We start from the raw sequence: 72,089 nt of genomic DNA, 5'->3' as shown, positions 1-72,089 counted from the left end.
TTTAAACATTTTGATAATACTACAGACATACCTTTAATTCTAAACTTGGAACTTTTTATAAGGCAGAGTAATAAAGGAAATTCCCTCAGGGCAGGCACATGGCTTTTTATATCTTTCTGATTTTAAAAATTAATTGTCTCTTAAAGCATGACATTGAGTATATATCCTTACTAGAGTAGTTGAAAGGGCTGATTTAGGAATAACCTGAAATTATAAGAGTCTTCATAAATTAAGTTAATTCTCCACGGCAATAGCCTTTCTCGGTAAAATGATATTGTCTTTCCCATCAATGAGAGTTAAAATTGAGATGCATTTAAAATAAATAAAATAACAGAAAAAAATAAGAACTAATATTACATTGGCTTGTGGCCTGATGATAAAATCTCTTCTTTCCTGTTCAGATTATAGCCTTCTTAGGGTATGAGCTTTTTGTATCCTCCTTGACATTGTTAACATTACTTTCATCAACATTTCCACTGTTATTACATTACTCACGTTGGCATTTTATACTGAAATGTTCTTAATAACCCTCTGCTACTGACAGCATATAATAAATATAGACTTCTATGTAGTTGCAGTCTAGGCTTTCTCTGTTCTGTTCCACCTGTGAAAACACAGCAAAAGGAGAGGCGTGGAAGGACACCATTCCTTTGCCTTTCACAATTCTAGCTATGGAAGAGGAAGTAAAGCAGCTCCCCGTTAAACTCCACACTTTATTTTCTTCTCTTTCTATTTTTCTTAGTTCCAATGATGAATTTATATTCTTATATTGTTTTGTATAAGCAGTACCAGTGCTTGTCCAAGCACTATGTAATACTTTAGCTTCCAGTCCTTTTGGTTAAAATCTGGTACAAAAAGATGCCTTCATGTGAAAACCTTACTGTATAACTTTGTTGTTCTAGCTCTTTGTTTTCTCTTGTGATTTTTGGACTTTAAGGTTCAGGTGATTTGAAAGAGGCCATTTTGCTTATTTTAACCTTAGGAGGGAGAATTAAGACAAGTGACTTTTTTGTTTATTATAGAAACAAACCTGAAAAGAACAATGTTTATTTTACATGCAGGTCAGTGGTGATAATCTTAAACTTTAACAGCCTTGTGCTCCTGGAACCATGAAGGTAAATGGCATCCCCCTGCCCTTCTGTGCATCTGAAAAGGCCTTTCTCTGAGAACGACCCTCCGCACATGCCTTAGAAAAGACTCAGGGTACTTCCTGGTTTACCTATGACAAGATCAGACACAGACCCTACAAATGATGAGCTAAACTACTTGTCCAGCTGATCAATCTGAACAAAATGCTTTTTGGTTAAGTTTCTCTCCTTCTCTCAGGCCCCCAAACATCGGCCTACCCTCAGCCTGAACCAGCATACCACCTTCCTTAACAGCCTTTTCCAAGGTATTGTTGAGGCCTTAGAATAAAACATTTTCTGATGTACTATCTCCTCTACTTTTGTTCCCCACCCCACCCATTTTAGCCTTATGTACTCCTTATCAAGAAAAAAAAAGCCCTTTTTACCTGACTTTTGAGACACTTGAAGATCTTCTGGGCAGAGCTTTCTCCCGATGCAATAGTCCCTCCTCCCATTACAATGACCCTTTCCCTCTTTTGCAATAGTTTTCTCTAATAAAGTCTTCCTTACCAATGTCCTGAATTGTTCTTTTAATTAATTGATTGATTGATAAATGAATTGATTTTTTAATATATGTAAAGTTGGAATACAATATTGTATTAGCTATATTAGTTTCAGGTGCACAATACAATGATTCAACATTTTTATACCTTGTAATATGACCACCCCACTTATTATAGTAACTAGAGGCCCAGTGCACGAAATTCATGCATAGGTAGGTCCTTAGGCCTGGCCGGTGATCAGGGCCAATCAGAGCCTTCCGGTTGCTGGTCGGGGCCTTCCTTCATCCCATGCTGCTCCCTGGTGGCCAGCACACATCACAGAGAGCAATCAAACTCCTGGTCTCCTCGTTAAACTCCCGAGGGAGCACTTTGAATATTAGCCTTTTATATATACGTATAGATTATGTCAGAGTTTTACCTGACATCTGTCAATAATTGTTAGTTAATGAAAGCATTATTTTCAAACAGTCCCCTAAGTAGGATAGAATAAATAAGGTAACATATCTACAGTTATCAAAAGAATTAACATGCAATTACTGTACCAATGATCAATTCGTTGTCTTTCAGCTCCAGATTTACTCTTGTTTACCTTGCTTTGTGATAAGGGAGCTGGGGTATATATGAACTCTGCCAGCCTTCAGAATGTTATGGTTCATCAGTAGAGGGCATTGGAGTGACTGCAAGGTGATAGCAGAAGGAAGAGGCTTTCTTTCCAGGTTCAAGGTCTCCCTTCTTATTATTGAGCCTGGGGCTTTATAGGCCTGCCTCAGGAAAGTTCCTGTTGTACCCTCAGGCCATGTTCTCCCCACTGGCAGCCCTCGTAAAGGCTCCAGTGGGGCCCACACCCTGAAAGTTAATTGCATCTACAAACTATTGTCAGTCCAAGCCCTGTGACAAGTTCCCTCATCACTGGCAGGTTGTGCATCCCCTTCAGCAACCATACACCCTCTTCCCAACAGTTTGAATCTCAGCCATTGGTGGGTCTGTGGTATCTCAGAGTTCTTGTTCTTTTTTTTCTCATTTTTATCATCAGCCCTAGGGCTAGTAGCTGCCTTCTCTCACCTACTCACCTACTGACTGCTTCTAGATCCCCTTAATGTCCTCATTACTTTTAGTAGCTAACCATGTTTTACTGGTTAACAATTCTTTACATTGCAGTTCCATTTTTTTTTTCTTCAAATAAGCAGTGCACTTTCTGTCTCCTTACTGCCCTGACTGACATAATGAGTGAGTAATAAGTTTTCCCACAAGTATTCATGCCTTTGGTTTGCAAGTGGACTCTAGTCTTAACATTCCTCCAGTCTTATCCATCTTCCAAAATATATCCCTTAGTAAATCATATGCCCAAATGTTCAATCTAGAAATCTGGGAGTCACTTTCCTTTTTCTCTTCTCCTAAATTCAGTTCATCATCAAATCCTATAGATTTACTTTTAAATATGTTCCAAATCATAGAGACTTTTTTCCAGTCTCTTCCCTACTCCACCATTTTACATTATTAGTAGGTTCTTAATACTGATTCCCTTTCTGGTATTGTTTCTCAATCAGCTTACACCATGCAGGCAGACTGCTCTTTTAGAATGCAAACTAATAAAAATATTTACCTGATAAAAATATTTTAATGATTTACCATTACATTTAGGATGAAATTAAAATTCACTAAGATAGCCTATAGGCTACTATCTGACTATTAACTACATCATTTTCCCTGGTACTACACTTACACAATCCTACCCTGTTCTCTTTGTTCTTTTATTATTATATTTTTTGTATAAAATTAACATTTTTTAATTTCAGGAGGAACAATTGTGTTACTTTTTGGAGGCATTTAAAATGTCACTGAAATTCACCAGTGTGTTTGAAACCACATAATGAACTAAGTGCCAACAGCAGACAGCTCAGTCCTATGTTGACAAGGACAACTGTATGATGACTGCCGCCCAGCTGACATTCAGGGATTGTAAAACATCATTGATTGTTAAGACACAAGAGAATGGTGAAGTACAATAAAATGTGGAAGACATATGTTTTAAAACTGACAAAATACTACATCTAATTGTTTGTGTTATTATTTATTTAATGTCTGCTTTTTGGCTTTTGTGAACCACTTCATTTCTAGCACCTAAAGCACTGTCAGCCATTTAGGTTGTGCTCGTAAATATCAGTTAGATAAATAGATACATTTGACATTTCTGAGTACTCAGTGATAAGATTTGGGGTAGGGTTTCTCACAGGGAGAGAAAATTATGACTGTTTTCACCCAAGGTGATTATCTACGCCTCTGTGGCTGACCTTGAGTAACAGAGGGAACTTAAGAAGGTGCCGCCAAGCCAGGGATCAGAGAAGCAAGAAAAGAGAGTCTTTTAGTCTCACTGGAGTTTGCCTCAAAGGGAACAGTACACAGGCTTTGTATACACTGGTTGTTGGGGGACCTTTTCCTCCCTGTACTTTCTCAACAAAGCATACAAGCTGTGGCTTTAAACCTCAAAGACAAGCTACGTGTCCCATGGGTACAGAACACTGGAGCATAAGAGCGTTGCTAGAGCAGGAAGGCTTTGCCTTAGAGTGTTGGTGTTGGACATTAATTGGTGTATTAAGTCAGTAGCCAAAACCATAAAATCATTGTTCCACTTAATCTTGACATTAGTTATAGTCAGGACTAAAGGAAAAAAACACTGTGAAGTAGATAACTTCCTGTATTTGTGTGGTCTGTCATCCATTGGAGGGATGCCCCACCTCGCCTCTAATACATAGCTTCAGATCATATTTGATTTATATTATTCGATAAACCCGGACCATAGATGTGGCTTTCAGGATCCAGTGAGCATATTCAAACATAGAGGAGTTGTAAATATTTATTAATGAACAGATAAATAGAAAGGGGGTTCCTATTTCTATGGACAGATTTCTTCCATTTTAAAGGGATAGAAAAAAACTTGGAATGAGTGACGTTACCCCACATCCCAAGGTCAAAGTCTGTAAAGAAAGCTCACAGGTGAGGTGCTTTGTTGGTGGAGAGTCTTTTGGCACCAAAACAGTATAAGAACTTGGAACACCAGAGACATTTGAAGATGTTAGAGGAATAAAACTTGGGACATTATTTTAACTCTGGAAAAAGCCTCAAGCACACCGGAGTACAGTGTCAAGGAGTACAGGAGAAACACACTTAAAAGGAGGCAAGGTTATTGAAACCAAACTAGATCTATATGACTGGCTAAAAATATAGATTTATTTATTCATTTAAAAAAATGCTTTCTTAAGCACTTTCAGTAGCTCACAGAAAAAGGAAAAAAAAAAAGACAAAAATCCCTGCCCTTTATAGAGCCCATGTTCTAGCAGATTTACCGAGAACTTACTGCTTTTAAAATGGCATTATAGGGCAGCAATATGTGAGTGATTACTAGATTGATTTGAGTCAGAAAATTTAACAGAAAAGAAGAAGCCTGACCTCCTCAAATAACCCGGAGTGATACCCTGGGGAAAGCCTGGATCCAAGAAGTATTGCGAGGTTCCCTGTTAAATATGAAGTTAATTAAAGCATGTTGGCTAATCTTTTATTGAGTAATGGGACACATTAACATCGTAAGAAAAAAAAAATAGGATAGATTTGAAAGGAGCCTGAGAAGATAATATTTACATATCTCATTTTTAGATTAGTTTCAATAGGACAAGATCCTTCAATAGCACATCAGGGAAATATATGTAATTAGGACACAAAGGAAAGACATAGGGAACATAAAATCCACTAAAGGGAAACTGGGCAGCACACGAACAGATAATCCTGGGTTAGTTAAGCATTAAACAGTAACAATAATTTTAAAAAATAATATCTTGATCCAAGAGCAAGAATAAAAAAATCAAAGTACACTTAGGAGAGAAGAAAAGGGACAACTCAGGAAGATTAAAATCTGCTGAGCCTGCCTATAACAACAACAAAAAACCAGAACACTAGGGCCATTTTCCATTAAAGCGGAAAAATGAATTGGCAAAACCAAATGTGTCTGTTACTGTTAAAGTACTAGAAGTTATTCAAGGTATGGAAAATGGAAAATTTGTCAAAAGGACAATTTTCGAGGTAGGTTTATGGCCCTCTTCAGAATTTCAAGGCTCATGTTTCCGATGTGCTTTTGATTGAGGATTCTGCTGAGGGTAATTTTCCAGCTGGGGAAAAATAGAGTGAGGAGAAACTTTTCTTTAGTAGGCAGCTTTCCCAGGGCTATGCAATTTGCGGAGAAAGAAGCAATGGTAAGTGTGTTAAAATACCTGGTAGAACAGCAGCGAACTTAAACCATGTGAGACCTGGGACTATGAACATTCCATTGCAGACGTCCGCATTTGACATGAAGACAGTTCCTCACAAACGTTAATTGCCAGGAAAGAAGTCAGAAAAATAGTTTGATCCATCCTACCTTCTTCACCTCCTCATAGAGGGTAAACATGGTGGCAATTAACCACTTGTCCTACCCATCGATATTGAACTTACAGGTCACATGCTCCATTAGTCTGCATAGGCTAATTAGCACCCTGCTGAAGTGAAACAAAAAAGGTTTTTCCTTGCTGAAACCGGTTTAGCTCAATGGATAGAGCATTGGCTTGGGGACTGAAGGGACCCGGGTTTGATTCCTGTCAAGGGCATGTACCTGGGTTGCAGGCACATCCCCAGTAGGGGGTGTGCAAGAGGCAGCTGATTGATGTTGCTCTCTCATAGATGTTTTTAGCTATCTCTCTCTCTTCTTCTCTGTTAAAAAAAATCAATAAAATATATTAAAAATAAAAAAAGGTTTTTCCTCTATTCATAGTATCTTGGTGATCTGAACCTTCAATAACAAGAAACTTTGGCAACTTTCGTACATAGTATGGATAACACTAAGAATGTAAGATGCCCTAGCCCAGTGGTAGGCAAACTCATCAACAGTACAACAATTGAAATTTCTTTTGAGAGCCAAATTTTTTAAACTCAAACTCTTCTAACACCACTTTTCAAAATAGACTTACCCATGCTGTGGTATTTTGTGGAAGAGCCACACTCAGGGGGCCAAAGAGCCGCATGTGGCTTGTGAGATGCGGTTTGCCCACTACTGCCCTAGCCAGTTTAGCTCACGTCTTGGTTTTGATTTGGGTCAAGGGCACATACCTCAGTAGTAGGATGCTCCCTGGCCTAGACCATGGTCTGGGTGCATGAAGGAGGCAACCAATTGATGTGTTTCTCTCACATCGCTATTTCTCTCTGTCTTTTCCTCTCTCTTCCACTCTCTCTAAAAATCAATGGAAAAATATCCTCGGGTGAGGATAAAAAGAAAAAGAAATAATATTACTAATAAATACTTGAAAAGTTCTTCTATTCTCTACATTTTGTGAGTATAGGGCTGGTATAACAATGGCACCCCTTGTAGGTATTAACTATTGTTATAGTAATAGTAATAAGGAAAAAATACAATATTGAATAAGTATTAAAGTGTGGAATTGAAGTGTGATATCTGAAAGTATGGAATGTAATGTGAACAAACACCCTTGAGTGGCCTGTATGTAGGAAATAGATAAAGTGATCGGTACCCCATATGTAAGACCGGATAGCAAGGCTCCAGGGACCCGCTGATAAGACACACTGAAGACGCATCTGAGCACTGAAGACACATAAAAACAGCAAGCTCCACAGAAGATCAGAGATGCTCCTTCTGCTCCTCCACAGAGGGTCGCTCTCCACTTTCCCTGCCTGCACCTGTCAAAAGCTCTGCCTGAGCCGCAAGCCCCGAACCCTGAGCCATTGCAAGAGGCCTCAACTCAAGCCGAGCTGCAGCTGCAAAGTCCTCCGTGTGGATCCCCGGGTGGCCTGCCGAGGTCTGGAACCCACCAGGACTCTGGAAGATAAACCATATGTGATCCATGCATTGCATGTTTATCTCCTGTGTAATTTATGCTCAGTGGATAATTAAAAAAAATATATATATATATTTTATTGATTTTTTTACAGAGAGGAAGAGAGAGGGATAGAGTTAGAAACATCAATGAGAAGGAATCATCAATCAGTTGCCTCTTGCACACCCCCTACTGGGGATGTGACCGCAACCAAAGTACATGCCCTTGACCGGAATTGAACCTGGGACCTTTTAGTCCGCAAGCCAACACTCTATCTACTGAGCCAAACTGGTTTCGGCTATGCTCAGTGGATTATTAATTAAGTACTTTGGGTCCTATGTGTCAGATTTCTGGCTGAGGCACCCTAGGTAACCTGTGCATATGTCCCTTATGGAATTATTGGGACAAATATTTGTTAGATACAACAGTATATACATACAATAGCAATAATACTTTTTATTGATCATTCTTAGTACGTACCAGGCACGGTTGTCCTAAGATCTTTATTTATCATAACAAATATAGATTAGGGTTCCATTAATTCAACTTTAAAGCCTGAAAGAGCTTTTTCTCATTCCTGGGAAAACCAATTAAGAGAACAATTACCTGGGATTCCATGAGACCCCTCTGGCAGAGAGTGAGCAGAGAAAGAAATTGGGGATGGTAATTGTGGGATTTATTTCTTGAAATTTTAGTAATTTTGAAGTGGAATTAAATTTTGGACTTCTTCCGGAGTTTTGATAAAGGCGAGAGAAATGAATAGCATTATAATGTCAGACATTTAAGTATTTGTGTTCTTTGGGGTGTATTTCTGCCATCATTGAACTGATTAGTGAATTTCAAGTAAGGTATATCAGACTTTGTGACAGGGTGTAATATTTAGGTAGAAATTATTCTAGGAAGCAATTTTACTTTACTTATTTTACTTGCCTGAGGGGATAGTATAGACTTGAAATTAATTTTGGATATTATTTTGACTTAATCTAATATTTTACTGAGGTGAAAGTTAACCCCACATCAAGTAGTCCCAGGATGTTATTTAAAAATGCATATATTTGGTATAGGGCTATTGTATTGGGACTAACCTGAGAGAATAACGGTCTCCTCCACCCAGGGGCACAGCCACATCCCAGCTTTTAATTTGTAAGAGTTAATTGTTAAGAGCCATAGGTTAAGAATAAAATCTGGTGACTGACAGAGTGGAACTTATTTCCCTACAAATCTATTTCCTGGAGAAATCGCTGGTTCCAGTCCCTGGGAGAGAACAGGATTGAGAAGTTAACTTTTGTTTTTCTTCCAGCTTCCCCACTCATTCCCTGGCCAATTCCCTAACGCGATTTAAAAGAAAACAAACTGATAACCATGATAATTTCTGTTGAAAATAGAGTTTTATTTACTAGTGTTTTGAACCTTGGCAATTTTGATGTGTTACAATGTGGTTTTTGTACATTTTTCTGGATCTTTATTTATTTTAGTTTACTTTAAAATTTACCTCAATTTTGTTCTTTTTCTAATCAACTTTGTCCATTATACATACACTATTTAAAATATAAAGCACTTGGGCCGATCTTGCCAAACAGTAAGACTTGAGTTGGAAAACAGAAGTATTCTGAGTGGAGGAACATTAACAATAGTGTCTTGGGTGGAATACTTTATTTATTATTATGATTGCTATTTTAATTTTTATTTATTTTTATTATTTGTTTTGTTTGGATGGAACACTTTAAAGGTTCCACAATTGACTGAATGCTTAAAATATTATAGTGTACCCAAAATAATTACTTAAACATAGGATAGTATTTGGAATTTAAACATGGAGATTTTGCAAGTGGTGGTGTCTGCATACATGACTGTGTCTGGGTGCACATGATTTTTTAAAATGACTTTTTCACTTATTTATTAATTAAGCATTGCATTTGTGATAAGGAAAACATAGAGTTAACCTAAAAATAAAATTTGCTATAAAGAGAAAATAAATGAATTTGTGGGAATCTTGGTGATTAATACCTCAAAATCATAAATCATTATAAACCATTTCTTTCCCTTCTGCTTGTTTGACTGTGTTTTCATTTTATGCTTAGGTGTGAAAAACATTTAGTATGCTCCAATTAATTCTCTCTTGTTGGACATTTAATTTTACACCCCAATTAAACCCATATTATTGGATATTGAAGTTGTGCCAAATTATTTTCAGTTAACTCACTGAGCAATTGCAACGTATAACTCTTTAATTGAAACTGAACATTTTAAATGAATTAAAATATAATTAAATGTAGCTTAAAATCTATTTATCCTTATATTGTAACTCTGCAGAATGTCATTTTTCTTTTCTGTCATTTTTATTCTATTGTAGGAACTTATGTCTTAGGGTCACTGATAACAAATATTGATTATAATAATAATAATTTTAATATTTGTCACCAAATCAATTATTCTTTCCTAAAACACTTGAGATTTCTCTGTCATTTAATACTACTGAAATCTTTGGTAACTCTCACCATTAATTTGTATAGTTCTATAATGTTATGCTTATTCTTCAACATCTCTAGTGTATCTTATGCAATTGTTATTTTCTCCTGCTGTATCCACCACTTCCTTTTGTTCCTTCTCCTTATTTCCTCCTTTTTCTCTCTTTTTCCACTTGATGATTCCTTCTTTATTTTTGTCTCCTTATCTTCTACTCTTCCATTTTTCTTTTCTTTTTCTGATTATCTGTTTTCCTCATTTTTTAATTTTTTTCTCCTATTATCCTATTTTTTTCCTGCTTTTGTATTTTTCTCTTCTAAATGATGGCAATACTATAATTATTAATCTTAATTCTGTGTGAATTTCCTCCACACCAGTGGATTTCTAAAGTGGTCCAAGGATAGTGATGCGAGTCTGGTGGGGAGAGTGTCTTCCTTACTACATGTTTTTGTAATGTCAGGTTTTCTTTATATACTTCAACCAAAACAACACATCACAAGAGATTTCACTCTGCTAGCTATGCATCCTAATCCTTGAAATCTGTGAATGTTTTACCGCTAGTGGATTAATTTAAGGATTTGAAGATAGGGAGATTATTCAGGTGGCTTCAATGTAGTCACAGGTATCCTTATTAAAGGGAGACAGGAGGGTCAGAGTTGAAGAGGAGGATGTAAGGGAGGAGGGTCAGAGTTGAAGAGGGGGATGTAAGGGTGGAATTATAAACCAAAGTGGTTTGGCCAGGATTTTAGAACTTCTAATTCCTAGACTTCTGACCACACATTTCAGATTTATGACCACCATAACAGTAAGTTTCTATTGCTTTAAGTCACTATCTTTGTAGTAATTTGTGACCACAGCCATTGGAAACAAACATAGCATCTCTGTCAGCCTGGGAGTTGAGGAGCTTTAAAGATTGTAAGTCCCACCTGAAAAAGTGTTTCAGATATAGAGGGGATTGGAAATTATTACTATTTTTTTTAATAAATATATTTTATTGATTTTTTACAGAGAGGAAGGGAGAGAAATAGAGAGCCAGAAACGTCAATGAGAGAGAAACATCGACCAGCTGCCTCCTGCACACCCCCCACCGGGGATGTGCCCGCAACCAATGTACATGCCCTTGACCAGAATCGAACCTGGGACCCTTCAGCCCGCAGACCGACGCTCTACCACTGAGCCAAACCGGCTTCGGCGGAAATTATTACTATTGTTCTTTTAATTACTTTATGTTTTGCCCCAGTAATTTGAGATATCATCGTTATCACATATCTAAGTTTCATATGCGCTTGAGTCTATTTCTGGAATTTCCATTTAATTGCAGTAGTCTATGTTCTATTTGTATTTTAGTTATAGAGGTTTTATGGCATACTTTAATTTCTGGCAGGGCTAATCACCTCAGCAAGTTTTTCTTTTTCAACATTTTCCTAGCTATTTTGAAAGCTTTCCTTTCCACATACACATTAGGACAAACTTTTAAACTCTATAAATTATTTTTAAGTACTCCCCAGTTTTGGAAATCAGACAATTTTAAGAACTGCTGACCAAGAACACAGGTGGGAATTTATAGGGTGAATGTATTCTCACAATTTAAAGAAAGGTCACCTGAATTTGGGCAGTTACAAATTCAAACTATCAGTAAAAGTTATTTATAATCCACATGATAATTATTTTGAAAATCCACTTTAGGACAATTCTTTAGAAAGCATTTTTATTTTAATAATTTCCTCTGAAATTAGAGCCTTAGCTATAGTAATTGCCCAGCTTGATATGGAAAAATACAAAAGTTAATCCCTTTCAGTAAACTATTCATGGTAAATTTTCCATAACCGCAGTCTTTTTTTTTTTTTTTTTCATCCCTTCAATTTTTAAAGGACTCCTGATTAATAGTGATAAGTTGATAATGTTAATTTATTTAACTAGCATGGGGGAAGAAATCATAGAAATGTAAAATGATTTTAAAAAACATGGTCTTTGGGCCCTAGCTGGTTTGGCTAAGTGGATAGAGTGTTGGCATGTGGACAAAAGAGTGCTTGAGTTTTGAGTTCAATCACCAATAGGGATGTGTAGGAGGCAGCTGAACAATAATTCTCTCTCATCATTGATGTTTCTATCTTTCTCTCCCTCTCTCTTCCTTTTTGAAATAATAATAATAATAATAATAATAATAATAATAAAGCATGGTCTTTGGAGTTAAAAAGAATGTCATTTAAAGTAAATCACATGTTAAAAATTCTCCAGTGACTTCCTATCACATTCAGAAATATTCAAAAATTTTCACTATGGCCTGTTTCTGGACCCTGACTACCACTCTGATCTCATCTCCCATAGCATTTTTCTGCTATGCCCACTTCCCACCAATCTCGAAGGACTCCCTGTTTTCCTCAAGTATGTTGGACACGAGATGGCCTCTAATTTTTCACATTTGTTTCTACCCAATATTCACACAGTTTCCTTTTCTCTTCATGGATATATCTGCTCAAGTATTAATTCCTCAGGGTAAGCATAGGACTTGGTTGGAAAGTCTGTAAGGAGGAATCTCTGAAAGGCCAAGGGCCTCTAGGGAAACTTGCCGAAGGTGGCTGCCCCTGCCTTGACTTTTCCAAATGAGTCTGAGCTCCTGGGTGTTTTCTGGAATCTTTACGTTTAGTCTTTAGACATCCTTGCTTAAAGGACACTCACTGGAGACGCATATGTCTTCCCAAGGATACTTACTCTACTGATAGTATCTAATAGTTAATTTTAGCTCAAGCCATTGTTACAATAAAAACCTGAAGAAGCAGGTGAACAGGGCTGTTTGGTTCCTATAGCCAAGCAGTCCCTTAGTCCTCTCTTTTACAGAAACGTGTGTGTGTTAGAGTAATCATTCATCTGTCATTTATAGTCTGCTGGTCAGCCTCAGCATAGATTGTTGTTTTTTCTGAGTCTTGTGTAGCAAAAAAGAAGAAGAGAGATAAGTTTTAAGACTATTACAGGTAGTTCAAGCAGATTATTGTGGCAGTTTGATACAGACATGTACATACCCTGATGGTGAGTGTAAATTAGCATGACCAATTTGGAAATATCTCAGCAATATTTACTAAAACTGAGTATGTGTATGTCATAAGACCTAGCCATCCCACTTCTAATTACTGACCAAAGAGAAATGAATGTGTTTGAACATCAAAGGATATGTATAAGTATGCTAGCAGCAATGTTATTCATAAGTGCTTTCAAATTGGAACAAGGCAACAATCCATCAATGGAAAGAAAAAATAAATTGTGGCATGTTTATAAAATAGATGTTTAGAATATAATTGGAACACCACCAAACAGTCTTTCTTCCTCAGAGTGGCATGCAATACCTTAGCTTGTGATTTTAAAGGATTCTTCTGACCCACTGAGTTGTCCAAAGTAAATTTTCCACTTGGAAACAAATAAAAAAATGAAATATTGTAACATGTACCAACATAGATGACTCATATAGAAAAAAGGTTGAGTAAAAGGAGCCAATTACAAGTGTCCATGATGTATGACTCCAGTTATATTAAGTTCAAGAACAAGCAGAAGATTGTCTATCATTATAGAAAAGGCGTTTCCTTTGGAGGTGTATGGGCTGAGTAGGACACGAGGAAGCCTATTGAGATGCTGGAAATGTTCTATGTCTTGCTTTTCCCTCCCCCATTTTAGACAAAATTATCTGATTGCTATGTGTGGCAAACCCAATTGGGGTATGTTTTCTAAAGAGAATTGCTAGTTCAGTAAATATAGCACTTAAATCTTAAATACTCTGTGATTAACTTGAAGCTCAGTGGACCATAAACTTGAGACCCAAAATTTCCTCCAAACCCTCAAATTATCAGTAACTAAATGCCAGATTTTCGGTAGGTAAAGAGTATTTGACTATATTTGAATTTTTTCTAATATTTTATATAGTTGCTTGACAATAAAGCATATTTTTTATGTCAAGACAATGAATTAATGATGGTGTTTTATAGGTATGGTGGGCTTTAAAAATAAACTTCCACATTATGTAATTGAATAAATTAAAACCTCCAGATAATGAATCATTTATTCTGGATGCAGAGCTAATTAATGACACAAAAATGATTACATAGCTAAAAAAGTGCTTATTTCACTAAACACAATATTTGTTTACCAAGAAAAACAGGATTATTTATGTGCTTAGACCCTTTGCAAGGTGACCAGGGAAGATTTTCTATACCTGGCCTTAGGAATCGAACTGGGGATGTTTGAAAAGTGAAGAGAAGATGCATATTATTGCAGGGGAATAATAAAAGATGGGGTCTATTTTAAATAATCATGGATACTATTAAGTGTACACTATGCATTTTCTAAAATTTTCAGTTAATATTAACAATTTTCAGGTGAAGTAACTGAGGTACAGTGAAATTAAAGCAACTTACCTGAACATCACCCAAATGTAAGCATCTCACTCCAGAGCTCACACATGTAACCACTGTGCTCTAGCGCCTCTCAGCATAAAGGTACCGTCATTTTATATACTTAGGAGCTGATTCATAACCTAGCATGTGATAGGCATGAGGAAAATATTCATTGTGCTTCCATTGAAAAAACAAAGGTTGGGATACCCAAAGTCTAAACCAGCACCCTGACACATTTCCAAGTCTTCAGGGAACACCACCGAACAGTCTTTCTTCCTCAGAGTGGCATGCAATACCTTAGCCTTGTGATTGATTTTAAAGGATTCTTCTGACCCACTGAGTTGTCCAAAGTAAATCAAGCCTTGACCACCCAACCTCCGGGATCTGCTATTCTGGAAGTAGTACAAGACTGGGTAGTTCTCACAGCATACTTGAACAAAATTTTCCTAAGGTGCCAGTTCTGTACCAGGTTTCCATTAGAACTCCCCGTGGCTCCTCCAGGCTTTCACAGGGCTTCCTAAATGGTGGGAAAATCGAGTTAGCCTTTGCCATACATGAAAAAAAAAAAAAAAAAAGTAAAAGAGGAAAAGCTAAATACAAAGGATAACAATACAAAATAAAAAGTCTTTCAGACATAAGTTTTTATAACCAAAAATTATTGCTTACCCTGATAGCATAAAGTTTTCTGAATGTTTAACCTAACATATAATAAGATAAATGCAAAGAAAAACTACATTAAGGTGGTATTTCTCAACTGTTAGGTAAAAATCCAAAAGTTTGACAATCTATTCTGTTGTTAAAGTTGTGGGGAAGCAAGCATCCTAAAACATTGCTGGTTGAAGTGCAAAATAGAACATCCCTAATGCCAGAGAATTTGGCAATGTCTAGCATAATTGCATATGTTGTACTCTTGGGCCCTACAACCCCATGTCTAGGTATTTATTCAGTATATATACCAGCAAAAATACAAACAAGTATCTACAGATTGTTAAACATTAAATATTGCAAACCTCTATTGATAGATTAGTTGAGTAAAATATAGCAATCTTACTCAAAGTTTAGTTCACGCTCTGAAATCAACAAAAGCGAGGCTGCAGGTAATTCCATAGGACAAATATTAAGTCACATCAGAGAAATCATTTCTCTTGCCTCTTAATCTCATTTTGTATAGAGAATTAAATGGGAAGACATTACACTTCAAATTATTTTTATAAGGCCAACATTTTCTGGCCAATGATTAAACTTTGTGAAGATTGTGTAAGTAAAGATTATTCATTTAGTCAGTCTTTTCATTTCAACAATAGCTTATTTCTCATATTTAATTATGATGTTCCAAATTATATCCAGTGCAGTAGGAAAGCTTTCCCAATGACTTTTTTTGAAATATTTTTATCTAATTAGAGAATAGATCTTTCATCAATTGTGCATATATTCTAATGATGTAGGTATAATTTCTATTTTGTTATGTGGATGGAAGAATGATCAAGAAAGAAAGTTAAAATAAACATTTAAAATAAATCTTAGTGCTCAAATGTTCTTTTTATTAATGTGAAAAAGATCATATTAGAAAACAATTGTAAATTTTTCAGTTTTACTAGCCTATAAGGACTATGTGAATAAAATACAGAAACTACAAATTTATACCAGAGTAACAAAACTACTAGGAAAATTAATATGACCAATTCCAGTAGTTTATTTAAATTCACTTTAGACACAGAAATAGACCCACATAAATAACGATTTAAATTTTGGTAAAGATGTAATAGCAATTCAATAGAGAAAAGGCCTTTTCAACAAATGGTGCTGAAGTAATTAAACATTCATGGACACAAAGAAAACAAGGAGCCTTGATCCACATTTAACACTTTATTCAAAGACTAACTCAAAGTAGAAATGTAGATAACTCAAAACTATAAAACTTTGAGAAGATTACATAAGAAAAAAAACAGAGATTGGTAAAGACTTCTTAGATATAAAACTGAAAACATGATCCATAAAAAAATTGATAATCTGGACTTTATAAAAATGAAAACCATTTGCTTTGATATTCTGATAAGATGGTTAAAAGACAAGCTATAGACTGCTAAAATATTTGCAAAATACATATGACAAACATTCACATAGCTAAAATGTACAAAGACCCCTTAAAACTTAACAGGAAACAAATTAAAAAACACACACACACCAAAATAACCATTCTGATTAGAAAATGTGCAAAGAACATGAGGAAACAAAGAAACATTTAACTCAAGAATATAGGGATGGCAAATAAATACATGAAAAAATGTTCAACATCACTAGCCATTAGCCAAATTTTAACCAAAATGACATATCTCTACATACCTATTGGAAGAGCTAAAATTAAAAATAGTGACGTACTGAATGCTGATGAGGATGTAGAAAAACTTGATATTTCATAGAATCCTTTTGGGACTATAAAAATCCTGAGCTCATGTGATATTTGAGAATAAGAGAGAAAACTCTTAAAGATTATTATAATTTTAGCTTAAACTTTATATTACCTCCTTAATTTTACCACCCCATGTTAGCACAATATTTTCATTAGTACATGCCTTGAATTCAATTTCTCCTGAGTTAAACTTTCAAAATTTTTATTTTATATATTACATTTTAAAATTATACATATGATATATATATATATATATATATATATATGAAATAGATGTTGTCATCTGTGTTTCCACATTTTTTTAATATTTAAAAATATACAATTTACTTACCTAAAAGAACTCAAAATAATAATAACCGTTATTAATAACAAGTGTCTAAGCCTATGAATACTTATAATGTTACCAATTATATAGATTTAATTCATTTAATTTTAACTTCTAGATCATTATTTAACATTTAGATTTTAGAGTAATATTTTATTGAATTAATAATTTAATCATTGGATACTTGGTCAATTTTTAAGAGGAAACATGTGATATATTAATTATTGCTTATCTCTATCCTTTTTTATTTTTATGTTTTATAGAATAGCTGTATAGTAAATGTATATGGAATTACCTTTAAATTGCCTATCTTAAAACTTATTAATAGATTTCTGCTTATGAAAAAACATTTTTTGGATTTTTACCTTTTTTCTTGTGTTCATTTGGAAAAACAAAAACTTGATTACTTTAGCCAAAATTACAAATGAACATAAACTATTTAGTGATACCTGGTTTAAGAGGTATGCAAAAGTATTAATATATTATATTAATTAAGCCTGCCATAACAAAATATCAGAGACTGGGTGGTTTAAGTAACATAAATTTATTTCCTCACTATTCTGGAGGCTAGAAACTCAAGATCACAGTATAAAAAGAGTTGATATTTTCTAAGATCTCTCATCATGGTTTGTAGATGGCCACCTTCTCCCTTTATTTTGACATGGTATTTCCTCTGTGTCTGTGTTTGAATCTCCTCTTCTTGTAAGAACATTGGTCACATTTGATAAACTCATTTTAATTTAGTTACCACTTTAACAGTCCTATCTCAATATGTAGCCACAGGGGTTAGGACTTTAACATATGAATTTGGGGGGAACACAATTCAGCCCATAATATATATATTATAGAATAGGCACCAACCAAATCATATTTATTATCTATGATATATACATAAGATAATATGATTTGGTTAGTCCTCAATATTTCACTTTATAAACTGTTTAAATTGATTAAAGGATATGTTCTTTTGGTTTAATTTAGGCACCCTTAGCTCATAGCCTAAAAAAAAAATCAACTAAAAATTTTTGTTATTATTAATCCTCACGTAGGATATTTTTCCATTGATTTTTAGAGAGTGGAAAGGGAGGGTGCAGACACACAGAGAGAAACATTGATGTGAGAGAGACATTTTAATTGGTTGCCTCTTTGACCAGTGCCAGGAATCAGGTCTGTAACTTAGATACATGCTCTTGACCAGAATCAAACTCAGGACCCTTCAGTCCACAGGATGATGGTGCTCTATCTACTGAGCCAAACCAGCTAGGACATAACTCTTATAATCTTTTTTAGTATTTGCTATGTTGCAATACTCATATGTGGGATCCCCAGAGTCTAAATTGCTATTATATAGCCACTGTCCCCAAGCAATCATACAACAAAAACAATAGGAAAATCTAAGTTTATTAGAGGTAGAAATAACCACAACCAGAAACTTGTGTGATCATACTCTATAAAGAATTGATCTGAGTGATCATGCTCCCAGATGATATTGATTTGTTGTCTAGCACAGGCACGAAACTAATCACAAGGGGGGATACAGAACTGTGGCTCCCTATGATGTCATGGCCCAATTGTTTTTGTTCCAGGAAGTTATTTTCCAGGAAGATAGGAGTGTAAATAAAAACACACATACACACACCCCTTAACTGTTTACTCCAGGAAATTGCTGTCAACCAATTTCTCTGGGCAAACAGTTTGTTCCTCTGGGCAAACAGCTTTCCTATCAAGAAAACAGAATGATCACTGGTGCAAAGAGTTCACATGTCATATAACATTTTACTCATCAAAATCCTCACCTTGCTATGCCCACCAATTCTAAACTATTATGCCACAAACTGTGCTCAATACCAATCCATTTCTTGTCTTGATCCTTGTCCCTGTTCTCCCAAACTTTGTAAATATCTTTCCTTTATCTCTCTCTTCTGAAATGCAGTGAAGACTCTGACAAGGTGGTATTCTCCCTTTCAGTAAACACTAATAAATATAGCTTTGTTTGAATAACAGATTTTTTTTAATGGTCTTTTAGGAGGTAAGATAGTTGATATATTTTATACCTAAACATGTCAGCATTATTAAGAATAACCCTTTAGATAAATTTAGTTATGAGAATTTGGTTTTCATTTTCTCAAAGTTAAATTTTGTCTTCCAAATAATAAGTTAAAAGCCCACAGTATCTATATTCTGATAATTCAATACTTAATCTATTCAATTCTTTGATATATTAAATGTAACAATCAGTCCAGTGCTGAAATTTGACGCAGTAATGAAATGCCAGACACTGTGCCTTGACAGTCAAACCATTTCCTTTCCTCTTTTTACTTCTTGCCAATGTTCTCCTCTCATTATCAAGGCTGGATGTCAGATTATCACTCTCTATCCTCTCTTACAGTAAAGGTAGGCCATAACCCAACCAAAAAGATAACACAAAACTGTGTGTGTGTGTGTGTGTGTGTGTGTGTGTGTGTGTGTGTAAAACCTGTACATGCACACACACAAGGCATCTCATTCTCTCTCTTTTTTTAAATCCTCACCTGAGGATATATTTCCATTGATTTTTTAGAGATTGGAAGGGAGAGGGAGAGAAAGAGAGAAAGATCAATGTGAGAGAGACACATCATTGATTACCTCTCATCAATGAGAGCACCAATCCTGCAATTAAGTATCAAACTCTTCAGTCCACAGACCTACGCTCTATCCACTGAGCAAACTGGCTAAGGCTGATATTCTCCTTGATTAAAAAGATAGTGCTGTGAGGGTAGCATCTTAACTTCCTTTCTTCTTTGGATGTTCTTGTTTGAGGATATCATACAGAGAGGTGTAATATTTATCTTGCAACCATGAAGCCACAGCCTGAAAACATGAAGCCAGTTTCTGAAAATGATAGAGTATAAAGGCTCTAGATCTTGGTGAAACTGAGGTATTGAACTAACCTTGGAAATATCTATCTTTAGACTTTTTGTTATTTCTGATATTTACTTGGCTATTTGTAAATACAATAGATTCTGCCATAATTTATAGCCAGTAACATTTCTGATTCAAATATTGGCCCCATTCATTGTTTTTGAGTAACAGGCTATTTGCTAAGAATATTTTTTTATTGAATGTGATAGTATTACTTAACAGAAATCAATGCAATATGCCCTAAAAGGGATATTAAAAATTAACACATTTTAAAATCAATTTATTAAATATCTTAAAAGAGAATTCTTCCGGGCCAGTGTTGCTCAGTGGTTGAATATTGACCTATGAACCAGGAGGTCATAGTTCCATTCTCAGTTGATGCATATACTGGGGTTGCCAGCTCAATCCCCAGTAGGGTACATGCAGCATGCAGCTTATCAATGATCTCTCTCATCATTGATGTTTTTATCTCTCCCTCTCCCATCCTCTCTGAAATCAATAAAAATATTTTTAAAAGAGAATGTTTACAATTAGCCGAAGTTATATCTCATATACTCTAGTAACTTTTCAAGTGAAAATAATTTTGTCACACACCTGTATGCACATTTAAGACTTCAATAAATTTTAACGATGATGAGAAATAGTAAATAATGCCACTTCCTTGCTGAATACTTATCACATTTTTCTTATGAAAACTCAGGAACATTTACAAAATTTTAAATAAAAATTCTGTGATTTTAAAAAATTTAACAAATAAAATAATAAACTTCCTTATAAGAGGTTGAAATAAGAACACATGTCCAATTTCCTATGGAAGTGATGAATGAGACAAAAATAAAGAATAATCTATAATATAATACTGAGAAATAAATAACAAATCCATTCATGGTGTTTAACACCTCTAAATATTTTCATAGGTTGTGATTATGGGACAATGAGCATTATTTTATAAAGTAATATACTATGAATAGACCCTTAATTCTCTATAAAAAACCATGTTAAAGGCACTGAAACATTACCGCATTTGTTTCAGTCCTCTGAACATTTTTCTTTCCCATTTTGTCCTCCTCTATACATTTGAGCAGATCTGGGGCTCTCACCTTTATGAAGGTAGACAAAATGGCTTTTGCTTACAATCCTGTCCCTCAAATAGAGGAAAATGTCTGATACATTTTTGGAAATGATAGCAGTGATAGCATTCAATCATAACTCCATAAGTCCATTTAGGACAGGTGGAATTGGAAGGTCCATGTCTGTTTGTTATTTGGAGCATTGCACACTAGCCATACTGGATAATTTTCATCAATTTATAAGGAAAAATTATTTGGGCAACATTTCACTATGGGCTTTGCAAATTATATAGTTTATTTCTACAATAATGTGAAATTTAAATATGTCCATGGATGTAAGTGGAACTAACTCAAAAACTTGTTTATAGTTGCAATCTGTATTTTTAAACTTTTTAATTAAACAGAGGAACATTTTAAAATGCATATTATTATTGTGAGCACTTCAAGTTTAATAAAGGGACACTGTATAAGAGTGGCCAGAGATTCTATCTTTTGGTTTTTCTTAACAATATTCAGTGTATTTTTTGGCCGAAACTGGTTTGGCTCAGCGGTAGAGCGTGGGTCTGAAAGGTCCCAGGTTCGATTCCGGTCGAGGCCATGTACCTGGTTTGCGGGCACATCTCCAGTAGGGGTGTGCAAGAGGCAGCTGGTCAATGTTTCTCTCTCATTGATGTTTCTAGCTCTCTATCTCTCTCCCTTCCTCTCTGTAAAAAATCAATAAAATATAATTAAAAAAAAACAATATTCAATGTATTTTATACATAAATTACATTTTTTATTTGGCCAATAAATGCATAAAACATACAGGACAGCAGCTCACTTTTTGTGACAATGTATTTTTTTTTTTAGAGACTTTGACTTCTTGGCACATATAGCTATAGAAGGCAAATTAGCAGACTACAAAGGTCTTGGAGGTGAAAATATTCTATAAGTTCTCAGTCAAATATAACACTCATATAATCTTAAAATAAATCAATAAGATGCAAACATATAGAGATAATTATACAAAAGGACTTGCAATAAATTCTGAGCAATTAAGTAGACATAAATCAGTACATTTTTGTAAATATACTATTAAAATAGTGACAGTTAATTTTTTGATATTATATTTTTTGCTCCTGGTATTTGCATCGCCATGTGATATTTATACCACACTATCTTGAAACTTGAGTATCTAGGTCTCAGTGACTGAAAAACTCGTGAAAAGAGCAGACCATAACGTTTTTTGAGAATTTGCATTTTAAAATGGACGTTTGAAATTTCTGGTGTGGAAGCTTTGAGAGGGTGGGGATTTGAGAACCCAATGTCTCCTCACTTCTCAGGTGGTGCCCAGAAAGTGACCAGTGTTCTGGAGTTGCATTGCACACTGCTCTAGCCTGGTGCCCTCGGGGAACAGAAATGGTAGCACGTGGTCTCTAGGTAGAGAAGTCCTGATTCAACAAATACAAGATTTCAATGGCTCCCAGAGACAGCTTGCTCCTGATACAGTGGTACCATATAAACCTGCAGCCCTCCTTAAATTCTACCCCTTGGTGTCATACCAAGGAAAAGATAAAGGACAATTCTCTAATATTTTAAAATTGAAGTTACTAGTGAACTTCAGTAATTACTGGAGTTTACTTGAAAATGTCTAGGTTCAGTTTGAAATGGGAGTTTGAAGTAGAGACTAATTTTGATTAGAAAGATATTTTTAAAATAATAACTATTGTATACGTTATTGTGTTGAGAAAATTGCATCAACCAAAACTTAAATTTCAAAAACAAATTTTTGAGAGAAAAAAAATACAGGAAATGTAAAAATGTTAATAAAATACCAGATAATACATACAGAAATGAGAAACTTATGATTAATTTCTTCATCATTCCCAGAGAAGCAGGATAGTCTTTCACCATGGTGACAACTTAAGAATTGTAATTCTAAACATAAATTTAATACTTAAACATAACTCCTCTTAAAAGTAAAAATAGCATGCATCTATGTGTATAAAAGTCTTAAGTGATCATCTGACTGGTACTATTGTATAATGCACAATGACCACCAGAAGGCAGATGTTCAATGCAGGAGCTGCTGAGCTGCTGTGACTGGTGACTGTGGTTCTCAGGTGACACATCCAGAACGAAGAGGAAGGAGCCCAATTCTGGGGTGTGTTACCTGAGAACCATCCTCTCGCTATCCAGGGCCAGCTCCGGGGATGTCAGAGAGCCAGTTTCAGTCCAATCCAACATGCCAGGTCAAGGAACCTCACTGGTGCATGAATCGGTGCACCAGGTCCCTAATAGTATATAAATTACATAAATAAGAAAACACTATACACAGAGAAAAACACATGTAATGAACAAGTATCAAGGAAGCCCCAAATATAGCAAATAAATAAAATACAGAAGAAGAAATGGGTTAGCTTTGACAATAAATGTAAACAGTCAATCTTGTTTATTCAACAAAAAGTTCCCTGGAGTGGATTCCAGAGCAAAATTCATATATATGACGTGTGATTTTAAAATGACATGGAAAGAGTATTCTTGGATTCAGTCCCTTGCAGAATATAATGAACAACATAAACTGATGAACAAAAACAGATCCAAAGACAGAGAAGCATTGATCAGACTGTCAAACCTGAGGGGAGGTAGGGGAGGGAAGGGTTAGGGGAATAGGTCAACTAAAGAACTTGCATGCATTCATAGAAGCCTAACCAATGGACACAGATTCCATGGGTGTGAGGGCATAAGTGGGGGAGGTGGGGACAATGGGGGATAAGGACACATATGTAAAACCTTAATCAAATAAAGATAAAGAAATGAAAACAAGACTAATCATAGCAATGAAAAGTGTGAACTTGAAATAAATTTTCTAGTAACAACAACAACAAAAATGCAGTGACACGGAAAGCTAACATGCAAAAAATACATAAAGCAAATTCAGAATGAAAAATAAAATAACTATAAAAGCAGGTACCAATGTGTTCTTATGAGACAAAGTACAATTCAAAGTAGAAAACATTAAATTGAAGAAAGATGGCCTTTTATGCTTATAAACAGAATAGTCTGCAAAGAAGCTATAGCTCTATGACACTATAAAGTATAAGAGAACATATGAGAATATCAAAATATATAATGGGAAAGAGAAATGCTAGAGAACAGAGGCAGCAAAAATTTTATTCTACTGAGAAATGTTGCCTGGGTTTTTATGGCTCATGGAAGTAAAACTGAAATAACAAATATCAGGTCTTTATATAAATGCCAGAGGCCCGATGCACAAAATAGGTGCAAGAGGTTCGGCCCTTGCAGCCCCGGCTTCATCCTGTCATTCTGTTGTTCAGTCTAATTAATATCTTAGCTTGTCTATAGGATCATATATGCCACAGACCATTTTAAATACTTTACATACATTTATTTAATTATCATAACGTCTCTGTCAGGCCATGTTATTAACCTAATGTTTTATATAACAAAACTAAGACAGCTAGTTTAAATTACTTGCTGTCACACTGTTAGCAGTCATGGAACTTGAATTTGAACTTAGGCTATTAAACTCCAGAATTCACATTCCTATCCACTACATTGTAATAATTGTAGGTAACATAATCAAGAGTCACTTTATAATTCTTTCAAATATGAACTTCAGACATTTAAATGCAATTTTCTAAGTATCAGTGGAAATGTTGAAACAATCATTTCATAAATGATTTACAATAAATTAAAAGACAATAGAAATTGCCCCAACAAAGGTGAAAAATTATTCATAAAAGTTAAAAAAATTTAACATCATATGATAAATATTTGTGTTAAGGTGTGCACAGAGGACAAATAGGATGGCAGGTCTGCTACACAGTGCAAAGTTCAAGAAAGTGAAATCTGACCGAAGGCACAGCTCAGTGGTTGAGTACCCACCTATAATCAGGAGGTCACAGTTGTATTCTCAGGCCATATTCCCTGGCTGTGGGCTCAAGTCCCAGTGTAAGGCTTGCAGAAAGCAGATGATCAATGATTCTGATCATTGATGTTTATATCTTTCTCTCCCTCTCTCTTACTCTCTGAAAATCAATAAAATAAATATTAAAAACAAAGTGAAATCTAAGGTGTGTTCAGCCAAAGGAGCAGGATTCAAAGAGAATCCTTTGAATGAAATTGCTTGGGGGCAGGTTTTGGGGAACTGTATGTAATTTAGTGTGGTTGAGACATTGGTGTAAGATGTGAAGTCTGAAGAGATTAAGTCTGAAAAGACTATCAAAGTCATTCTTTTCTATAATGGCTTTAATTCTGAAGGATCTTTAAAATATCTAAGTATTATACCTATCAAAATAATATATCAAGTTTTAAAAGTAAAATTCATACTGTTGTAAATTCAAGGGTTGTAAAAGTGTAATACCCTGTTTACCTGAAAATAAGATAGTGTCTTATATTAATTTTTGCTCCCAAAGATGCGCTAGGTCTTATTTTCAGAGGATGTCTTATTTTTGGGGAAACATGGTAGTAAACACTAATTCCTCGTGGATGCTCCTGCTCTATGGTGCTTCTTTTGGTATTTACCTCTATATCTATAATAATAAAAGCATAATATGCTAATTAGACTGGACAGCAAACAACCTTCTGGACCTTATTCCAGATGTCCTGGACGAAGCCACAATGGCAGGGGAGCTGAGGTAGAGGCAGTTAGGGGGAATCAAGCAAGCAGGCAGGGGTAGTTAGGGGTGATTAGGCAGGCAGGTGAGTTTTTAGGGGTGATGAAGCAGACAGAAAGAGTGGTTAGGGGTGATCAGGTTGGCAGGCAAGTGGCTAGGTTAGGAGCCAGTGGTCCCACAGGGTTTGGGCCTAAACTGGCAGTCGGACATCCCCTGAGGGGTCACAGATTGCGAGAAGGTGCAGGCTGGCTGAGGGACTCCCCCTCCATGTAAGAACTTCTTGCACCAGGCCTCTAGTTTCTAAATAACAAGCATATACAAACAATTCTTTCTTTTAAAAATTCATACATTTGATTTTTATCATGTTTCAAAAATGTTCCATCAAGTTGGAGATGCATATCTGCCCACCTTATTTTAGAGAAATTACGAATCTTTTAAATAAATCCAGGCAATCTTTACACACAAAGCAAGTGAAAGCCAGTATAATAAACTAGAACTATGTCAGTATTGTTGTGTTTATTTGGGGGGGTTGGTTGTTTTTGCTGCAGAACAATAATGCAACTGGTATTTCATGGGAAAATTCTATAAACATTTGTAAGTATAGTATAGTATATCTAATGAATTTTTGAATGAAAAAAAATCTAAAATATTTCTTCTGGGTTGGGATTCATTTGAAATTCACTTTGCTTTTGTGGATTTACTAGTACATAGAATGTCAAGTCTTTGGGATTAGATGGTGCAATAGGTATTGGGAAAGTCTGAATGTTTTGTTTACAAGGGTCACAATATTTGTTAGAAGTTTAAGATTTAAAAAATAGGTTTAAAAATTAATGTTCACTAATGCAAAATAAAAATTTATCTGTCCTCATCCCTCCCTTATTCATATATAAAACTTTTCCTCCTATTGTTCCAACTTACACCACAATTTTTGGTTAATAGTCATTAAAAAAAAAAAAACTGCATATTTTTTTTCAGCTGAGATATACCATGTACTATGATTATTTTACATATCAGTTTTTTAATATAGTCAATAACACTTTGTTTTTCATTTGCTTACCTTTCTATCCATTCTATCTATAATTCTGTGATAGAATTGAAAATATTCATCAGATATTCTATCCATTTGATTTTCTTATATCAGAAAGTACTGTCGGAATACTTGGTTTTCCTGCTCTACTTTGAACTGTTTGTCTTTTAGCTTATTTCACACACTGTCATCTTGTAATTTCTCTCTCTCTCTCTCTCTCTCTCTCTCTCTCTCTCTTTTTCTCTCTCTCTCTCTCTCTTTCTCTCTCTTGTTACTGGTATTGCCTCTGTTGTTTCCTGAATTCACTGCCTCTTTACTAATTTTCTCCTTTTTTTTTTTTTCCATGTATGGAATACATTCACCATTAGTTTTCTGAAGAAAATTTCTGAGTTATGAATTGGTTAGCCTTTGTTGGGCCTTATCTCTTTATCTCTCTTTTATTTAATCCTCACCTGAGAATATTTTTCTATTGATTTTTTTTTTTTTTAAGAAAGAGTGGAAGAGAGGGAAAGATAGAACTATCTATGTGTGAGAGAGACATACCCATTGGTTGGCTCCTGCATGTGCCCCAACCAGGGCCCAAGCTGGGGAGGAGCCTACAACTGAGGTAGTTGCCCTCCATTGGAATTGAACCTGGGACCCTTAGGTCTACAGGCTGATACTTTATCCACTGAGTCAAACTGGCTAGAGATGTTCTTATCTCTTAAAAAAGATAAAAACTTAATTATCTTTTTTTCTGAGCTACTAAATCATATACTCTTAGCCCAGCCAGTGTGGCTCAATGTGACCCATGAATCAAGAGATCACCATTGGTTTGATTCCTGGTCAGGGTACATGCCTGGGTTGTAAGCTTGATCCCCAATTAGGAGGCAACTGATCAATTTTCTCTCTCATTGATCTACTCTATCCATCTCTCTTCTTCTCTCTCTAAAAATCAATAAAAACATATTAAAAGTAAATAAATAAATAATATGCTCTTAGTCCATTTACTTTCTTGACTTCTTATCTGCTATTGCTTTTCCATTCATTTTGTCTTGGTGGCTTAATTCCTATTTTATTATTTTTTAATTAATTATTTTTTATTGTTTGAAGTATTACAAATAGTGATACATATATCTCCCTTCCCCCCCCCCCATTGACCTCCCCCTGGTCTCCCCTGTCCCCTAGTACATGTCCTCATCTACCCCTCCCCCAGTGTCTTACATCCATTGGTTATCCTTATATGCATGTGTGCAAGTTTTTTGGTTGATCTCTTACAGTACTCCCCACCCCCAATCTCCCCTGCCTTCCCGCTGTAGTTTGACAGTCTGTTCAATGCTTCTTTGCCTCTGTATCTATTTTTTCTTCCACGTCTTTCCTTTAAAAAATCTTGCCTCTGCAGCCTAGAAATAAACATATAACAACAAAAAATGCTTGAGTCCCAATTTCAATTACAACTGTTCTGACTCATGTTTAAATGTCCAACAGTTCCTTACGTGTACATGTCAGCAATGATATCTGGACGGTGGGCACATGGTCGCAATGCAGGTCTGACCCTCTTTGGTTTGGTCCTAGGTAACCTGTAGTGACACACAGCTGCTGACTGCTAGCATTTTACCCTTTTAATATTCATGTAAAGTGTTTTGTAGGTAGAAGACCCCTTGCCTTCTGGCATTCATGCCTTTGTGTAACTCCTTCTCCTTGAACATAGGCTGGACTTGGTCACTCACTTCTAATGAATAGTGTTATGACAAACCTAATAGGATTTTACCTGAGATTAGGTTACCAAAAAGCTATGACTTTGGTCTTACTTTGCGTCTCTCTTGCTGTGACTCACATTCTTACTCTCTCACGCTCTGAGAGAGTAAGTTTCTGTATTGTGAGTTGCCCTGTACAGAAGCTCACATGGCAAGAAGCATAGGGAGGCCTTTGGCCAAGAGCCATGAAGGAATATAGGTCCTCAGTCCAATAGGCTGAGAGAAACTGAGTTTTGCCAAAGAAATGCACTTAGAAGAAGATCCTCCCCATTCAAGTCTTCGGATAAGACTGCAGCCATGATGACACATTAGTAAGTAACCTTGCAGACACCTGGAATTACTCCAATATGCCACCTCCAAATTCCTAAATGCATAGCCTGAATTTTGTGTTCTTCCCCAAAATTGTATATGTTAAAATTCTACTCCCCCGAGTGATGATATTAGGAAGTGGGAGCTTTTGGGAAGTGACTAGATGGCAAGGACAGAGACCTTAAAAAGTGACTGAAGATATCTCCCTTGCGTCTTTCAGGCTAAAAGGTGTCTGTGAATCAGAAAATAAGACTCTTCACCAGATTCTGAATCTATTTGGTGTCTTCATCTTGGACTTCTTGGCCTCCAAAACAGTGAGATACAAATTCTTATTGTTTATAATCTAATTATTTTTATGGTGGGGTTTTTTGTTTGTTTTTTAGCAGCCTGAATGAACTAAGATTCTGACCCACAGAAACCATGAGGTAACAAATGCTTGCCATGTCAAGCTGCTAAATTAGGGTTATTCTTTTCATAGCCATAGATAATAATATATAGAGATTTTAGGAAAGGATGAGATTATCACATGTATTTGATTTGCCATATTTGAGTAGAAACATGATGGCTCTTTATTAATAGTCGCCATTTATTTTTTTAAAATAAAGTAAAATGATAATTATTTTTAAGGGTTATTTGGAAACCTCATGGGGGAAATACTGGAGGAAGCAAGACTGGAATGAAGGAACTATTGTAGTAATCAGATGAAAAATGAAGAGCCCTTCAAGTAAGTCAGTATTAGAGGATATTGAAGAGAAAAGACAAATTTAAGAATTATTAAGGAGAAATCATTGACACAATGTGAATGCTAAATAGGTATTGTCATGAAATAATAAGTAGTTTTCTCCTGGAAATCAATCTGGAGGGAATGAGTCTATCATGGTTCTGTTGATAAGGATAAAGACTAATGAAAAAGGAGCAAATGTAGAGAGGATGTAGATGAATTGAGTTTTGGACAGTATGAGTTTGAGATGCCCTGGTGTACTTGCATGATAATAATAGTAATAATAAGCAGCATGCATAAAGTGTGCCCTGTTTGATGTGTCCTACATAGATTATTTTTTGTTTTATTCCCATGACAACATTATCTAATAGCTGCTGTCATTATTTCCATTTAACAATAAGTAATCAGAGAATTAGAGGTTAAAGAACTTATCCAAAGGGCACAGGGTGATTTTGAGATAATTAAACATAAAAAGTCTGTTTACAAAGCTCAAATTTCTTATCTCCACTCCATATTGTTCTTCTAGGACTAGTTCTCAAAAGGAAATCATTAGGCATTGTCTTCAGAAATTCTGAATTTCTTTTGGTTGCCCTAAACATTTCTATAGCCAGACAATTCTGATTCTAATGAAACGACTGGGCCTAGAGCCTAGAGAATAATTACAGTCATTTAAAATTTTCTGGTGCATTATTATATTTTGTGAACCAATTACATGGAAGATATGCTGTTGATAGATATAGGAAAAGACAGGCCTGGTTTTTGGTGTTAAATTTAATCACTATAGTACAAGCCTCCTGGGTGATATACCTCATATCCATTTCAATATATTATAATATTGACTCATTTAAATCCAGGATCTTCAGTAATAAGAGGTTGCACAGCATATTATTGAAATGATGAGTAAGTAAACTTTCATTATGTCTATAAATGCTTAAAGAGAGTGTAGGAAATATTTACTAGACAAACAAAACTACCAAGGAAGCTAATGGTCCAGGCCAAGGGAAGAAAGGAAAGGCTTTTACACAGGCATTCATTCAAAGAATTTTAATTCATTTGATGACCTCTTCTCTGAACTGTTTGCATTACGTAATCTTCTGTTCTTTTTACATCCACATCATGAATTCAACTCAATGATATCACCTATCACCTTATGAAGTTAGATGAATGCCTCTTTTGCTTACAATTTTTATCATGAAAGTGTTAAAATATACCGCAGAAAGTAATATAACTATTACAGAAAACTGAAGAACAAAGCAATACTTAGAGAGATGGAGTTACATTTATTACATGTGGATCCAAAGGAAAATGTATCTCAAATTCTGGGCCCCAACATGCAGGATTTCACCTTCTTTGTCTCCCAAATATGGGGTCTTTCCAGCCCCCTTTTGCAAGTTCTTAAAGAGCCAGTATGTTCTGGGGCCTTGAGACCTCAACCAGAGTCCTGGCCTGGAGCCAGCACTGGTAATCTTGTCTGGGGAAGGTTCGATTTACAGAAGCCAAATAACAGGGTTAAAATTTCAAATAGCAGTTTTCATACAAGATGTATGTTTCAGGTACACAAAATGTTTGCTTTATCTCTTATAGCCTCAGTTTTATCATATAGACAATGGGTATGAAATACATTACTGCTTGACCAAATCCTGTAAGATCAAATGAGAGAATATATGCAAAATGCTTCAGAATAAGGCCTTGGGTAAAGTGAATACTCAGCAGAAGAGTAGCGTTATTAATCAGTACTTATTTATACCCATCCTAGCCTCCTTTCACCCTATTTCTACTGTTCAAATATTATATACTCACAGCCAATATGAATTCAAAATAAAACTGAATATGTAAATTTGAGGGAAATTGGAGAAGGTATATTGTTTTGGGTAACATATCTTTACTTAATTGAATCTAAAACTACTCTCAAATAGAAGAAAATAAAAAGACTAACAGAAAAACTTGCTTGCCTACCTTATCCTTTGCTGAGAATTAACCACTCTGAGTTTTCTGCTTAAGCTAATTTGGCATCATTTAGGAACACATTCAAAGATAGACAGGATCTGGGCACTTTTTTTTAAAATATATTTTATTGAGCTGGAAACGTCAATGAGAGAGAAACATCGGCCAGCTTCCTCCTGCACACCCCCTAACATTTACATTGGTTGTGCCCGAAACCAATGTATTATACATGTCCTTGACTGGAATCGAACCTGGGACCTTTCAGTCTGCAGACCGATGCTCTATCCACTGAGCCAAACCGGTTTTGGCAGGATCTGGGAACTTTTAAACAACCCACCTCCAAGTGAGTTTATAGCCAGTGATCAGTGCTTGTTATTTAGAAAGATACCTTTATGCTCTGACCAATTTGGCTTGGTGGATAGAGTGTCCACTTGAGGACTGAAGGGTCCCAGGTTCGATTCCAGTCAAGAGCATGTAGCAAGGCAGCTGATTGATGTGTCTCTCACTGATGTTTCTAACTCTCTATCCCTCTCCTTTCTTCTCTGTAAAAAAATCAATAAAATATATTTTTTTATAAAGAAAGAAAGATACCTTTGCATTTGGCTGTTTTCACAGAGAACATAAAAGAGTAATTGGGAGGCAGCTGGGGCTGTTTGACAGCGCTTAGAGAAACTAGCAGGATTTCTTTGGGGAAGGATTATCTAAGAGAAAGAGGACCTATTTTAGGATTGAGTCAGTGATACTGGCTTGGCTGTAGCTCAGAGTGGAGAAGGAGCTATTTGTGGAAAGACCAGCTGAGCTGGCTTCAAGATGATTCCTTCTTTATCCAGAAAAAAAAGGGAGAAAGTGAACATTTATAGAATACTGCTTTTAGTCATATAGTGGACTAATGCTGTGTGTGTGTGTGTGTGTGTGTGTGTGTGTGTGTGTGTGACTATTTCTAAATTTACTTGAATGCCCAATATGACCCTAGTAGTGTTGATTGCCATCTTTAATGTACTATACAAGTGAGGATGCTAAGGATTTGAGACACTGCTTTTTTGCTCAGTGTCACACAGCAAATAACGCAGTTGCAATTCAAACTCAAGTCCCTGCTTCTAAAATTGATACTGGCAGTTAAATAAGCATGAACAGAGAAGTAACAATAAGCCAGGTACAAAGAATCACCAAGGTGGAGACCCCAGGTGCTTAGCAATGGACAAAACTGCAGGCCTTTACAGGACCACTCCCTTAAGTATTAACCCCTGGAGGTGACATCTAGGCTCAGCTGTGTTTCAGCAACAGGCCCAGAAAAGCAGCAAAACCAGAAGGAGGGGTGCCACAGCTGAAATCAGGACCAACTGCAACAACTAATGATCCCTGCCCTGGCACAGATCAATCCGTGGAGAACACAACTGCCATGAGGAGCCACACTTGGAAAACTGATGAATATTCTATTGTTTTCCTTCCCTGAAACTTCCAGATAAAAGCCCTCAGGACCAGAGCCCAGCTCTGCCCTCTTTTTGGAGCATACCTGGCCTTACCCCACCCTCTTCCCCCAGGGCATTTTCTTTGCCTTCACTGTCCTGAGGTCTCTACTTTTACCTCTGTAACTTATTTTCTGAACCCATTTCCCCTATGAATCACTTTTGTCTCTGTGAATTTCTAACTGAATGTTATCTTATATCTTGAGTCTTACCTCTGAATTCTTTCTCAGTCAGAACTCAAGTACCAATGTTGCTGAACTGAGGTCTGGTCTAACTCCCCTGGTCTAACATCTGGTGCCATTTTGCTGCTCATTAGGAAAGGATTCTTCAGGGACGACTCCGGGAAAAGATTTGGTATGGGGTACTGTGGTAGCTGTGATTTGCCTGTGCTAAATGCACAGCATTTCTTTTATTAACTTTATCAGAATTGTCTTCTAATCTACTGTGGCCAGCCTCCTGCTATTTGGGCTATAGATGACAGCCTACTATACTATCAAACTACTTGTCACACACATATTGAAGGTCTACATTAGGCTAGGCAGTGGATAGTATACATTTCCTAGTTGATAATCTTATCCAAAAGAAGAAAGACACATATGTGGGGGGGAGGGGGAAATTGAATTTTTGTGACCCTAGAATCTTAGACAAATGCAAGAAGGTATAATATGTTCTTTGTTTATGCATACTAACTCTAAACTGAAAACTAAAGAGTTAAGCATGAAATTGCCATGTATCACAAATCAATTAAAAATAAAGATGGTAAACAGATGTGACATTATAACTAGAGGAAACAAAAGCAAAAATTAGACAATTTTACTTAAACAAATGAACAGATGCATGAAAGAAAACGAAACAAATAAAACAAAACATTTGGAATAAGAATATTTAAGTTAAAAAAGAATGATGTAAAAAGGAACCATGGTCCTAAATTGCAATATCTAGTGTAGTAGAGTACTGTCCATTCATTTTCTTGGCAAATATAATTTTTAGGCATCTGTGATCAGCATAAAGACTTTAAGGTTTCCAGCTCTGAATTTCTCCCTAATTTAGATCTCACTCATGCCAGAGTGTGGAGGAACATTGACACCCATTCAAGGTGTCTGGACATTCAATATTCAATATGTGAAGGGAATGTAGCAAAGCCTGCCATGTGGCCCGTGTGGCCATGTTTGTGGCTGTGGATATAGCCCAATCCCCCCTCCCAGTCAATGGAATGGTATCCACCTGGTCAGCAGCCCCAAGAAGCAGAGCAGCTCAGACCTCAGGTTTCCCTTGCTCTTGACAGCTAATAAGCCTCACCAAACTCTGTCCTTGGCCTGCACACAGGTTGTGCCCAGCACAGCTCTCTTTCGGTTCCTTCTTCTACAATAGTTAAGTCCCTATGACCCTGGCCTAGTATGGAAATTCACCAGATTGACTGGCCACCATTGGGTCTTCCCAAGATGTAAGTACTAAAGGCTATGTCTCTCCACTCTGGTCCCCCAGGTGGTTTTTTCAGACTAGCAAAGAACAGCATGGCGGCCCCAGGACTGGCGCTCCTGTGGTACAGTGGCTTCCACAGAGTCTTTGAACTGCAGTGTTCATGTGGCAGTAGTGAGGTGGTTTCTCACCAGTACCAGGTAGGAACCTTGTTTGGGCCAATTTTCTGAATATCTGGTTGATTCAGAATTTTCTTATTATCACTTTTTAAAATACAAACATTTTAAAGAGATTAAACTTTAAAAAGATTATAAAGATTTAGGGAAAAGCTCTGTTATATGTTTTCCATAAGTAGAATTATAGAGTGACAGCTCAGTCAGCTCCCCTTTAACTGCTTTTCCCATCCTTGGCAATCTGTGTATTAACAGGTCTTCCAGGCTAATTCTGATCTACAATAAAGTGTGAGAAGCATGTGGACAGACATAGCCTATTCAAATGTGTACTCTTTCTTTTGTAATAGCAATTTTGAATTTTCACATCTGGATTATATCCTTCTTGCAAAATGATATTTTTGTAGAGAAATCTTATAGCATACGGATCCTGAATACCATCAGACAGTGCAATATAGCAAAGTACTGGGTTTTTAGTCAAAATATACAATTTTGAATTCTTTGACCATCTTCGCTATATTAGAAAAGTCATCTAATATTTCTTATACTCACTTGTAATGGTTGCAAAGTGGGATAATAATTGCTTCTAACCCAACCGGTGTTTGCCTCAGTGGTTGAGTGTCCACCCATGCACCAGAGGTTGCCAGTGCCATTTCTGGTCAGGGCACATGACTGGGTTTCTGGATTGATGGAGGCAGCCCATCAATGTTGATGTTTCTCTCTTTATGTTTCTCTCTCTCTCTCTCTCTCTCTCTCTCTCCCTCTCCTTTTCTCTAAAATCAGTAAAAACACATTAAAATATATTTATAAAAATGGCTTCTAACTCACGGGAGTGGTTGTGTAATAAACAAATTACTTTTGTATTCAACTGATAATTTTTGAGCACCTACTATTGTTTGGTATGGTGCTAGAAGCTAGAGATAAAACAGTGAACAGAACTTTTTTTTTTTTTTCTTAAGAAATAATAGCAATTCCAATAGTGTATAAATACTGCTGTGGGATAAGCAAAGCACAAAACCCATTTTGTGTACATCATTGTGGGCAATAAAGAGGAATGGCTTCCCAGAGAGGTGTTATATTGAGATAAAGATGCAACTAAAGCAGGAAAAAAAATTCTATAATGGAAGTGGGTGGTGGGTGGGACAGTCTCAGTAGATTGAATAACATACACAAACTTGGAGGCAAGAAAGAGCCTTAAGCGTTAAGATAATACAAGTAGTTTTGCTAATTGAGGCAAAGGTGAAATATTGAGAGATTAGTATGCATATGTAAATAACAAGCAAAACACTAAAGGCTTTATACACCATGCCCTGTGGAATGTGGAGCCCAATGGAATTTTAAAGGACATTGGCACAATTAGTTTCACATTTTGTAAAGGTCACTTGACTGTATTACATAAAATGGGCTGGGATTCTATTTAGATAACAAACGCAAGAGATAATAATGGCCAGACTGAGACAAAATAAATTGTAGACATTTATGAGATAAAATATAGAGATTTGAGGGTTTAAAGTTATGGCTTCAATGGCATTTGGAAACTCATTGGACATGATTAAAAAAAAAGTGTTAATTTTTCCAGACTTTGCCAGACTATAGTTACAAAATTATTTTTAATGCCCATATTTTCATGGGTTGACATCTCACTGGCTTAATTGTTAGCAATCCATCCTGCTCAAAACATCTTTTACTCCCATGGGTTTTTTCAGGTGCTGCCTCTGTGTGCTCAAGGTCAAGGCCCTGAAGTCCATCTGTTCTGTCCCTCTGCCATGCCACCCTATGGCTGCCTATTGCTTAGGTCATTCTCCAGCCCTTAGTGTTTGGACACACAGGTTTTCTGCTAGATTGGTTGCTGCCATTCCCCTCCCTGGCTGTAAGGAGAGCCCTGTGCTATCATTCATGTACCTGCTGCTGTAATAGAGGCATGGGAGAACATAGGATTCAAGGATCCCAATTCTCCAAAGCATAGATGAGACAAGGCCATCACTTCTAAGGATATATTTTTTTAGAAGTTTCAGGGAACCCAGATCCAGATAAATACAACACACATTAATTTATAATGTTCTGTCTCATTCTAGAGTCCCTTCTCCTAACTCATTGCCAATTCTTTTTTGCGTGGTAAGGAGCATCTGAACTCTCACATTGAAATTTTCTGGGATCCTCACACCTTAGATTCAGACTAAATCTCCCTTCAACTCTGGAGAGAAAAGGAAACTTTCTTCTCACTCCAAATTAAGGCTTGCACCTTGAGTCTTAATTTCTTCTGGATCCCAAATGATAGAGAGTGTGTGCCCATTTTCTTACAGGAGAAGCCTCATCTCCACTCATACTTTTATGATGTTTCCATGGCCTTAGCAAAGGAACATAGCATAATAGTATGACATCAGTATAAATAGTACCATACAAAGAACATGAGCAGTCTTAGCCTGAGGGCTGATAAGACATAGTTTAATTTCCTTTCCGTCTCATTTTACCAATGATTTTATTATAATCTTGGGATTAAAACTCACACACAGTAACCTTATTACTTATATGTGTAAGTGCTTTTCTTAGGTATAATACATTATACAATTATAAATGCAATTATTTTTTATGCAAAAAAAACAAAGACTAAATTATTTAGTCCAATTCAGTGACTACCGAAGAAACAGATTATTCTTTACTCAGTGTGGTGATATAAAACCCTATACTTTATAGAGTTTGATTTTATAAGACACCAGAAATAATATCTGGGACACAATCTGTTTATGAAAGCTTACCTCGCTAAGTCACTAAAATCCTAAGCAGACATGATTTTCTCTAGAATTTATCTGATAATAAATTTTAGTAAGGTGAAATGAAAAGGAAATTATATTTTATAATACCTTTATCAGTCCCTTTCGTATTTCTTTTATCCTTCTTTTAGAGAATGATCATCATTCTTTCCCTAAAGTTCTAAAGAACTTTTACCTCATACATCAATTTTAATCAAAATTAGCAACAAAAGAACCTATATATATATATCATGATCTTATACTGTACAATATAAGTCATATGACAAACATTTCTAGTTTCTAGACACTGAGAATTTGAGCTAAATAAGAACTAATCCAGGCTGATAGGATCATTTATAAAAAAAAGCAGAAAGAATAACAATTATTAAGTAAGGATAGTAAACAATTGAAAACAAATCTTTACAAAGCCTCTGGGATGGAAAAGAAAAAAAACAACTCCTTTATTTTAGGTTCAAACAAAAAAATATCATTTATGGAGTTCACAGAATGCTCATCACTATCATAAAACAGTCCCACCCCCACCAGGCCCATTTCCTTCAGATAACTTAGGTCATTGGGGGGGATGGTGGGCCGGGGTTTGGAGAAGAACTGTTAAAAATGCTTCTCTAACCATAGACTGGATTCAGAGTGGAGTAAATAAGACAGGGGTTGGCAACCTGTGGCTCTTTTGAACCTTTGCTGTGGCTCCCAGCAGGGCCGACAGGAGGGGGCGGGCGGGGAGCTGTATCACTTACCTCTAATACTAATTTTTGTTGTTGGTAAAGCATGGGAGATAGGTCCTTTTGTAAGATGTACACTGTAGGAAATTTGTGGCTATTATATAAAAAATTTTTTAAAATAAATAAATTAATTAAATTATTATTTACATTTTAAAATTTAATTTACTTAATTTAATTTACAGAATATTGGGGGGCCTGATGAATTATTTTTATGGCATGCATGGCTCACTAATTAATTTACAAAATATTGGGGGCCTGGTGAATTGTTGTTTTTTTTAAAAGGTGACTTGTTGAGGCGGGTGCAGGGGCAGGGTGGGGAGGGAGCAGCCACGCTCACCGGCGCTCTCTTTCGGTTTGCTCCGGAGGCGAGGACCCCCCCACGCTGAAGCGCTTCTCCTCCTCCATGCGCCCCAGGTCCCGGTCCTGGCCCAGCTTGGGGCTCGGGGATGCCCGCCAGCATGTTCAGCATCGACAACATCCTGGCTGCGCCTCCGAGCTGCAAGGATGTGGTGCTGCCGGTGGCTCCTGACCCCGCTGCCCCTATCGTCTTCAACCACCTGGTCTCAGTGGCTACTGATGGGGCACCAAGCATGAGAGGAGCACAGAAGGGCTTTGTGGCTCTACTGCAGAAGGCTCTGGGTAGAACGCTGCTCTCATTTCATTGTATCCTGCACCAAGAGGCATTGTGTGCTCAAACATTTCCCCCGGAATGCACAAAAGTGATGGATGTGGTCATTCAGATTGTTAATAAGATAATGGCAGAGGGTTTAAACCACTGCCAGTTCCGTTTGCTAATGGATGAGGTGGAAAGCATATATTCTGACCTCCTGCTCCACAACAAGGTCCGGTGGCTGTCCAGAGGCGAGGTGCTAAAATGCTTTGTCGCATGTTTGGAAGAAGTAAAAACTTTTCTGGCCAGCAAAGAGTTCACCTTTCCTGAGCTGGAACAACCAGAGTGGCTGGAAAAATTACATTTTATGGTAGACATGACAGCACATCTAAACACACTAAATACAACCCTTCAGGGGAAAGGAGGCACAGCCCTGCACATGTTGGAGGAGGTTTTGGCATTTGAGCGCAAGTTGACAGTGTTTGTCAAAGATTTACAGAGAGGTACACTGTCTCACTTTCCCTCTTAGAGAGAGTTCAAACAAAGTCATGATATGATAAATTTGTAATATTTGAAGTCTGCAATCACCACAATGCAAAGTTCATTTGGGAAACGATTCTGTGAGTTCAGAGAGGAAAAAAACACATTATCCTTCCCTGTCACTCCCCTGGCGATCGATCCATTCCTATTGAATATGACTGCATTTGCAGGTGTAAGTCAACCTGATCTTGAGATGGAACTGGCCAATATAGCCGACAAAGATATATGGGTGTCCAAGTTCAAATGCCTGGCCGCTACTCTTGAGGATGTTGCCCGTCAGAAGGCCATTCTGGCTCAGAATCATAAATGGAGTGATATTGAAAACCTTTCCAAATAGGACAAACTTGTATTCGAAACATGGAATGCCATCCCCAACACTAATATAAACATGAAAAAGTATGCATTTGGAGTCCTGTCGATCTTTGGCTCCACATATGTATGTGAGCAGGTCTTCTCCAACATGAACTATATTAAAAACAAACATCGGTCACGCCTCACAGATGACAACTTGCAAGCCTGTGTGAAAATGAAGGTAACGTGTTACAGCCCTGATGTGCAGACACTGTGCACTGAGGTTCAGGAGCAAAAATCCCATTAACCAGGTAAATTAAATATTTCAATTAGCTATTAATTTGCAAAAATATATTTTACATTGTTAAGTGGAAAAGTCCTTTTTTTCTTCAGATTGACAGCTAACTGCACGATCTGGTATATAGTATTAAGGTAAGAAACAATATATGCAGTGTTATATTTGTTTTAAATGTTGCAATGGTTTTGCGGCTCCCAGGTGTTTTTTTTTCCTTCGAAAACGGGTCCCAGTGGCTCTTTATGTCTTAAAGGTTGCCGACCCCTGAAATAAGAGGTCAAAGTTTTCTCATTGTCCATAAATTTGGAAAATCGCAGCTCTAGATTTGCCTCTAGGATTTGAAAATGGTGTATTTCTCCTTCTGTTGCCCAAGAAGAAGAGGGCAGGGAGGTGAACTAAAAGCTCTATCCCTGGCGAAACCCCTCAGGCTTTACCACTCCTTCTCCTCATAGTAGATAAAAATAAACTCACGTGAACCACAGCTTATCACACAGCAGGAACTGGAAGTTCCTCTGCACTCACAGCTTGCTGGGCTTAGGTAAGCTGTCTGTGGGAAGCTGTCATTTATTGCTTTCCTTTATAGGTTGGCTATTTTATGCATCATCCTTTAAATGTACTCAATCTTTGAATGTGGTCCTGGTTTTAATTTTTTTTTTTCCTTAAGATACTTTGATTTTGTTGAAAGCCCTAACTTTCTTTCTTTAATATGTTCTACCAAAGAGGGCTTACTGCTGAAACCGGTTTGGCTCAGTGGATAGAGCGTAGGTCTGCAGACTGAAAGGTTCCGGGTTCGATTTCGGTCAAGGGCATATACCTTGGTTGCGGTACATCCCCCAGTAGGGGATGTGCAAGAGGCAGCTGATCGATTTTTCTCTCTCATTGATGTTTCCAACTCTCTATACTTCTTCCTTCCTCTCTGTAAAAAAACAATAAAATATATTAAAAAAAAAAAGAAGGCTTACACTTGGCACATGCTGAGAAAGAAAATGATCCAACTCAATCTATGCTTGAGAGGACCTAGATGCTCTCACCAGTTTTTAGACGCATTACCCTCTTCCTTCTCAGTGTCCACCCTTTAGTATCTATTGCATAGGCCATAGTTATTGCCAAATTGTGAGCTGGCATAAATTCTTCTGTGGGCTGGTTTGTAAATTCATAAAGACATTTCTGTATATGGCATTAGCCTTTCTGGTTATGGCTTCAGACTTTACATGACATATGAGCAAGAGTATTTAGCTTTTCTAATATGAAACATAGATCTTCTTGTATTCCTGTATCAAAATGTATTGTGAGACTCGACAACTTTTTCACAACTTCGGAATCTGTGTCTGCATATCATACACATCTTTTCTGCTACCCATATAACTAAGAGTAGATGTATTTGATGGTAAATCTCCTGTACACTTCTTGTTTAAAGGAGTATTTTTCTCTGTATTAGTCAAGACTCAATATTGTACATGACAGGACCCAAATCAAAATTGGCTTAAACAAAATTAAAGTTATTGGGTTCCTCCCTTCATTGTTCAAACAATGTCATGAGAACTCATTTTGTCTTTTACTTGTTGCTTTGCTTTCACACGCTTGGTTTCAAGTAAGTGGTCACAAGAGATTGTAGGATCTTAAATTCTCCTATAATCTCAGGCCCCATAGCATAGAGCAGTAATATCTTTTCCAGAAATTAGAGCAAAATAGCCTTCCATATTGTAAGCTCAGTTTTGGTTAAGTGTTCATTCCTTAACCATCACTGTGGAATGCAATATTTCACAATTTTGAATTGTGAATATTCATATTTTCACAATATGAATTGTGAAATGTAATACTTCAAATTTCCAGAGCCAGGTCACACAGTATTGAGGGATGGATTTGGCTCAGGCAGAAACAACTGCAATGAGAAGAAAATCAATATTTGGTCATTAGAAAGTGTAGGACAGCACAAATAACAGATATTTACTATAATCTCCCTAACCTTTGTATGTGGCAGGATCCAGAAAATAAATGGGTTGAAAATATAATGATCCAAATATGAAATATGGGACCACGGAGACTATTTAGCTTAGCAAGTATTTGGAAAGAAGATAACTTGGTATAGTATGATACTCTGGACATTAAGATCTTGGAAAGACAAAACTTTAGTAGGAAGTTATTGAGTACGCAATACATGATACAATACGTATTTTTCCAAAGTTCAGCTATTATCCTAAGCAAAAGAGATTCCCAACATCAGGAAGAAATGTTTGAATATGATATAGTAATTACAAGTATTCCACTGGTTACCTACCTTTAAATTGTAGCAATGTTCATATGTAGCAATGTTACATAGGTAACATTTTTAAATGCCATTGCCTGTTAAATAAAGCCTATGAATTTATTAAGGAACTAGGGGCCTGGTGTCCCTGAGCCCAGCTTACACCTTCTCCAACCTGGAACCCCTCGGGGGATGTCTGACTGCCAGTTTAGGCCCGGTCCCTGTGGCATTGGACCTAAATGGGCACTCAGACATCCCTCTCACAATCCGGGACTGCTGGCTCCCAACCACTCACCTGCCTGCCAGCCTGATTGATGCCTAACTATTCCCCTGCTGGCCTAGTCATCCCCAACTGTCCTCCCCTGCTTGCCCAGTTGCCCCTAACTGCCCTCCCCTTCAGGCCCAGTTACCCCCAAATATCCTCCCTTGCAAGCCTGATGGCCACCCCAACTTCCCTCCACTGCTGGCCTGATCACCCACAAGTACCCTCCCCTGCTGTCCATTTTGTGGCAGTCATCATTGACCACATGGGGGTGGCCATCTTGTGTGATGGCATGAGGTTCAATTTGCATATTACCTCTTTATTATATAGGATACCTTTGACATGTACTATAGGGTTTTGCTACAAATGTAGCTGAAAAGAACATATTGTCTACATTTTATTTTATTAAAATAATATTAAAACAGTTCCAGAGGGAGCAAGTAAAATATAAATAATTAAAAAATGTATTTTATCCACTAAAAAAACTATGATATATGAATTAATCTTGGGAAATAAAAACCTTCCAAAATTTTAGGATGCAGATAAAAAAAGATCACATTTTACCTCTACATACACAGTTTTTGTTATACTATTGTATATTTTCTAATAGGCAGGCAATTTTTTCAGCCAAAGGTTGTATTTTTAACTTTGAATATATAAACTGAGGGCAAATTATGCCACATAGAGATTAGTGAAATCTTACATTAGGATTACCTTTTTTGATGAAAGGAAACCAAATCTTCAGAATTAAAGTTCAAAACTTTGAATTTTAGAAAGCATTATAAGCAGGCTTATTATGAGTTGAATCATGTCCCTCTAAAATTAATATTTTGAAGTATTAATCCTAGTACCTCAGAATGTAACTGTATTTGGAGGTACAGTTGTTAAGGATATGATTCAGTTAAACTGAGATCATTGTGGTGGAGGCCAAATCAATAGGACTGGTGTCCTTAAACGAAGAGGAACTTTGAAGGCACAGGCAGACACCAGAAGAAGACCGCCATCTACAAACCAAGGAAAGAAGCCTCCAGGGAAGCAGTCTGCTGACATTTTGATCTTAGACTTCTAACCTCCAGAACTGTGAAAAAATATATTTTTTTGTTTTTTAACCATATGTAATTTAAAGCTAAATATTGTCCTGGTCTAGATAGTTCATTACCATTCATTGAACAAAATGTGCATGGAACATAAAAAACAAACAAAACAAAAAATTGTGTGAGATGAAAAAAAAAATGCAGAGAGTGCAGGGCCTTGTTGGCTATTGAACTTGATCCAAAAGATAATTTACTGGAGTGACAAAATCATAAATGCCTTTTAGGAAGTTCAATATGAAGGTAATAAGGATGAATTAGATAAGATCAAAAATAGATTAATAAAAACCGGAAAGGATTATATACAAGGTAAGAAGTAAGCCTTCTCTTCTCAAGAACTAATAGGAATGGGGGAAATAAAAGGATGAATTTAAGCAATAAGTTTGAGAGTTGCATTAAAGAGACTTAGTTAGAGGAAACGAGTGATAAAGCACATTGGAGAAGGAGAAGTCAAGGGCAATAATCAGGTTCTAAATTTAAAGAACTTTGTAGCCAACATGAACACTTAGCAATATAGGGAAAACTGTAATAAGAAGTTTCAGAGACATAATTATACATTTGTTTGAAGAACATTAATTACTATAAGTAGTTATTAAGTGATATTAATTACTAGTGGAGCTGTCAAATATTTCTCAGAAGGAACAGCCAGAAAGATATGAGAAAATTAAGGAAATATTTTGTTATTAAAGCTAAAGAAAGGATGCGTTAGAATTAGCTAAGGAATTGGAGATGAACCATATCAAGTGACACTGGGGATCTGGTGGCAAAGGTGAAATTAGGTGGGCTGACATGGAGATTTCAAGAGACACTAAAAAGTTCCTGTTGGGCACAAAACATTATTTCCTCTCAATATTGGTAAGAATTGAGGAGTGGTAGAAGTAAAAATGTAGACACAAAAAAAAAAAGCTTAGTAAGATGCACCTTTTTTCTCTTATTCTGCCTCTACCCATCTCTTTGCTATTTTCTTTCTCTCCACCCCCAAGAAAAGAGGGGCCTTTAGTATGACTTGTTACAGCCCAGGCAGCTAATTCAGTGATGTTTTATCCCAGAGATGGTTTACTGTGTTCTAAATTTAACATATCTGCACAATGCCTTGTTTTTCTACTCACAGTCCTAGGTATGAACTGCATATAGGGCAAATAGTGCTCAATCCCTATTCTCTATATTCTCAGCACCTAAAAATGGGCATAAGTTAAGAACAGTGCCTGTTCTCCAAACCTGCTTCTTCTTATTCGGTAGACAAAAGAATATGGCCTCACATAGGCCTTAATTCTCCAAACCAGTATGGAGTATGTGTGTTAGCTGGGTGATCAGATTCTTGTCTCCTCTTTAAAAAAAAAAAAAAAAAAAAAAAAAAAAGTAATTTATTGATTCTTTTAGCCACAGTTCCTCCTACCCAAGTCTCTGTTGAGACCCTTTTGTGTAATGTTAATAGATTAAAATTTCAACATGAATAGGTCCCTGGTCTTAAGAACATGTAATTCCAAACAAACCTTATGCCTAAACTTTTAACAAAGTATAAAGGAATGGAAAAAAGATGATATTTAAGAATATTTAAATTCAAATACAAAGGAGACAGTAGACAGGGAGAGGTTAAGTTAATAATATAGGAGAGAGAAGATAATTGAATATATTACTTTCCTTAAAGGAATAAGATTAGACACAGCTGGATTTCTTCCATTGTAACATGACAAAAGTAACAAAGAACAGCTGCAAATACAGTTATAAGGTTAAGAACTGCTTGGATCTGGTAACTTCTAGTTTTTATGTGAAATAGTAGGCAGGGTCCCTTACCTAAGGGGGTGAAAAATGAGAAGGCTTGTCAGAGGGTTAAAGAGAGTAGAAAAGCTTTGAGCCATTATTGCCGAGAACAGGAGGATGAAAAGACTAGAAAATGATGATTGCATTGCCAAGATGATTGGGTGTCCAGCTGAGTTTGGGACCAAGTACCAATTTTCCTGGTTATACTTTTTTAAAATTTTATTTCCCAATGACACTCAGAGACCTGTAGAGGTGAATAATTATTATTTTTAAAACATATTTTTATTGATTTCAGAGAAGAAAGGAGAGAGGGGGGGAGGGAGGGAGGGAGGGGGGGAGGGAGGGAGGGAGGGAGGGAGGGAGGGAGAGAGGGAGGGAGAGAGAGAGAGAGGGGGGGGGGGCGGAGAAACATCACTGATGAGAGAGAATCATTGATTGGCTGCCTCCTGCACATTCCCAACTGAGGATTGAGCCCACAGCCTGGGCATGTGCCCTTGACTAGAATTGAACCCTGGATCCTTTAGTCCACAGGCTTATGCTCTATCCACTAAACCAAACTGGCTAGGGTGAGTAATTAGATAAATAAAATAGTGTTGGTATTTTGAAGATAGGGTGGGGAAAATTCAACTTTAATGCTGTGTTTTTATTATAATATCATTCAATTTGAAAAATTTTGCTGTGTCTTTTGAATTATTTTACAGTGTTTTATTCATTTTCAAAATATAAGAATTTAAGATAATATTAGATTTTTATTAATTTTGAATATATTTTAGTTATGGTCACAAAATATGCTCTGTACATTTTTAGTCTTTTGAAATGAATTGAGACCTTTTTATGGCTCAGTATACTATTTGTCTTGGTGAATTTTACATGTACAGGTAGTGTTCTATCAGTATTAATTTATTCATGTTGGTTGATAATTCAAATTTTCTATATTCTTACTGATTGTTGTTTTTGTCTAATTGCTCTAAAAATTATTAGCAATTACTGTTAATGCTGATTAGAATTTTAGATTTTCTTATTTTTCTCTAGTTCTGATAGCTTTTTCTTTAAGTATTTTGGAGATATATATATATATGCCCAAGTGACCATTGCAACTGAAACAACCAAATGGTTGACCGAACAGGCTGTGTGGGGTGACCAGGCTGGCAGGGGCATTAGTGAGAGACAACCAAATGACAGCAGCGGGCTGTGTGGGGCGACCAGGCCAGTGGGGCAGCCAGTTACGGGTGACCAAGCAGGCCAGGCAGGGAGCAGGTGAGCAGGCTGGCAGGGGGGCAGTTGGAGGAGGGCAGGCTGGCAGGGATGGGAATTTGGAGGCAAGCAGGCTAGGAGGCAGAGTGGTTAGGGGCAATTATGCAGGCAGGCAGGTGAGCAGTTAGGAGCCAGCAGTCTCAGACTGCGAGAGTGATGTCCGACTGGGATTGTGCCGAAAGAGGCGGTCAGACATTCCCGGAAGAGTCCCAGATTGGTTAGGGTCCAGGCTGGGCTGAGGGGACGCCCTTCATGAATGAATTTCATGCATGGAGTCTCTAGTCCTATATAATAAAAGCCTAATATGCAAATCCACCAAATGGCTGCTCTGACATGCACTAACCACCAGGGGGAAGATAATGCAGGAGCTGCCCCCAGCCAACATGCCCCAGGCCAGCCAAGGTGGGTGCTAGTGAGGGCCCTTAATTGCCCCACACTACTTTTCTAATCTTATTATCTACCACTCTGCCTTGCTCTGTTATAAGCACACTGATCTCCTTAGTGTTTTATTAGCAAATCAAATGTGATTATCACCATAGAGCCTTTATATTTTATAGTCACTTGCTTTGGAAAGTTCTCCCCAGAAAATCATATGGTTTTCTTCTTCCTGTCTTTAAAGTTTCTGCTCCACAGAAGAAGCTTTCCATGACAATTCCATCTAAAGGTAGCAATGCTTTCACTCTTTTATTTTTCTCATAGTATTTGTTTCCTTTTAACATTATATTTTACCTCAATTAGTTATTGGTTATTATATTCCTTCCCCACTATCGTTTAAGGTCATAGAAAGCTGTCTGGCTTGCTGTTGCAGCCACAGCAAGTTGAGCACTGTCTTGTTGACAGAAGTCAGTCAATAAATACGTGCATGGATGACTAAGTGCTTTTGTGCTGTGGATACTTTTATCTTCTCCATTCCGTGAGCATTGAGACTCAGATAATTTGCTCTCTTGTAAATTGGGAATACTTTCTAGATCAAAGAGCAGGCAATCAAGCTTGATTTATTTTTATTTATTTATTGTTGACAGTATTACATATGTTTTCAGTTTCCCCCATTTGGCCCCCCTCCAACCAGCCCAAGCCCCAACCTCACCCCAGGCCTTCACCACAATATTATCCATGTCCTTGGGCTATGCATATATGCATATATGTTCTTTGGTTAATCTCTTCCTGGCCCCCCATTCCTTTTCCCTTTGAGATCTGTCAGTTTGTTCCATACATCAGGGCATCTGAACCTATTTTGCTTGTCACTTTATTTTGTTCATTAGATTCCACATATAAGTGAGATCATGTGATAGTTGCCTTGCTCTGACTGGCTTATTTCACTTAGGTAAACAAAGGGGCTTTTAACAAGGAATTTGTAGACATTTCATTCTCCTTCCCTTCACTGTAGATATGCAATGTATCTCTTGGAAAGAGCATACATAAGTCGTTATATTTTAACATCATAGATATAGACGATAAATGTCATATGTTTTGTGTGAATGGTGGCACGAGGACTTTTAAGAATTGTATTAAGAATTTTCTAGAGGGTTTTCTGGCATCTATACCCTATTGAGGAATGGCTATCTCCAGCATGTTCTCTCTTTTTTCTTTTTTCTTTTTATTAACAAAACTAGAGAGAAGCCCAGTGCATGAATTTTGTGCATGGGTAGGATCCCTAGGCTTGGCCAGTGTTTAAGGCCAATCAGAGTCTTCTGGGTGCTGGCCGGTCTTTCCTTCATTCTGCGCTGGTCAGCATACGTCATAGTAAGCGATTGGTCTATTGGTCAAACTCCTGTGGGTACAATTTGCATATTAAGCTTATCCAATCTAATAAAAGAGTAATATACAAATTGACCAATACTCCAATACACAGGATTGGTTGCCCCCATGTGGTCAAAGATGGCTGCCTTTATGTGGACACAAGATGGCCAGCAAGGGAGGGCAGTTGTGGGTGATCAGGCCAGCAGGGGAGGGCAGTTGGGAGGGAACGAGGCCTGCAAGGGAGGGCAGTCGGGGGGGGGGGGGGGGGACAGGCCTGAAGGGGAGGACAGTTGCAGGAGACCCAGGACTGCAGAGGAGGGAAGTTGGGGAGACCAGGCCAGCAGGGGAAGGCAGTTAGGAGCAACCAGGTTGGCAAGGGTGGGCAGTTAGGGGCAATCAGGCTGGCAGAAGAGCAGTTAGTCATCAATCAAGCTGGCAGGAGATTGGTTAGGGGGTGATCAGCTGGCAGGCAGAAGCAATTAGGGGCAATCAGGTAGGCAGGCAGGTGAGTGGTTGGGAGCCAGCAGTCCTGGATTATGAGAAGGATGTCCTACTGTCCATTTAGGCCCGATCCCACCACATTGGAGAGGGTGCAGGTTGAGCTGAGGGACACACACTAACCCCCATGCACAAATTTTGTGCTCTGGGCCTCTAGTATATATATTTCAAAATTATTATTACTATATCAAACACAGATATACACATTTGGTATGTTCTTTAAATAACAAAGTGCTGATGCCATGATAGTTCATAAAATATAGGAAATATTTGGAGTCACAGAGTTTAAATGATTTCTTAGAAGAGCTTCCTGTTTGTAACATGGAGTCATGGTGAGGTAGATACAATTTACATTTTTTATTGGTATTTCTTTTTGTTGGCATTATTGTATTTTTCTCTTATCCCAGATGAAACACTTCACTAAGTTTATTGCATTTGCTAATTAGATTAGTAATTACCAATTAAGTTAAATTTCAAGAAACCAATCACATTTTATATCTTGATTTGTTACATTATCACTAATTAGAATAGCAGTTTTTACTTAATAGATTAACGTTTAAATAAAGACAATTTAGTTAGTCTTTAAAGCCGACATATATTTTACTAATTGGCATAGTAATCATTAAGTTATATTTAAATTTAATATATCAAGTTAATAAGGAATCATGTGACGGTTCAATTTAAGTCTGTGTGAAATGGAAAACTGTTAAGATAAACAAGAGTTAATTCATTTCAAAATTATTCAATTTCACCCAGTTTTTAGTTAAGTGGTGAGGTTATGCTTTTGAAAACAGATAGGCCAAGTTTTCTAATGAGACTAAGAATAAGGGAGCATAAAATCCAATATTAAAAATATGTAAAGAACACGTTGTAGAGACATGGGCCTCTCATCTGGCATGCGCTGAAGGACATGCCTTTTGGTGGGATAGTAGCTGTAGGTGAAGATGAGTTGGCTCTACCTGAGGAACATAAATTACACTTCAAATTAAAAAAAATCTCATTGGGTTTTAACATCTGGACTTTGAAAGCTGTTCAAAGTCTATTTCTTTTTATTTTTAACAAGCAATTTTGAATAATTCTGCTGTCAGATTTTTTTTACTATCATATTTGGGATACATTGAAAATGATATATAAAATCATAGCAGCACGATAAAATAGGTATAGTGTAAGTAATAGCCTATAAAATGAGTACAAAATGCTTAAATCACAATGACACCTTATTATATTTACCACCTTAACGACATTAACAACAATAGGTTGTTATCTGGCTACATTTACTTCATTCAATGATTATTTTACTCAGATACAAAAATTTATATTATTGCTCAGCATAGTTCTGTAGTCCTAGGTCAAACAGAAATACTAGTAGGAAGATATATTGTCTTAATCAGTTACATACTTAGATAAGTCCTGAAATTGCAATCTGTCTCACAAGACTATTATTAACACACTCTAGCTCTTTGCTCTTGGTTATTACTCTAGTATGGTAAAAGATAATGCAAATTTACAAATTAACAACTACAGTATATAAGATACTGATAATTATAAAGGAGATCTGTCAACCAATTTTGGTAACAAATATATAACACTCTTCTCTATATCTCAAATTTGTTATTTGATATATTTATGTATGCTTCTTTACCTATTCCTGAGTGGTCAGTATTTGCATATTAGTCCTTTTACAAAGGTTGATTTTATGGAATCCACCTAAAGATCTGGCATAAAAATGGTTAAGCAGTAGTGTGCAATTTATTATTTCCATTAGCAGGAACTTACTCTGGGAAATAATTTGACCCAGTCTAACCTCCTTATAAATATGTTAATGACAGAACTTTTGGCGAACAAACCAGAAATGCTCACTAGTGGGAGATTCCATATCTAGTGGGATGATTTTAGCTTGTTGCAGCAGTGTGTCTATAATGCTCCTATTAATAAAACAAACAAACATATATCTCCTGCCTTTCTGTATATCCTCTTTAGAAAAGTGTCTATTTAGGTCCTTTGCCCATTTTTTTGATTGGGTTGTTTATCTTCCTTTTGTTAAGTTGTATGAGTTCCCTGTAAATGTTGGAGATTAAACCCTTATCAGAGATAACATTGGCAAATACATTCTTTCATGCAGTGGGCTTTCTTGTTGTTATGTTGATGATTTCTTTTGCTGTGCAGAAGCTTTTTTTATTTGATTTAGTCCCATTTGTTTATTTTCTCCTTAGTTTCCATTGTCCTAGGAGTTGTGTCGGTGAAGATATTGCTGTGACAAATGTCTGCTATTTTGCTGTCTATAGCTTCTTTATCCATTTTGAGTTTATTTTTGTGTAAGGTATAAGTTGGTGATCTAGTTTCATTTTTTGCATGTATCTGTCCAATTTTCTCAACACCATTTATTTAAGAGACTATTTTGACCCCATTATATGTTCTTGCCTCCTTTGTCAAATGAAAACATGTTCAAAGTCACTAATCATCCAAAAGATGCAAATCAAAACAACAATGAGGTACCACCTCACACCTGTCAAAAAGGCTATCATCAACAAATGGCAAGTGCTGGAGAGGATGTGGAGAAAAATGAATCTTCATGCACTGCTGGTGGGAATGCAGACTGATGCAGCCACTGTGGAGAACAGTATAAAGTTTCCTCAAAAAACTAAAAATGGAACTGCCATTTGACCCAGAAATAACCACTTTTAGATATACTGTATATCTCAAGAAAACAGAAACACCAATCAGAAAGGATATATTGTACCCCTATGTTCATTACATCCCAATTTAACCATTGCTAAGATTTGGAAACAGTCTAAGTTCCCATCAGCAGATGAGAGGATTAGAAAACTATGGTACATCTACACAATGGAATACTATGCTGCTATAAAAAGAAGGAATTCTTACCATTTGCAACATCTTGGATGAACTAGAGAACATTATGCTAAGCGAAGTAAGCCAGTCAGAGAAAGATAAATATCTCATAATCTCATTTATGGAACATAATGAACATTGTAAACTGATTAACAGAAATAGATACAAAGACAAAGAATTATCAAACAGACTGTCAAACTACAGCAGGAAGGCAGGGGAGGGTTGGGAATGGGTAAGAGATCAACTGAAGGACTTATACGCATTCTTATTAGAATAATCAATGGCTATTATTTAACAAATGGCAAAATGGTAAGATTAGGCACACATATTCCTAAAAATTTACTTTTTATTTAAGAATTCAATAGTTATTGTAACTTAAGATCCTTTGTCTATTAAACCTAAGTATAAATCTATTCCATTTTTATTAGGATTTGTGAAAGATGGACTACAATACAAAAACCTTTAACTTTTAAAATTCATTTTTATTTTATTCTGGAAAAAGTGTAAAAAGAATAGGAAAGAAAAAATTTAAAATATGAATTTTCAGTCATTTATTTCAATATATCATATCCCCTTTTGCATTAGGTTTTGATTTCTCTTTAACTTTTATTTTCTCCTAGTTTCTTTTCCTCTCACATTCCACCATAGAATCTGTTTTCTCTTAATTATTTTTACCTCTTGCATAATTCTCCTCCTATGCATATATTCTTACATATCTTTCTTTGTTTATGCCTATACAGATATAAATGTACCTCATTCATAAACTTTTACATTTGTTTGTTTCTTTTTTTAACCCCAAAATGTGCCATTCTATTAATTAAATTGCTTGCTTTGACTTAATACATTATATTTAGTATCATTAAATATAAGCTTTAAAAACAACAACAAAAACACTTTAATATGCAGGGAGATTTCTCTTCCACAATTTTGACTGATGAGAGATTTTTCCTAAAATAATCTGACTATACTCCAATCTTTCTCCCTCTTCCTTCTTCCCACACCTGCCCAGTTTTCCCAAGAAATAAACTACCTGTGTGATAGGAATACTGGGTAAAGCCTATCAGGCTTCCGGAAGCATGGATTAGCTTCTACTTCATGCTGTAAGGTCTTCCCAGGTCATCTCTTTTACCCTCATGGGAAAGTTTGCCTGAGACCAGTTATCCTATAGTTGACTAATTATGTCTGTCTAACACTGGGATTCACTGGTGAATGAATATTCACTCTCCAATTAGGCTATGTATCCTAACTCCCTCTATATTGATATTAATGATAATATTCTTGCACTCGAATATCAATCTGTTTAGATATAAGGTACCCCTATGTTCATTACATTCTGTTTAGATATAAGGTACCCCTATGTTCATTGTACCTCTATGTTCATTACATCCCAATTTAACCATTGCTAAGATTTGGAAACAGTCTAAGTTCCCATCAGCAGATGGGAAAAGTTTGAAAACCTAACTACTAGGATCCTTTAAACACCTCAATAAATCATTATTTATTTAACCTATCAATGAACAATTGGTGGTTTCTCCACTTCTGATTTTACAATTTATAAATTTCTAGAATTCTGATTAGAAATAATTTATGGCTATATTTTTGCATATTTGTTTACTTTTTATCTCTAGGATAATTTTATGAAATTGAAATTGCTAAGCTAAATATTTTTGCACTTTAATATTTTTTATAGATAGTTCCAAGATACTGTCCACAATTTCTACTAACTTATACTCACAATAGTAGTGTGTAAGATTATTTTTTCTACAATGACATCTGAGTATTTATTTATATTTCTATTCATTTTATTTGCATGTGATTAAGAAAAATTTCATATATTTACCATAATCCTATTTTCCATTTCATATTTATACCCTAAACATTTTCTATTTTTTTCTTTTAAAACTTTATTTGTAAAGGCTTTTTTATATTAAAGAAATTTATTCTCATTATATATATTGCAAATAGTATTTTTTAGTTTGTCATTTAATTTTTACTTATTTTTTATATATGTCTTTAATATGCAAATGTTTTTAATTTTTATGCAGTTAAATTTTTTCCTGTTTTTCTTTATGGCTTCATGATATCAGGTTTATAAAATCTCTTTTTTCCCTCACTTCAGAATTGTACAATAGCTATCATTTTCTTACCTTTCACAATTTTCTCTGCAGTGAACAGATTGGGAAGGGATATACTTAGCCTAGTTGTTTTCCATATTTCCTTTCTATAAAAGTTGAATAATGTTTGAGTCTGGATCAGAGACAGCAGAGAGTAAAGTAAAGTGAGCCATCTTAAGCTCCTAAAACAGCTAGAAATATATAAATGCAGATAGAGAGTGCATAAGTAAGAAATCTGGGAAAATGAGGGATTGGAAGATCTATGATAAGAAGGAGTTGATAAACCTCTTTGAAAAAAGATGATTCAAAAGACCGTGTGTTTCCTACTATGTAATACAGCTATAGAAAGAAAAGACCGGTAATAGGTGGTATTTTCCTTAACAATGAATGATGGGAAAATTGTTTCATCCTTCGTTTCAATTTGCTCTAATTTCCAAAACAACTTTCAATACAATTCTCTTCCTTATTTATAGCTCACATACCAGCAATTCAGATTTATACAAGTATAAAGAAATCCTTAAGATTTTAAATGTTTACTCATAGCTATAAATCATACATTAAGTGTTATTTTTATATATAAAATGTTAAAGTCTAAATGTAACATATCATTGTAACTTTTAGCTGGAATTAGCTTTAGACTAAAAATGGATATATTTTAAAATGTTAATCCATTTAATACTTTGCATGTATTTAATGTTGATAAAGAACTGAACCTATTAAAATATACTTTTGAAACAAAAATTTTACATTCATTAGAGTAAAAATTTAAATATTTAAATATAAAATATTAAGCACTAAATTATTAAAGGAAAATTTGTATGATTTTGATAAGTGATAAGAATAAACATGGAAAAAACAAAAGCAAAGCAATTTTGGAAAAGTAGACATAGTTAACTATATAGAACTAATTATATTATTTTATATATTTTTTATAAACCCTTGTGTTGAGGGCTGACTTTCAATAGATCACATTGAGAGAGCTGCTTTGCTATGTGCATATATTTTATTCTACTTGATATGGGAACCAACTTTCATAAAATGTCCTATAGCTAGTAATACAATAAATATTTAAAACATAGGTGATACAGAGTTAATAACCCTAGTACAGAGAATATCTCAAAATGATAAGAAAAAGATCAATTTCTTCTCAAGTTGGCAAAATATTTCAGTGGTCAATTTAAATCAGAGGGAAACCTAATAGTCAAAATATTCATGTGAGAAATCTAAACCATTTTTGAATAATATCTGCATCAATGAGATATTTATTGTTTTGGAAAAAGAACTATAGCCTGTGATTCTGGTGAAATGCGAGGAGATAAACAGTCTCATACTTTGCTAATAGAAATAATGATTTCTGCAATCTTTATGAAATGTAAATTGCCTCTTTCTACAACAATATAAAAATAGACCTACCATCTGCCATTTTCCCCAGTATTCTACTTTTGGGAATCTGTTATATGGAAGTAAGTAACAACATGTATGGATACAAATTGGATAGATTGAGAGAGAGAAAGGGTGGAGGAGAGAGAGATTGAAAGAGATATATAGATATAATATATACTAGTAGATATATAGATATAGACATAGAAATAAATTACAGCCTTGTTCATTGAAATGATATTAGCAAAAAATTGAATGTCTATTAACATTTTCCAAGAGAAAAATCATTAGTGTGCTATAAAGATATTGTATATTATTATACTACTAGAGGCTCAGTTCATGAAATTCGTGCATGGGGGGAGAGGATCCTTTAGCCTGGCCTGCACCCTCTCCAATTTGGGACCCCTTGGGGGATGTTGGATTGCCAGTTTATGCCCAATCCTACTGGGCATAAAATCATATCAAAACAATATACATTATCATTCTAGACTGTGCTTTCTTCCAGTTAGGATGACTTAAAATGAATCTTGTAATTTTCTAGAATTTATATATATATATATATATATATATATATATATATATATATATATCTATATATAGGCCTGGCCTAGGTGGCTCAGTTGGTTGGAGCATCCTCTTGTACACAAAAAGTTTTTTTTTTTTTTTTTTCAATTGAACCTCTATGGAATCTGTTACAGGCTGAACACTTATTAACATTTTGCCATTGTTTAAAAAGGTTTTTTCATTTATATTTTAAAAGAGAAGAAGGGAGAGGGAGAGGAACATGGGTACATGGGTGTAAGAGCAATACATTGACCAGCTGCCTCCTGCATGCCCCCTACTGGGGATCAAGCCAAGGTTTCAGGTTGGTTCCTGGTCAGGGCACATACCAAGATTGGGAGTTCGAAACACCGGTTGGGGCACTGATCTATGTTTCCCTCTAACCTCTCTCTCTCTCTCTCTCTCTCTCTCTCTCTCTCTCTCTCTCTCTCTCTCTCTCTCTCTCTCTCTCCTCTCTCCCTCTCTCTCCCCTTCCTTTCTATCTCTCTAACATCAATTTAAAAAATTAAATTATGTATAGACATCATTGTTATTCTAGTTCAGCAACATAAAATATTAAGCAAATGGAATATTTTCTTCCCAGGTATATCATTAGTCACAGTCTCAACTTAGGTGGATATTAAACTCATTCTCCTAGAACTGTGGTTGGCAAACCATGGCTCTTGAGCCACATGTGGCTCTTTGGCCCCTTGAGTGTGGCTCTTCCACAAAATACCACAGCCTAGGTAAGTCTATTTTGAAGAAGTTGAAGTTTAAAGAATTTGGCTCTCAAAAGAAATTTCAATCGTTGTACTGTTGATATTTGGCTCTGTTGACTAATGAGTTTGCCAACCACTGTCTTAGACTACTGGGGTTTCCACCATTACAATTTCCTGGAGCTCACATAGCCTCACAAGGTGCTAAGACACTAAATAGACAGGGAAAAAGGAAAAGGGAAAACACAGAAAAACAGATTCATACAACAAAGTTTATCCCAGTCACATTCAGTCTGAATGACAGATAAAAGCAGAACTGATTTGCTATTCTCCTGAGCACCTTTCCCCAAATGCCACATATCAACACTCTTAAAGGTAACGTGCTGACAGGATAGTTATTAAAGCTCTAAAAGTGGAGGAAGTGAGTAAAAGTGAAACCTGGAGGCTGTCAGAGGATTGTGCTATTTGTGCTTCTTCTTAACCAAGCAGCTGCACAGCCCTGCTGAGACCTGTCCCTTGGCTCAGTTCCTCTGATGACGAGACCTGACTTTCCTAAGCCCACCACCTGCCCCCACCCAAACACCACACAGGGATGTGGGGCCCTGTTGGGGGGAAAAACTCACTGTTAAAAACAAATCTCAAAACCACTGTTTAAATTTTAGAGCCAGCATATAATACTTTTTTTTTTTTTTAATTTTTGGTGTTTAGAGAAATCTGAACTTGCAAATTTTTACATGAAGTACTTTATTAATTGTTCTTCAATATCTTCTTAGATTAGTGATTGACTTACTGATTTATTCATTCATTTGTGTATTTGTTAATTAGTTCAAAACTTAGTGTATTATAAAGAGTTCTCTAGAGAAACAGACCAATAGAACACACATGCACATACACACATAGAGAGAGAGGAAGAGAAAGAGAGAGAGATATGGATTTTGGATTTTAAGGAATTATACAATTGTGGTGGTATGGCATACTGTCAGCAGGCTGGAGACCCAGGGGAGGAGTCAATATTGCAGTCAAGTCTGAAGACAGTATGGAGTAGAATTCCTTCTTCTCGAGGGGACCTCAGTCCTTTTCTCTTAAGACTTTCAACTGATTGGGTGAAGCTCACCCTAATTATGGAAGTTAATCTGTTTTACTCAATGTCTATTGCTTTAAAAGTTAATCCCATTTAAAAAAATTATCTTTAAGCAGCATCAAGTCTGACATTTATCCAAACACCTGGGCCCCATAATCTAGCCAAGTGGACATATAAATGTAATCATCATGCTGAATTTCAAATACCAAAAGCCTACAAATCTGTTGAGCACATAGCCTTGTGGTAAAGATTGAAAGGGAAGGGAATGGAGACAAGGGACAGACATAAATTCAACTAACTAGATTGCAAGAGGAGAAACAAAGTAAGAGATACTTGCAAAATGTCAAGAGAGCTGAGAGTAGGAAGTGAATAATTTCACCTGAATCTAAAGGAGGCGCACTGATGCTCAAGATGCCTACTTCTTGTCCAGAAATGTGGCCCCAAAGAGCAATTTCTCTAGTTAGAGAGAAATTTAAAAAGATGTGTAAAGCTCCACCTGGGGGATCATGTGGAACTTGTTCTAGGCTCCGTTCCAAAATATTTGCAGACTTAAGCTAGGATTCAATTTTATAGTGAAACCTAATATGCTTTGGGATATTTCTTAGTCTGAGGCATTGTCTCAAAAGTCTCTTTCCCCCACGTAGATTTTATTTTATAATCATGATGTATGACTATTTGTTTGATTAAATGTGCAGAGTTTCTGGAAGACTCTTTTTCACTGCTTTAAACTGTGAACTATGCAGTTTTTCCATGTGAAATTTTCATAGTAGAATCTTTGCTTCAGCAAATCACAAAGCATTTTTTTTTGTTGCAGAGTTTTGGCAGCTAAATTCACTCTGAGCACAGTGGGCTGTCTTTCTTCAGCACACTGCATTAGAGAAACAGTTCTATACCCTGAGGGATTTTGGAGTTTCTTTGTTCGACAAAGAATTGAATCATATTCCTGAAAGTGGATCTATTTCTTTCAAGGTTTAGTTTAAATGATCATTGACAAATCAAGCTAGACACTAATTAGCTCTCCTATTGAAATTAACATATTTTATATGAATTAATGTGCATATCAGAGGAGACATGCTGTCAATCTAGATTTTATTAAGGAATGTTATATACCTTCCAAATAATTTGTACTGGCAAAATACTCTAGAATCCTCTCTCCTCCTGAACCAGCCTCCTCCTTGCTGTTTGTGATTTGGTCACACTAACCTCCCTAGTTCCTTGACCTCTTCAAGAATCTTTCCATCTTGCCAAAACCGGTTTGGCTCCGGTTTGGTGGGTAGGGGGCAGATAATCAATGTTTCTCTCTCATTGATGTTTATAACTCTCAATCCCTCTCCCTTCCTCTCTGTAATAAATCAATAAAATATATTTTAAAAAAGAATTTTTCTATCTTAAGGTCTTTGTACTTCCTGTTTTGTTGGGCCTAGAAATCTATTTTCCTGTTTCTCCTATGACTTATATCTCCTCACCATGCAAGTCTTAATTTCTATTTCACCTCCTAAGAGAAGCTGTCTTTGGCCATCCCAAGAATAGCAGGTTTTTTCACCACTCATTTATTCAGCTATGGATACTGCTCTTTATCATAGCAGATCACTTGTTTCCATCAGTGTCCATATCACAATATTAAATTACTTTATTTATTTATTTACTCAAATGGAGTCGCTCTCCACAAAGAAGTATTCTTGGTTAGAACAAAGAATCCCACTAAGTCCTTTTTTCACAGCTGCATCCTCAGCACAAAATATAAACACATTTTTGTTTCTTGATAAAATAGTAGAAACAAAACAATGTGTTCATGATGGTCAAACAAAATGTTATTAAAAGTAAAGTTCTTAGAAAAAGTCAAGTATGTAATAATATTATAGTTTCTGCTTTATTTTAAACTAGAGGCCTGATGCACAAAAGTCATGCAAGTGTAGGCCTTCCTTCCTCCCCGCTGCTGGCACTGGCTTCCCTTCTGCACCTGGAACCCGGGCTTCCCTCACAGAGGGAGGCCCCGCCCATCTGCTGCAGCCCACAGGTCAGTGGCGTGGGCCACCCTCTGAGGGGATGTCCGGGCCCTCGACCAATCACATTACACCCACCTTGGCTGGCCTGGTGCCAGTGGGTGTCATAGAGAGGTCCCCAATGGTCATCCGGAGAGTTGTCCAGATGGTCTTTCTGCTGTTCCCCGTTTGGTCGATTTTGCATATTGTGCTTTAATTACATAGGATGAAATGGCAATGATGGTAAATATCAGACTCCAAAGTCAAGGTGAGATAAACAACACAGAATTTACAAAATTTAAACCCTTTAGCTATATTAAAGATACAAAAAAAAAAAAAAAAAAAAGGTCAGATTTTAGGAAAGGCAAGAAGACATTGTGAAATTATTTGTTTAAGGTAAACAAAGTTGTTGCTCTACTGGTCCCTTAATCTCCTACCTCATTTACCTCTTTAAAGCTTAGAGCACATGTGTCAAACACAAGGCCCGCGGGCCAAATCCGTCCCGCCAGGCCTTGCAATGTGGCCCGCACCACACTGTCATCACTGCACTCCGCTGCGTTTCCATCACAATGACAGTTTATGACTGTTCAGTAAACCATTCGGCCCGCGATTTAGGCTGGATTTTAGATTTTGGCCCCTTCTCTGATTGAGTTCGACACCCCTAGCTTAGAGAGAGACACAAATAAGGTCAGTTTGTGCATGGAAGATACATGGGCAGCAAAATGACAGCTGAAAGTGATGCACATTCTCAGAAATTTCATTCTAGAGGGGAACATATATTCTTAGGAGCTTAGAAAGGAGTCACACACATTTATTCAAAATTAGAGTGGAAATACTTGTACCAAGGTCAAGGAATTGATGGGAGACATAGAACTCTTTGAAAGACCTAAGAAACCCATAAAAGAAGGTGTCAACAGCAAACATCCGCCCAGCTCATAGAGCATAAAGCCATTCATCCAAGTAAAATGAGGATGAAGAATTACCTTTCCATCCTATATATTTCCTTAGAATCCCCACCCCACTTATACACCCTACCTACCACCTTTTTTTTCATGTTTCTTTTTGCTTTAGCCAAGGTCCATAGCATTGGCAGAAGAGGTAGCACAGTAAGTCAGCGGGAGAGAGTAAATGTTGACTTTACCCTTTTCCTCCAAAGCAGGCAACATCTATAATAATAAAAGTGTAATATGCTAATTATAACAGATATCCTTCCAGACAACCTTCCAGACAACTCCAGGCAGTGAGGGAAGCCCAGATACAGGGTTGGCAGCTGGGGGAAAGAAGGCCTTCTCTTTCACAAATTTCATGCATCGGGCCTCTAGTCTATTATAAATCTTAGCTTGGGCAGTGTGTTGAAAATTTTGAGTAGAGACAAAAGCATTTCAGAAATTGCTGAGTTGTATTGCAAGTGGAAACAATTGTCTATTGAATAAGATGGAACAGAATCCATGGGATATGACTAATATGCACCCATGGTGGGGGGAAAATTATCTCCACTAAATAAAGTTTTAAAGATGGTCAAAAAGAAAAATACTATGGAAAATAAAATTTGAATTTCACATTAAAAAAAGAGAGAAACCAATCTTTGTGTTGATCTCAGATCATGAATCAGGTACTCCAACATACCGGTTACAGGAAATTCTGTGATCTGAATGATTTTTTTTAAAGAATTTATAGCTTAAACTTGTCTCTCTTTTAATCTATTCTCCATACGGCAGCCATATTTTAAAAGCTCAAATTAGATTATGACAATGCCCTACTTAAAACCTTCCAATTGCCCTTTAATGCTTTTAGAATAAAATTTAATCTCTTAACCATAGCATATAGGATCTATTTGTTTGGCTGTTGCCCAATTCACTGACACATTTCCTTGCATTCAGCACTCTAACCCCTATTTTTTAAACACATTGCCCTACTTTTTATTCTTAGAATATGCCAGGCTCATTTCTGTCAGAGAGTACTGTTTCTCCAACCTAAAGTGATCTGGCCCTAGATTTCATCCCTGTTTCCTTGAATACTCTGATCTCAGCACAAATCACCCCTCTGCAGTTAAGCCTTCTTTGTCCTCTTAATGTAAATTTGACTCCTTCTGACTGGCCCCTGTGGATTGACTCTAGACTTCTCTACTTCACTGACTAGTTTTATTTTCTTTACTAGAGGCCCAGTGCACAAAATTCATATACGGGGTTGGGAGGTCCCTCAGACCGGCCTGCACCCTCTCACAATTTGGCACCGCTGGCTCCTAACCACTCTGCATGTCTGCCTGATTGCCCCTAACTGCCTCTGTCTGCCTTTCTGATTGCCCCTAATTGCTCACCTGCCTGCCTGTTCACCCATCTTTCCTGTCTTCACATAGAAAGTGCTGCATAATCATAACAAAACAGTCTGGGAATATAAAGAAATGGCTCTTCATAGGAAAATCTTAACTCCTCTTGCTATCAGGATAGAAAATAATTAATTTTATTTCCCTCAAGTCTGCAAACATAAAGAATTAGAACAGTCTACTGTTCTAATTCTGGCAGGATAAGATATGAGGGTGCCTTGCATCCTGATGAGTAGAAATGCTGCCAGAGTTCTAACTTGCTCTTGTCATTAAGTGTTAATCCCATAAATTGCTGTATGTTTATGAATGTTTTTTTAAATATCACTCAAATAACATGGCAAAAAACATCATAAAATGGTACAGTGAGTCTTTATTTGTACTTTATAGTTTAAATTATTTAAATAAAACTTGATCTCATCTCATCTGTAAAAACTGGGAAAAGAAAACATGCTGGGGTTTTTACATAAGGATCAGATAAGATAATGTGTTTTGTTCATATATGATATATTTTCATTTAACATGATTGGATTACATTGTACTCCACTTAATTTTTTAAAATCTCAGTTCCCCACAGTATTGAATGTTAGTTTATTAGATGAGGCAAAAGTTTTTATTAATAGATAAAAGGTTTTATATTATTAAAAGGTTTTATTAATTCTGTGTATCTACCTTAATATTTAACAACTAGAGGCCCAGTGCATGAAATTCGTGCATGTGTGGGGGGGTGTTCCTTCAGCCCAGCCTGGACCCTCACTAATCTGGGACATCCCTCTCATAATCCATGACAGTTGGCTCTTAACTGCTTACCTCCCTGCCTGCCTGATTGCCCCTAACTGTCCCCCCATGCCAGCCTGTTCACCTCTAACCACCTTTGCCTGCCAGCCTGATTGCCCCTAACTGCCCACCCCATATACAATAGATAGTCTTGGCCTGATATTTGAGGGAAGAGAGAACTGATAAGAGAATGACAACAGATCCAAAGTAGTGTTTAAAGAAAAACAACAATTTTTGTATGGGTGGAAAAATATGAGCTGTTCAATATAATCTATACCAGTGGTCAGCAAACTGTGGCTTGCGAGCCCCTGCAGTTTGTGAGTGGCAGTTTGCTGACCACTAATCTATACTAATAAAAGAGGAATATGTAAATTGACCATCATATTGCAACACCCACAGCCAATCAGGAGTGAGTATGCAAATCAACATGACAAGGATGGTGGTGGCTCCATCCCTTGGCCGCTCTGGGCCTCTGGGCAGTTCACCTCCTCAGGGCCTCTGTGCCATGCTCCACACCTGTCAACTGTCCTTGCAACCTCCCTGTGGCCCAGCTCCTGGCCTCAGAGGCAACCCTCTGGTGCCTGAGGTCATAGTCCCCAGTGGCTAGCATCTCCCTCCCTCTACCCCACCCCTGGCCCGTTGCTCTGGTAAACCAAACTCCAGCATCAGAGCAGTCCCCTCATTGCAAATACACACAGGAGTTTGCTAGGTGCATAGTTAGAGCACCCCAGGACCCCCCAGCCAGCCAAGGGGCAATAGTGATGGCATGGTGGTAGCAGCAGGTGGCTCAGCTTGGTTTTGAATATATCAAAGAGGTCCCATACACAGTAACTCACATTATCAGATCTCTCTCCTCCCTATTTCACCAAATCAAGAGGGGAGGTGCGATGGGCATGGAGAGAGGTCAGGTAGGCAGGAGGCAGAGGGCAGAGAAGGAAGAGGATGAGGAAGGGGGCCAGTTGCATCCCACTTTAACACTGGGAAAGTGAAATGCACTAGCACATCCAACCTCTCCAGTCCTCCCTGCCTGTCTTGCTCCACACACCTCTTCCCCTCTGCACCTCCCAGGAAGTGCCAGTGCTGCACAAGAACTCTTTGGAGAAGGAGTGCGAGGAGGAAGCAGCACTGGAGTACTCAGGGCTTGCCACCGCTGATGCTGCTGCATAGATTGCAGGAGCAAGCAGGCCACGTGCTGGCGGCCAGGGGAAGGAAGGCTTATTCTTGTAGGAATCTTCATGCATTGGCCTTCTAGTAAAATATATTTTACAGAGTCCCTTCCCTTCCCTTCCCTTCCCTTCCCTTCCCTTCCCTTCCCTTCCCTTCCCTTCCCTTCCCTTCCCTTCCCTTCCCTTCCCTTCCCTTCCCTTCCCTTCCCTTCCCTTCCCTTCCCTTCCCTTCCCTCCCCTCCCCTCCCCTCCCCTCTCCTCCCCTCCCTCCCCTCCCCTCCCTCCCCTCCCCCTCTTTTCCCCTCCCTCCCCTCCCCTCCCTCCCCTTCCCTTCCCTTCCCTCCGTTCTCCTCCCCTCCCCTCCCCTCCCTCCGTTCTCTTCCCCTCCCCTCCCCTCCCCCCTTCCCTTTCTTTCCCCTCCCCTCCCGTCCCCCCTTCCCTTTTTTTCCCCTCCCCTCCCGTCCCCCTCCCCCCTCCCTCCTCTCCCTCCCCCCCTCCCCTCTCCTCCCCTCCCCTCCCCCCTCCCCTCCCCTCCCCTCTCCTTCCCTCCCCTCCATTCCCCTCCCCTCCCCTCCTCTCCTCTCGTCTCCTCTCCTCTCCTTTCCTCTCCTCTCTTTTTTTCTCAGAAAGTTGGATAGTGGAATGCATTTCTGCTTATAATGGCCTATAATGCATTCAGTAAAAGTATAGGTATATGTCACCACTGGAAGGAAAAACTCTGGGCCAAAGGGAAAAACTGGAGCAGAAAGCCTATACCTCTTGGCCATCAGATAAATGTGGGAAGAACAGGGTAGAGGGCAAGGAAGCACCTGGTGAGACATTTTTGTCATGGTTCTTCTACTCCAAGTCAAATTTCACTTCCCACATGGGGCTCTGTGAAGAGACCACCAGCTCTCAACCTAGGTCACTGTGTACCACTCAGCTAGCATGCAGACTAAGCAAATTAGTGCTCCTGGGATGCCCTTGGCTTCCAGGCAGAGTGAAGGGACTCAGAAATTCCTCCACTCCCTGAGGATGGATGAGGCAGTTATAAGTCTGAGTGGGTAGATGTCCAAAGGGAACCACTGAGAGGTGGGGAGAAATCCTGCTGAGGCCTGTAGGGATAACCAGTACTCAAGTTTTTTGTGCCAATAAGTATTGAATCAAGGGGTGATTTGGAGGGATGGTGACAACTTGTCCTGATCGATCTAAGATTTATTCAACTTTTAACCAATGTCAGATTTCAGCATCAGATGCTAGTGTCACATGCAGTGTTGAGGTGACAAATGGCATCATCGTGGAAATTGAGTGAGCCAGAAGATGGTACAAGTTCTCTTTCATGTAGATATGACACGTATGTGCTTTCCACATAGGAAGTTGCAGAGATGTCATGTGGTAAGAATACAGAGAAGGAAAGGAAACCTTAAAGTTTACACTTTTATCAAGAGAAACAAAAAAAAACCTGAATGCTCCTCAGTGATTACATTATTGTATAAGACTTAAGTTTACCAGATTGAAATATCTATCATCTATCTATCATCTATCTATCTATCTATCTATCTATCTATCTATTGATCTACCGATCTATCTATCTATCTATCTATAATCTATCATCTATTGATCTATATCTATCAACTTTTCACATATTACCTTCTCCAGTGCCCAGTATTGTAGACTAATATTGCAAGAAAAATAGCAAAATAGATGAAGAAAGATTATCTTCAATTACTTAAGTGCTTCTCTGATGAATACATTATAGTAAATAGATTCATATTACTGTGGTCTTCCCAAAAACTCACATAAAAGTTACTTTTGTTTGTATTTCTGACAATTTCCTGTTAACATTAAAGCTAAACTTAGAATTGGTTTAAAAGAAAAGACCATTTTATGAAGACATGGCATTTATGAGAACACTTAGAATTGAATATAATCTGACTATTTATAAACTCTACCATCTCTTTTACTTATCTTTTTAAATATTTAATTTAAAAAATATGCTGCAGAATAGGAAGCCATATTTACTGTACACTTTTATCATTTTCCAGTTATACTTATAAGTGGAAATTACTTAGTTTTCCTATTCATCAGTCCACCTGCCTCTATTACCAAGAAACATAGTGTTAATTGTTGATAAAGATGCTTCCAAGAAAGGTACTCTTTGTGGATGTGTAAATGTAGTTGAGTAAGTTTGTGGACTTACTGGTAAATTCAGCAATTTCATAGTGTGACAATTTGATTTTTCTATCTTTTTCTTGCTTGGGCAATTCCTTTCTGCACAACGTGCTGCAGTATTTTTTATTCTCTTCTGAACACTTGAGCAGAATTCTGCTATCATGGTAATTTGAATATCCCCCTCACCTCACATCTCAGGTCATTCATCTGTTATTCTCAGTTCAACTTGCTATGGAAACTGCGATGGTGCTATGCATATTAGAAATCCACAGACAAATGAATTAATATATTTATTCAATCATTTAGTTTCCTCCTTGTTTAAGTCAACTGCTAAAGGTACTAATGGAGTACCTTTGAATTTTGTCCCTAAGCACCTAGTGCAGGTGCTAGTGGGTAAATAAGCAAAAGAGCAGTTCCCAGAGGAAAGCAGCAGGAACGACTGGCAGGAAGATGCGTCCTGTGTGAGGGAGAGCTGGATGCCTCCCGTTTTAGCTGTAGGACAGAAATGCACATCACGGGTCTGTGAGTTTGAGGCAAAGGAAAAGTTAATTCTCATAAGGTCATCGTTCTCTACACTGACTGGTTAATAATAGGACTCATTAGAATTATTTAGCTTCTGGATGTATGAAATTTCCATTTTGTCTTTTTCCAGTATTATAACTTGAGAAAAATCTTATAGATGTCACAGGGAGATCTACTCTATATGAAGATACTTCATTTAAATTAAGGTGTTTAATGAAATTGTCTCTACTTAAGGACTTCTAAAATGTAGATCGATATTATTAAATATTTGAAAGTGGAGAACAATAGAGAAAAAGAAGATCCAGGGGAAAGGATAAGAAATTAGAGAAAAGAATACTTACGTTTGCTGTAGTAAATTCTTTTTTTTAAAAATATATTTTATTGATTTTACACAGAGAGGGATTGAGAGGGACAGAGAGTTAGAAACATCGATGAGAGAGAGAAACATCGATCAGCTGCCTCTTGCACACCCCCCACTGGGGATGTGCCCGCAACCAAGGTACATGCCCTTGACCGGAATCGAACCTGGGACCTTTCAGTCCGCAGGCAGACGCTCTATCCACTGAGCCAAACAGTCCCGGCTGCTGTAGTAAATTCTTAATAATTGTTATGAAGCTAGAACACTAAGATAAATTAAGAGCAGCCCAGAGATGAACATGATAGGACTTTCATTTTTTCATTTTTATTTTTAGAGCTATTAGATTCACCAATAAAGCAAATATGTTTAGCACCCACTAGGGACAAAGACATCAAGCTTAAGGAACTACAGTAAAGGGGAGAAAGACCCATAATAATGCTTACTCAGCATCAGGTACTGTTCTAAGAGGTTTATGTGAATTAACTCATTTGATTTTCCCACTTACTCTGAAATTTAGGCACTTAGGTTTTATGAATGAAGAAAAGTGTGGTACTAATCCCTGAGGTTAACTTGTCTTGGGAGAGCTGAGACCATGATGCTATATCAAAGAAATACAAAATTGTAAGAGCTTAACAGAATAAATGTCTATTAGGTCTATTTCTTTTTTTAAATATTCTCTCTCTCTTTTTAAAAATATTTTATTGATTTTTTTACAGAGAGGAAGAGAGAGGGACAAAGCGTTAGAAACATCAATGAGAATCACCAATCAGCTGCCTCTTGCACACCCCCTACTGGGGATGTGCCTATAACCAAGGTACATGCCCTTGATGGGAATCGAACCTGGGACCCTTCAGTCTGCAGGCTGACACTCTATCCACTGAGCCAAACCGATTTTGGCTATTAGATCTATTTCTTGCTCATGTTCTAGTCTTATGTGGCTCAGGAAGCCCTGCTCTATGTGGTGGCTCAGAGAGCCAGGTCACTTTCATCTTGCAGCTACAATATTACAGCCACAGCATCAGGAATACCTGTCTCTTAAGATAATTATGGAAGGGTTAGGGAGAGTAAGAACTTACTCAGGAGGACTAGGACCAGCCCTGGAAATGGCAAACATCTCTTTGCTCATATCCCTTGTCCACATCAATCACATTGTCCACACTGAATACAAAGAAACCTGGGAAGGTCCTGTGTACTAACAGGCCGAAATGGATTGGTGAACATCTGACAAGTCTCTGCTTAGAGTACCATAGTCAAGATTTCAACCTAGACTAGGCAGACAGATGTACCGAGGCCTCCCTCTTAAACCAATATGTGTTTCTTACGAAGAAATATTTACCATGCGATGTGGTAAATAACAATAAGCAAATAAATAAACACAGGAGAGCAAAACGAGGGTATTTTGTCATCAGATCATCAAACTCAGACCCAAATCACATGTAACACAACAAAGATTGGCACTTGTGTTTTGGAATGAACAAAATGACATGTCATCACTGCATTATAATAGAGTGTTTATTTGGGGAAAATTTTTTTTCTTGTGGTTTGCCAGTCTTTTATTTTTAAATTAAATTTATTGGGGTAACATGGGTTAATAATGGTTTGCCAGTCTTATTGCACTGTTTTATTTATACTATTGTTTATTATCTAACCTAAAAAGAGGGGAAAACTCTTCATGATTTTTACTTATTCAACTTTAAAATAGAATTTACACATGAAATATAAATATCTGCAAGACCAATACAATTTAAAAACATTAATTTAATATGATAGATAAGATTATTTGCTGAAACAAAATTGCATTTCCCATTGTGACTATGATTTTGATTGGTATATTGCTATTCTTTCGATTTTGACAGGACTCAACTGCTCTTGACCTATGTGACTTGAAATTGCCTGTTTAAATAAGTAGGAGGTAAGTGGGGAACATTTGTTCTGTAGTACTTTCTAATATCATTTTGCCTTCAGTTAGCTTTGGTGCAAAATACAGTATTTATATGTTAAGCTAAGCTCTGTCTTGTATTTACATGTGACATCTAAGATTGAATTGCCTGGAGGCAGTGTGATTATAAATGTAAATGCAAATATGGGCACTAAACTATCTAACAGAACTCCCAAATGTAGTGGATAAATTTTTTCGTATGAAACTGGCTGATGTCTAAGAATATTTGGGTACATATAGGGACCTCTGCACAAACTGATAAGGAATGCCTGGGGGTGGGCTTATCAAAGGCAAAGAAATAGCTTCACTTTTATAAAAGAAATAATGGGTAAGTATCTCCACAGAGTGTAGACCAGGACCAGGGCTTGATTACTTGGTCCATAGAAGTCATATGTAATCTCGACCAGCTAGGAATTCAATTCTTCATTTCCATTTTTTTGGCACTTCATTCTATCTGATTTGTAGTCTTTATGCTTATTTGACATACAATATTTTCTGGAATACATATGAAAATGTGAAAAATGGGCTTGTTGAGCTGGCATTGTTAAATTTATGTTATAGACAATGCTATATATAACCTGATATTTTGATGGACACCTGAAGTAATAGAAATTTCTGGTCTAATAAAAGTTCAGGTCTTTTATTTTTAGAGATCTCAATTTCCTGAAAGCAAAATAATACATTATTCAATGAAACAAGAATTCAATCCTGAATGAGAATTTAGAAGAGACACCTCCATTTTGTTCTTTTCTTGTCTTAGTTCCTTTTCTTCCTTTTTAAAAATATCTCCTCCAACTTTCTTCCCTTTCTTTCTTTCTTTCTTTCTTTCTTTCTTTTTCTTTCTTTCTTTCTTTCTCTCTCTCTCTCTCTCTCTCTCTCTCTCTCTCTCTCTCTCTCTCTCTCTCTCTCTCTCTCTCTCTACATATATATATACATATACATATATGCTTTATCAGTAAAAAAAAAAAGGAGGTATGAAATTCATATTATTTGTCTAACATTATGCTAAGTACAGGGGACTCACAGATGTATAGAGAGCAGTCTTGGATTTCAAGAAGATTTCAGTCTATTAAGTGAAATAGATGGAAAAACAATCACTAATGTACTGAAGTGATAGGCCGAGTGCTATAATTACATTTAAATGGAGAGGGTGAAGTGAAAGTCAGGGAAAGTCTTGAGGCTAGATAGAGTGAAAAGGGTTTCTAAAAGCCCTATTTTAGGTTGAGTCTTTAAGGATGTATAGGCTAATCAGGTGATCGTAAGACCTTGGGGAGAAAGATATTACAGGGCACAGTACAGATTAAGAAGTATGTGTACAATGAGGGATTATATTTTAAGTAGCCTGTTAGTCCTGTTGGCCCTATATTGATGGCATTACACCGAAAGCACCTGAAGTGTTCAGTAAGAAAGGAAATATCTAGATCTCCTCCTCAAACATTCTAATTAGAGCTGCATCAGGACTGAAGAATCATCATTTTAAACCACCCTGGTTTGCAGATGTAATGGTAGACTTGCAGTTGTGTTTGGGTGTAAAGATGACTACAGTTAAATAGTTCTTCATAAGTGATTGAGGAGAATTGTTGGGATACATTGGGTAGGGGTTGTGGGAACATATTTATGGAGATAGAACTGGGAGAGGAAATCTTTGAGAATATGAAAAGTAGGAGTGCTTAATTGTAATGCAGAGGATAAAGAACATTAATATATGATGGTTGACTTGAAGTTTTTGTGTTGTTATAATTAAAAAACACATAAAATTATCTCCTTTGCTCAGCTGAATTTTTAGTGGAAACCATTGCACAAGTGGATTATGGTTTGTTGGTTTTTGTATGTAATTTTTTTGAAGAAATTTAATAAGATGATCTGCCAGTGATATGCTGGAGCCAGACTGTACAGAGCCAATTTGTAAATGTTCAAGGGTTTCTGAGATGGAAGTTAAACACAGCAATTATTAAAAATTAACTTCTAGCCAAAGCCAGTTTGGCTCAGTGGTAGAGCGTCGGTCTGCGGACTGAAAGGTCCCAGGTTTGATTCCGGTCAAGGGCATGCACATTGGTTGCGGGCACATCCCCGGTAGGGGTTGTGCAAGAGGCAGCTGGTTGATCTTTCTCTCTCATTGACTTTTCTAGCTCTCTATCTCTCTCCCTTCCTCTCTGTAAAAAAATCAATAAAATATATATAAGAAAATTAACTTCTATAAACTTATAAACAAGTAAATCTCATTACAAAGTTAATAAATACTGAAGGCATATCATTTTCTAATTCTTTTTATTATTGTCAATTGTATCCCCAGGCACATGTACATACAGTTTTAATTCCGCATTAGTGTCCTGATATTTTGAAATCATCAAGGTGGGAGAATTTGCAGCATGAAAATTATCAAACACTACAGGAAAACACTTTTTGCTTTTTCCTTTTGTTTCTTTTCTTTTGGACTAATTGTCAAATATTCATCTACACCAATGGTCCTATTGGACTATTTTACATTTCTTCCCTCCCTTCCTCTCTGCTTTCTTCTTTCTCATTTTGCCTTTCTCTTCTCACTCTTCCTTTTGCCCTTCCTCTCACTCACTGCCCTTCCCTTCCTTCTTTCCTTTTTTTCCCCCCCGCTTTCCCATCCAGCATTCCCTCTTTTTTTTCTATTGATATAAAATGTCCATTTTGCTTTTTGGAACTACATACATTTACCAACAACTTTTCTACTTTGGATGAGGGGATCCGGGAGTGCATAGGACTTAGGGTAAATCAATCCAACAGCCACAGCTGTTTCAGGGAAATGTACTTGACTCAAGCCAGGCCAGTCACAAGTTGAAACTTTTTTAAATTTCAGGATTTCTGTTTTGAAGGCCTAGGAAACAAAGTTTTTCCCCCTTCTGTATGTGATTCTCCAGGGTGATAGTTTGGAATTGCCGGAAGTAATTTAGTGGCTAAGAGGAAAGATGGGTTGAGATTGAAGCCAACACTAGAGAAGGAACTAAGAACACAAGAAAGTAAAGTGGGTCCTAATCATATAATTTGAGCCCTAGGTTAAGTACCTCTGGACTATTCACCTCCTTAAGCCAATATATTGCTCCCCCCCCCCCACCCACCCATTAGATGCATTTGGGGGGGCTTTTCTCCCTTAGTTATATAAAACCTTCTAACTGAAACAGATTGAATTTTGGTAAAAATAGCACAAAACGAAGATTATTCCTACAGGCTGGTGGGTTGGTGAACAATCTGGAGGAGTAAGAGTCCAGACAGAGCCTGTGCTGATCACAAGGACTCGAATGTGGAGAAAAGAACCTAAGCTCTCAGAATTGGCACTGGTGATGGACCTATTACTTATAGTGTCTAGCTTTACAATCCATTAGTACTTGGTTTTCAAAAGTAATTACTTTCATTCTATTCTTACATAGTTATAGAACCCATAATTCTTGGTTTGTTTTATGTATTTTGTTAGTTAAAACAGAAATATGTATATTTAGTTAGTTAAAATGTACATTTCTTGAGATCAGAGACTATATATTTTAAAAAATTGTTGTTGTTTTTAACTTCACATCAATTGATGTGTTGCTTAAAAATGTTGAGTGTTCAGTAAATGCTGTTGACTAACCATGCCTTATTGTATCTTAGACAGAGATATTATAAATTTAGAATTTTCCTATACTTTCATTATTTATTATA

Source organism: Pipistrellus kuhlii, unplaced genomic scaffold, assembly GCF_014108245.1.
Source record: "Pipistrellus kuhlii isolate mPipKuh1 unplaced genomic scaffold, mPipKuh1.p scaffold_m20_p_1, whole genome shotgun sequence".
NCBI classification, from domain to species: domain Eukaryota; kingdom Metazoa; phylum Chordata; class Mammalia; order Chiroptera; family Vespertilionidae; genus Pipistrellus; species Pipistrellus kuhlii.
This window is presented reverse-complemented; position numbering follows the sequence as displayed.